Source organism: Arachis duranensis, chromosome 9, assembly GCF_000817695.3.
Source record: "Arachis duranensis cultivar V14167 chromosome 9, aradu.V14167.gnm2.J7QH, whole genome shotgun sequence".
Taxonomy (NCBI): domain Eukaryota; kingdom Viridiplantae; phylum Streptophyta; class Magnoliopsida; order Fabales; family Fabaceae; genus Arachis; species Arachis duranensis.
Window position 1 is genome coordinate 1,866,715 of NC_029780.3, and position 70,118 is coordinate 1,936,832.

General features: G+C 31.2%; 9 protein-coding genes and 1 long non-coding RNA gene across 11 annotated transcripts; 1 reads left to right on the forward strand and 9 right to left on the reverse strand.

Moving 5' to 3' along the window:
• Positions 1 to 7,095: 7,095 nt before the first annotated feature.
• LOC107464014 (F-box/kelch-repeat protein At1g80440) lies at positions 7,096 to 8,566 on the forward strand. The gene has a single exon (XM_016082912.3). The coding sequence runs from the start codon at positions 7,371 to 7,373 to the stop codon at positions 8,448 to 8,450; it is 1,080 nt and encodes a 359-aa protein (XP_015938398.1). The 5' UTR covers positions 7,096 to 7,370; the 3' UTR covers positions 8,451 to 8,566.
• Positions 8,567 to 12,206: 3,640 nt separating this feature from the next.
• LOC107464013 (WAT1-related protein At1g68170) lies at positions 12,207 to 16,195 on the reverse strand. The gene is made up of 7 exons (XM_016082911.3): positions 15,998 to 16,195; positions 15,722 to 15,784; positions 15,458 to 15,574; positions 14,872 to 15,112; positions 13,946 to 14,104; positions 13,664 to 13,815; positions 12,207 to 12,507 (listed from the first exon to the last, which is right to left on the reverse strand). The coding sequence occupies exons 1-7, from the start codon at positions 16,189 to 16,191 to the stop codon at positions 12,207 to 12,209; spliced, it is 1,227 nt and encodes a 408-aa protein (XP_015938397.1). The 5' UTR covers positions 16,192 to 16,195.
• A 1,063-nt stretch (positions 16,196 to 17,258) lies between these two features.
• On the reverse strand, positions 17,259 to 20,707 carry LOC107464012 (uncharacterized). The gene is made up of 5 exons (XM_021132084.2): positions 20,478 to 20,707; positions 19,253 to 20,298; positions 18,009 to 18,835; positions 17,872 to 17,928; positions 17,259 to 17,668 (listed from the first exon to the last, which is right to left on the reverse strand). The coding sequence occupies exons 2-5, from the start codon at positions 20,214 to 20,216 to the stop codon at positions 17,420 to 17,422; spliced, it is 2,097 nt and encodes a 698-aa protein (XP_020987743.1). The 5' UTR covers positions 20,217 to 20,298; positions 20,478 to 20,707; the 3' UTR covers positions 17,259 to 17,419.
• Positions 20,708 to 24,965: 4,258 nt separating this feature from the next.
• On the reverse strand, positions 24,966 to 26,546 carry LOC110275895 (F-box protein At4g09920-like). Its single transcript, XM_021132292.2, has 2 exons — positions 25,462 to 26,546; positions 24,966 to 25,370 (listed from the first exon to the last, which is right to left on the reverse strand). Exons 1-2 carry the CDS (start codon positions 26,512 to 26,514, stop codon positions 25,095 to 25,097), a joined length of 1,329 nt encoding a protein of 442 aa, XP_020987951.1. The 5' UTR covers positions 26,515 to 26,546; the 3' UTR covers positions 24,966 to 25,094.
• A 2,392-nt stretch (positions 26,547 to 28,938) lies between these two features.
• Positions 28,939 to 30,586, reverse strand: LOC110275109 (FBD-associated F-box protein At2g26860-like). Its single transcript, XM_021130660.2, has 3 exons — positions 29,531 to 30,586; positions 29,272 to 29,439; positions 28,939 to 28,974 (listed from the first exon to the last, which is right to left on the reverse strand). The coding sequence occupies exons 1-3, from the start codon at positions 30,584 to 30,586 to the stop codon at positions 28,939 to 28,941; spliced, it is 1,260 nt and encodes a 419-aa protein (XP_020986319.2).
• Positions 30,587 to 32,877: 2,291 nt separating this feature from the next.
• LOC107463914 (FBD-associated F-box protein At4g10400-like) lies at positions 32,878 to 46,401 on the reverse strand. 2 transcript variants are annotated; one of them, XM_021132290.2, is made up of 3 exons: positions 45,336 to 46,401; positions 44,995 to 45,243; positions 44,375 to 44,653 (listed from the first exon to the last, which is right to left on the reverse strand). In XM_021132290.2, exons 1-3 carry the CDS (start codon positions 46,365 to 46,367, stop codon positions 44,519 to 44,521), a joined length of 1,416 nt encoding a protein of 471 aa, XP_020987949.1. In that variant the 5' UTR covers positions 46,368 to 46,401; the 3' UTR covers positions 44,375 to 44,518. The 2 variants fall into 2 exon arrangements, with proteins under 2 accessions (XP_052109675.1, XP_020987949.1); XM_052253715.1 differs by lacking the exons at positions 44,375 to 44,653; positions 44,995 to 45,243 and adding an exon at positions 32,878 to 33,446.
• LOC107463916 (putative F-box/LRR-repeat protein At5g41840) lies at positions 33,466 to 34,199 on the reverse strand. Its single transcript, XM_052253716.1, has one exon. The coding sequence runs from the start codon at positions 34,114 to 34,116 to the stop codon at positions 33,544 to 33,546; it is 573 nt and encodes a 190-aa protein (XP_052109676.1). The 5' UTR covers positions 34,117 to 34,199; the 3' UTR covers positions 33,466 to 33,543.
• Positions 46,402 to 47,529: 1,128 nt separating the features above from the next.
• LOC107463913 (nuclear pore complex protein NUP50A-like) lies at positions 47,530 to 48,574 on the reverse strand. The gene is made up of 2 exons (XM_052253926.1): positions 48,224 to 48,574; positions 47,530 to 48,162 (listed from the first exon to the last, which is right to left on the reverse strand). The coding sequence occupies exons 1-2, from the start codon at positions 48,572 to 48,574 to the stop codon at positions 47,530 to 47,532; spliced, it is 984 nt and encodes a 327-aa protein (XP_052109886.1).
• Positions 48,575 to 51,507: 2,933 nt separating this feature from the next.
• Positions 51,508 to 53,560, reverse strand: LOC127741414 (uncharacterized). Its single transcript, XR_008002428.1, has 3 exons — positions 53,101 to 53,560; positions 52,838 to 52,984; positions 51,508 to 51,994 (listed from the first exon to the last, which is right to left on the reverse strand). It is a non-coding gene; the product is annotated as an uncharacterized LOC127741414 (long non-coding RNA).
• A 14,378-nt stretch (positions 53,561 to 67,938) lies between these two features.
• Positions 67,939 to 69,916, reverse strand: LOC107463912 (FBD-associated F-box protein At5g60610-like). The gene is made up of 3 exons (XM_021132285.2): positions 68,830 to 69,916; positions 68,465 to 68,737; positions 67,939 to 68,115 (listed from the first exon to the last, which is right to left on the reverse strand). The coding sequence occupies exons 1-3, from the start codon at positions 69,856 to 69,858 to the stop codon at positions 67,942 to 67,944; spliced, it is 1,476 nt and encodes a 491-aa protein (XP_020987944.1). The 5' UTR covers positions 69,859 to 69,916; the 3' UTR covers positions 67,939 to 67,941.
• Positions 69,917 to 70,118: the final 202 nt, after the last annotated feature.

The window sequence follows — 70,118 nt, forward strand, 5'->3', positions numbered from 1 at the left end:
TGAAGTTTTAGTCTTGGATTAGATATACATGAATTAAACTATAATTAAAAAAGTTGTTAAATAAAATAAAAATAAGTATATTTTAACACCAATAATTTAGGAATTTAGTAACCATTGATTATTATTAGTAGTAGTTTTTTTTCTTTTTTTTTTTATGAGAACGTCGTCACCACCTTTGACTTTTTTCCTTTACTCAAATTATATGGACTTTGGCCAAATTGTATCAATAATACTATGATATACAGATACCGATATAAATATGACATAAATACGACACAAAACACGAAATACGTTTACATAAAAATTTTAAAATTTTATAAGATATGATGAGAATATGTATATATATATAAAATATAAAATATTTTTTAGATAAATTATAATGATATTTTGATATTTTATTGATATTAAAATATAAATTAATTTTTTAATTTTTTTAATGTGTTATTTTAATTACATAAAATATTTAAAATATTTTTTGTTTTATTAAACAATAATTTATACTATTTTTAAATTTATTTTAAGAATATATGTTAAGAATAAGATTAGACATATTAATATGTGATGGTATTTTGGTGAAATAGTTGAACACATATATCAGACATGTATGTTGAACAAGTGTCAATGAATAAATGTGTCCAATACACAGACACGACAACTTAACGAAGTGTCCATATTTCATAGGATAATAATAAATAAGTAATTGCTATGATATTTAAAAGGTGATGTTTAAATTATAAAAAAATAAAAAATTAATATTTAATTTAAAAATATAAAAATAAATAAATTTAAATATTTAAAATTTATTATAAAAAATAAATTAAGAAAATTAGACATTAAAACCCAGTTTGGGTAAATAACTTAAATAAGTTTTTTTGAAAAAGGAGTTTAAAACATAAGGACTTTTATTAAAAGCAGCTTATAAATAAGTTATCTTGTGTTTGGTTTTTTAGTTATAAAAGTACTTATTTTAAAGTTGTAGCGTTTGGATAAATAACGCAAAAGATAAATTTGTTTATAAAAGAGAATGAATATTAAAATAACCATGATAACAAATATTTTCCAATATTGAATGTTGATTTTACATAACCTAATCACTAATATTGTGTATGATATGGTAGGTAAAAATAAAAAATAAATATAAAATGTGTGTTAATGTATATTTTATTGCTATTTTTTATTTTTTATTTTTACTCTTATTAGAACTCTCTTCTCCTTTATTGAGGTCAAGAACTTGTTATAATTAACTATGAAAATAATAATAAGTTATAAAATTACATATGAAAAAAATAAAATTAAAACTGAAATTTCATACCACACTTGAATACAAATTTAATAATAAAAAATAGTGATAAAATGATAAAAAAAAATACTTAGAAGGAATATATGCAGTAAGTTGTTCATATGTAATATTGTCTGAAAATGTGGTGAAGGATCAATACTTCCATCAGATGTTTCATTACGTAAAAATGGTGAGACTTGGAACATTGCGTGAAAATGATGGTGGAAGGCCAGTGCTTCTAGCAGACCTTGTATGAAAATGGTGATGAAGGGTCATTATTTTTTTCATAGAGTCAAAAAGAAAAGTAGATTTTTTTGGATTTGGCTCATCTGAAGTTGTTTATTTACTTTAGAAAGAAAAGTAACGTAGTCTAAGCCATTGATAACATAAACGGTTTTGATCATCTTAAATAAATAAATGCATTAAAAGAATCTTAAAAATCGTGCAACCAGCAGCTTTCAAGATCGCGTGATTTTCTCTTTTTATTTCATTTTCTTTCTATTTGATTTAGTTTTTTATTTTTTTTCAACCAAAAAAAATTATTTTTGGTTTTATTTTTTCACAATATTTAATTCTCTTTTTATATTTTATCATCATATTCTTTCATGATATTGTTGTTATTTTGGTTTTTGTCTTTTATAATTTACATTTAAAATTTTGTCATGAAAGAAAATAATGATGATCACTAGTAATTTTTCATCCTTTTTTAATTCTGAATAATTTTTTGAAAAATCTGATAAAAAAAATAAAATTAATTTAATGTATATCAATATAAATTTAGTAGAGATCTATTAAACCAACATCACATTATTAGTTTGTTCTCAATTAGATTCTTATTTTAAGTATAAAAAAAATTGAGTACATTTATCTAAAAAAAATTTTAGTACATTTACATGAGTATTTTTTTATATTAAAATAAAAAAAATTATTTCTTGACCCAATTTAAATTAGTTTGTTCTCAATTTCTTATTTTAAGTATAAAAAAAATTGAGTACATTTATCTAAAAAAAAATTAGTACATTTATATGAGTATTTTTTTATATTAAAATAAAAAAAGTTATTTCTTGACCCAATTTAAATTAATTAATTTTATTTTTTTTATCAGATTTTTCAAAAAATTATTCAGGATTAAAAAAAGATGAAAAATTACTAGTGATCACCATTATTTTCTTTCATGACAAAATTTTAAATGTAAATTATAAAAGACAAAAATAAAAAAAAGAAGATAACCAAAATAACAACAATATCATGGAAGCATATGATAATAAAACATAAAAAGAGAATTAAATATTGTGAAAAAATAGAACAAAAAATAATTTTTTGATTGAAAAAAAGAAATAAATAATTAAATAAAATAGAAAAAAAATGAAATAAAAAGAAAAAATCACGCGGTCTTGAAAGCTGCTGCTTGCACGATTTTCAAGGTTCTTTTAATGTATTTATTTATTATTTATTTATTTAAGATGATCAAAATTATTTATGTTATTAATGTCTTAGACTATGTTACTTTTCTCTCTAAAGTAAATAAACAACTTCAGAGGAGCCAAATCCGATTTTTTTTGTTTTAAAATTAATTTTTTTTAAGTAAGTGGTAGAAAGACTTCTCCAAAAGTAAGAAGTCATATATTTTTACTTTTTAAATAACTGTAAATTAACTTTTTAAAAAATTAAAAACTTTTTTTAAAATAATGCTAAACACATAAATTATGACTTTTTATAATTTAAAAATAAAAAAAAATAACTTCTACTACTTTCCAAACGGACTCTAAATGATAATGTTCTTATTCTTCGTAACTATGAATCTGCAACTTGGCATGTGATGCAAAATTTAAAGTCTATATATTTATTTATTTATTATTTTGTTTAATTTTGTGGGAAGTCAATTGTAATTTTTTATTATTACACGCATGTTTTGATGCGTAAAGTATTAGAAGTTGTGTATAATCATTGGAAGATAAGCTACGTAAGTCAAAATCATTATGTAGAGGATTTATAATATTATTATGATTCATAATATTAATAAAATTTAATTAGCTAAGCATTAATTAAAGAGGTAAATTTGTAGTTATTTAGTTCTTCTACAATTAGGCAATATTTCGAACAATGTATCTTTACATATAGAATATTATATTCTTCTAATTTCAAATTGATGATTGATGAATGTAACTTACATTGAATTTTTTTCCTTCAAGATAAAAATTTTATTAGAAGAACAAGAATAAGAATAATTGGTTTCTATTGGAGCATTTTCACTTTTTCAGTATACCACTGTCCCTCTCTAACCAAACTATACTATCTTTATTAATTTCTTTTTCCCTCATTTTTCCATTTTATTTATTATACACTTAGGAAAAATATATATTTTGTTTATAAAATTTATTAAAAATTTTTAAAATATCTTTAAATTTTATTGTGTTTTAATTTTATCTCTACAATTTTTTATTTGCATCTAAATTTTTAAAGAGTTTAAAACTGATTTAATAATAATACATGACAATTATGTCTGATTTACTTGTTTTAAAAGTTGTTATTTTTGCTGAATTAGTTTTAAATTTTTTAAAAATTTAATCTTAAAAAATATATTTAATACAATTCAAAATTTTAAATATAATAATAATAATAATAAAATAATAATAATAATAAATATTTCTTATCCATAAAAATATGTCGTCAAGGTAAAAGAGATGCATATATAGATCATTAATGGTAATGTGTACGTGTATGGATGACATTTTGTGGTGGGGAATAAATGAATAATCATAAAACCCTAATACACAAAAAACTTCCTGGTATTTATAAAAAAAATATTGATATTTTTAGATAGCGTTTACTTTTTAAGTATCGAGACAAAAATTAGAGAATTGAAACTCAATATTATATTTGTTGGTGTAAAGATTGATACTAAAATTTTAATATTTAAATACTTCTAAAAATTGAGGATATATAAGACTGATATTTTTAGGAATGGAGACTAAAACTTTAACATATAATTTTTTTCTAAAATATCTTTATCCTAAATTATTAGTTTCAAGTTTACCTTTGTTTAATTCTTCAACAACCACTTCTGCCTATCGCCGCCGATGCGAGGACCATCATCTCTCACCTCCCAATTCCATCCTATCTCTCATTCCTACTATCTTAGCCATCACTCTTCCTTGCATCCATCATTACCAATAACAATAATATCAACACAATATCAAAACCAAAATAATAATACCAACAACAATAATATCAAATATATCTCAAAATCAAAATAGAGAGAGAAGAGAAAAAAATAGAAGAAAGAAGAAGGAGGAGACAACAGCACAGAAAGAAGAATTGTCGATAGGTGCTGGGTGACGGTGACGAAATACAAGAGATAGAGGCGTGGGTGCTGGGCGACGACGACAGAATGCAAAAAAGAGTGTGCCGCCGCGATGGAGAATGGCGGTTTGTGTGTGGGGGGAGGGGGAGTAAAATTGATGGTGAATAATGGAATAAGGGGTATAATAATTGTTAACGGAGGCAAAAGTCATTGAAATCGGCGATAAATAGTAGAATCTATAGTGAAGCGAAGAAAAGAGAGGAATAAGCGGTGTGATTATTGAGATTCGATGAAAAGGAGAACGACTGAAAACTAGGTAAGGTTCTTTTTAATTTTTTTAATTAGTGAGAGTATTTTAGTAATTTTATTTATTTAAGTCTTTTTATTTATTTTAAACTAAATAAGATATTAAGACATAACTCAATTTTATATACGTTTATACTAAATATAATATTAAGACTTATTTCAGTCTCTCTCTTTTAATTTCAGTATCTCAACTTTAGTCTCTTAGGTAGCGTTTGTTTTAAAGTACTAGGACAGAGATTGAAAGACTAAGACTCAGTATCATATTTGTTGGTTCTGAGACCGATACTAAAATTTCTGTCTTTGTCTTTTAAATTTTTCAGAATTTCAGTACCTCCAAAAAGTGAAGACACAGGAAACTGAAATTTTTAGAGACTGAGACTAAAACTTTAAATAACATTTTATACCTAAAATACATTCATTTCAATTTTACTCTTTGTACAAATTAAATTAGAGCTTTATTCTTATTTCAATTTCTATCTCCCACTTTGCACCAAACAAAATACTAAAATTTATTTTAATCTCCATCTCTAAATCTTTATCTCTTAATCTCAATCTTTCAATTTTTATCTTGTACCAAACGCTACTTTAGTCTCTCTCTTTTTTTAAATACTACTTTAATTTGAAAACTGAAAAGGTTCTAGAAGGTTTAGCAAAAAGAGGTGGTGCTTAGAACTTAGAAGAAGAGGGTGATGATCTTTGAAGAGTGTGGGAGCCACACGATTATGAAAATCACCGTTGAAATTGGGACCCATTGCCATCACATCAGAGCCAATTAGGTGTTGGCAAAACGACACATGGAATCTTGAATTTCTAACGCTCCTTCACGTCCCAATCCCATTCAAGGATAGATCATACATCTATGATCATGGATCCATCCCCATATGTGGTCGATACTATTCCTTAGCTTTATGAATTATGCTAAGAATATTTTTGCTCTCTTCTTTATTTACTATTCATTACTTAGACAAATAAGATGATGAAATAGATCAAATATATGTCAATACAATATTTTATATAAAATATATTCACTCAACATAACTTGGAATTAATTTGATTTTAATAATAATAAAAAAAAGACAATAACTTTTCTTTTGCGTGTAGAATAAGATGATCTTCGGAAAAAAAATAAAAAAAAAAATAAAAAACGGAACAAATGATGTTTTGGATAAGTCCAACGTAAATAATTAATTATGCGATGCGCAACAATGAAACTCATACGATCATATCCCATGGCTAACCAATCACTGTGTGAGATTCCACAATTTAAATTTTGCCATATTAATTAGTTGATTAATTTCTTATATGGAGTATCTTCAGTTTCAATTATCATCATTTTCATATATATATTGAGGTGGTAAAACAGAATTACCTTTTATATTCAAAAAAAAAAAAAAGTAAAACTCAGCTCATTGATTAAATTTAATTTTGTACCGCACTTTTAATACTACATATAAGAAACTTACAATTTTAGCTTAGATTTTATCGCACACTCTTAATAGTTAATTAATTGCACAGATGTACATGTACAGCTTCTAGATCATATGTAACCGAATTAGGCAAATGATAAATAGTCCCAAACAACATTCTGGACTGTCCAAATCGGAACAAATCTAGATGCAAAAGAAATTAAGAAAACAGTAAAGGGTCAAGCTCATAAATTATGTTTTCATAATTATATTTTATATTTACAAAAATCTATTTATTTTAGTCTGCAAATTTATTTATAATTATTCTATTAAAAAATATAAAATAAATTTTCTCATACAGTCAATATAATTTTTTTATGTAAACAATTAATCGTATATTATCATATCAATAAAATTAACTAATTTTTAAATATACTACTAAATTATCTAAATACATATTTAATTGAATAATCGTATAATTTTTTTTATATTGTCTGTATATAAAATTAAACTCAATAAAAAGATATAAAATATTATATATACAAAAATATTGTACTTAATTAATTGATCATATCCAGATATCTAAACCTTTCTTATAAAACAGCTAGCATGGGATAGACAATTCATAGTTCTCAATAATAATTCCTTTCTCCTTCATACTTACTTGTCTCTTTCAAACTGTTTTGGCTTGGTCCTCAAATCCTTCTAGAACACTTCTTAGCTTTTTCCACTCAAAGCTTATCAATAACCACGTCCATGCCATGTGCGACCCTCTATAAATCCCAAAGGCTCATCCCTCTCTTTAATCACTCAACGTCACAACCAAAGAAAAAAAAAATCTCAACTTTAAAAAACTATTTCAATCCCATTCACTTCACATAACACAACCCTCTTCTTCTTCTTCTCTCTCTTATCATTTCGTCCTTCACAAGTGAATCACAAACTTTTCTTCCTTTAACCAAGTTCCAATCTTGAACTTAAATATCCTCTATTTCCCCGGTTTCAATTAATGGGTATTCGCTAATTCATCCAAAAACTTCATCAACTCGTTTTCTTCCCACCTTTTGATTCAATCATGGAACTTATTTCCGGTTTGCCCGAAGACTTGGCCCGAGACTGTTTGATTCGGGTCTCATACCAACAATTCCCAACGGTGGCATCGGTTTGCAAAAACTGGAAAGAGGAGGTTGAGTCGCCGGAGTTTCGCCGTCAACGCCGGCGCACCGGCATCTCACAGAAGCTCATCGTGATGGTTCAAGCACGATGTGACCCGGATAATGAACCCGGATCCGGTTCATCAAAGCGATTATATAACCCAGTTTACCGTCTCAGCGTGTTCGAACCGGTAACCGGTAACTGGAGCGAGTTGCCTCCTCCACCGGAGTTTGAATCCGGGCTACCCATGTTTTGTCGGGTCGCTAGCGTTGGGTCGGAGCTTATCCTATTGGGCGGGTTAGACCCAAATACATGGAAGGCTTCTGATTCCGTTTTGATTTATAACTTCATTACCGCGAAGTGGCGCCGGGGGACTCACATGCCTGGTGGGTCCCGCATGCTCTTTGCATGCGTGTCAGACTCGCGGCGAATGGTATTCGTCGCCGGTGGACACGACGACGAGAAAAATGCACTGCGATCCGCGCTGGCGTATGACGTGGCAGAGGATAAGTGGATATCCCTGCCCGACATGGCGGCGGAGCGCGACGAGTGCACGGCCTTGTTCCGCCACGGGCGACTGGCTGTCATCGGTGGTTATCGGACGGAAACGCAGGGTGTGTTTGAAAGGAGCGCGGAGGTTTTTGACGTTGCCACGTGGCAGTGGGGTCCAGTGATGGAGGAGTTTTTGGATTGCGCCACGTGTCCGAGAAACTCGACGGACGGTGGTGATGTGGACGGGAGAGTGATCATGTGTTGCGGCGAGGAGATAAAATCGAGGCAGGGTGGCACGTGGCAGAAGATGGGGAAGGTGCCGGTGGAGATACGGAACGTGGCGTACGTTGGAGCGTTGGATGGATGTGCCGTGGTGATTGGATCCAACGGTCACGGAGAGGCGCATGAAAGTTTCGTGTTTGATTTGAAGAGTTGTAATTGGAGAAAGGTTGAAACCCCAGAAAAATTCAGGGGGCATGTCCAAACAGGTTGTGTTTTGGAGATTTAAGAGATTTTACTTTTTGCTTTTTGTCTTCTTTTTTCTTTTCTATATTTACAGAAAATATATATAGTGTATAGATGCTTTCCTATGTGAATATGAGAGAGAATTTTGTTTTTTTTTTCTTTTTAATTTGCCCTTTTTTATTGGATGAATCGGTTAATAGATTAGTGTTACGAATTTGGCATAATCTTGAGTGTTCTTTTTATCTCTGATTGGATTTCACTTTCAGTGGAGACAAGTCACTTTTTCTTGTCTCGTTAAATCTCCTTTTTCTTTATTTGGGTTTCTGCCAAAGTCACTAGTATCATTTTTCTACTAAGTGGGAACCAGTTCTAGCCCAATTTCAATTTTATTGCTTTCAACTCAACCTGAATCAATCAACATTTTGTTATGTTAATAATTAATTACTACTCAGTTCTAACTTCTAAGTTCCTCCCTGTAAGTTACTAAATATTGATATTAAACTGTTATCATTATTGATATTATTTTTATTAACACTGATCGCTGTGCAACAAAAACGAATGTCCTAGCTTTAGTCTCTGTCGAAGTGAGCAATCAAATTAAAGTAGTTTTCGAATTTGTTAATGGATACCTTTCATTCAAGTAACTTAGAGCATATGTTAACCAATGAATGATCCACATTAACGTGCCAATCAAGTTATTCCCTACAAAGGGTGTGAACTTTTTAAAAATTAAGAGTATATATCCATTTTGGTTCTCAAAGAATTTTAAATCAGACATTTTAGTCTCCAACTAAAATTAATTACTCGATTGGTTTATAATAATTAATTTCGTCAGTTACTTAGGTCTTTGGTTCCGTCAACTCTAACGGAAGACAAAATGGTCCCTGAAAATTCTAACATGGGACAAAATGATCACTGACAACTCTAACAAGAGACAAAATGATCTTTGATCCCCTTATTCGAAAACGACACTATTCTTCCCCAACTTTTATCATATATTGCATAACCCTAAGATTCATACTCTCCTTCTTCACCTTCACAGTCTTCTTTTCCATCTTTTCCTTCCTCCTCTTTAGCTCCAAGATTAAGTCATGGTGTAATTGTCACACGTGTCGCATCTATCTCAATATGTCATGGACCACACACTTCCTAAATCTTTGTGACTGTTATATCCACCTCATCTACACTTCACCCACCAAAAGCATCCACTTCCACGTCTTTGATAACATCACCTCCAATCCTGACAATGTTCACGACATTTTTAAGACCAAGTTCCACAATTACTCCAAGGGCACGCCTTTGTCCACTCTCCGGTAAGCAATATAGATTGTTGGACATTAGGACATCATGAGAAGATTCTCCTTCGACATCATATGCAAATTCTCATTTAAAATAGACACCGAGTGCTTCATTCTTTCTTTCTCAGAGTCCAAATTGGCAAACAACTTCGACCTCGCATCCAAGCTATTACAACAGGCAATGTCGCCGTTGCCACTCATATGAAAATTGAAGCGATTAATGAATATTGGTTAGGAGAAGAAGTTGAAGGAAGCGATCGGAGTGGTGGACAATGTAGTTATGGAGATGTTAGGGCAGAGAAGGAGAGAGATGGCAACGACGACGACGAGTCTTAACAAATCATGCTTGCTGTCTAGATTCATGGGATACATCGAAGACGACAACTAGTTGAGAGACATAGACATTAGTTTCCTGAGTATGAATTGGTTGAGAACAAGTTGAGGATTTTTTTCTTGTGAACATTAAATTATAGAGTGTGCATTGTGTAGTTTGAAGTTACAGTGTTAGACTGTTAGTGTTATGTGAGATATGATGAAAATTGGGAGAGAATAGTGTCGTTTGCGAACAGAAAAGATCAAAGATCATTTTGTCCCCTGTTAGAGTTGTTAGGGACTATTTTGTCTTCCGTTAGAATTAATGGAGTAAAGAACCTAAGTAATTGACAGAATTAATTATTAGAGACCAATTGAATAATTAATTTTAGTTCGAGATTAAAGTGTCCAGTATAAATTTTTTTTAGAGGATGAAAATGAATATATACTTAAAAATTAATGTCACTTGGGCTTTGTTATCGTATTGAACAAGTTTTACTTAAATAGGAATTAAATACATGATCGTAATTAATAATAATGCAACGTTTTTTCCGCAACATGGATTTCATAGTCATGGCATGTGCAAAGACAAATATGAGAGTCATGTATGTCTAGAATTTACAATGACACATTTGTCAAGATGAAGCCGCTTCTACGTTCTAGACAAAATTCTTTTATTTGGAAGCATCCATGAGAATCGTATTGTAATATTATATTTTGCTGAAATTAATGAATGGTCATAGATTTTCGGTATAATATCATTATTTTTTGTTGGATGGTTTAGCATCTATCTCAAATTAATATAGTGACTAATCTTTTATTGACTTTTAAGCATCTCTATGGATAGAATAATTGGTTTAGAGTTTATAATTTATTTATGGCTCAAGGTGAGAATCAATCTCTCGATATTTCATTAAGGGAAAATGTGTTTTTTTTTTTGGGTGGTTGTGTTATTTTTGTTTAATCACACTCCTGGGTTATTAGAGAATCTCTTTTTTTTTCCGGTATGGTGGAATTTTCTAACTTAGAATAGAAAGTGGAGCCCAATTACTATAAAATTGGACATCCACGGTAGAAGAAATTGGACATGAACATTTGAATTTTGAGTTGAGAGATAAAGAAACCAAAATTGTAGACTTCATTGTTTATAAAAAAAAAATCGAGTTTATGTTGCTGTTAGAATATAATTATGATCAATTAGTATTATTTAGTATATCTGAATATTTATTATAGGAGATTACGTCTTTATTATTACGATTCTCTTAGTACCTATAAATATCCTTTTATATTGTATCATTCTATACAATTTGAATAGACAACTTGAAGACACTTAATAATATACAAATCTTTTTTCCAGTTTAGTTTTTGTTTCTAACTTTTACAAAGGTAACAAATTATAACCACAATTTCTTCTGGGTTTTTAGTCCCATTTCAATATTAAAAAAAATTTATAACCACAAATCCTTAAATATAGATATATTCTGTGACGAATTAATTATTTATCTATCAAATTAAAAAGTGTCGTAAAAAAATATTAAAAAATACAGATGGAATGAGAACATATTAAAATTTTTTTCACAAATACTACACGAACAATTCTTTCATGTACAATTTGATACCAAAATAATAATAATAATAATAATAATAATAATAATAATAATAATAATAATAATTTTTTATGTATAATAATATAGTTTAAGATGGTTTTGAAATATACTAAATTACACAAATAACACAACTCTAAAATAACTATATAGGTAGTTATACACATTAGTTGTTCATGTAGTATTTACGAAACATTTTACTTTTTCCTTTTGATAAATGAAAATCAAATAAAAACAAACTAAATAATAATAATAAAAAGCCAAAAAGTATAATTTGCCAATAAATTTATCATTCCTTATGTATGTTGAGAGTTTTCTACACCTTTGATATGAAAAAAATTTTTATACTTCGAACCAGCTATCCCATTTAGTTAGGGAAAATTTTTAAAAGTATTAGAAAAATGGAATAAGAAAAAAGTTGGAAACAAAATTAAAATAACCTCTAAAAACTCCCTCACATTATGTGGCAAATTACAATTCAAATCTCAATCAACAGAGATGTTAATAAACATTTTACACTGCCATTCTTTGAAACAAAAAATAAATAAAAAAATGAAAGAAGAAGAAGAAAGAGATGAATGAGAACTAGGTACTAGGTTTTGAGTCCTCATTGTTCAATGGGGTTACCTTTCCTTCATTTCCTTTGTTACTTGAACAATCTTTAACTCCATTTTGTTGTTGTCCTTCTCTTGATAACTTCATGTCAATTCCATTATTATTAATATTATTATCACTATGATTATTTGTTGTGATAATAATCTTCAATGTTTGGCCATTGGTTGAGACTACTTTTGTAAGCTTCTCCTTTGCCATGTTCTCATATTCTTTGCCTTTACCCCACAAGACAGTGTATAGCCCCAACACTACTAATATTGAGCCTATTATGCTATACGTTATTAAGGAGGGGAAAAAAAAAGGGAATCATTTAGTACATTATTGTGCTAATGATTGGACATGACAAATAAAAAATAGATGGAAATAAAATTTATCTTTAGTTGGAAATTTATAGTGTTTATAACTTTATATATTGATGGGGCAAATCATTTAATACCGTCCATTCAATTATATTATATTTTAAATTTAATTTTATACAATAACATCATCTAATTATATATATATATATATATAAATTTTTTAAGAAAAATAAATTTAAAAATTATTTATTTTGTTTACTAGATAAAATACGATTGGATTGTAAAATTTTTTTACTCATTCCAATGCATGAAAATTAAATCTTCACATATTAATATGGTCATCTAATTAAATGTATATACTTGTAAAAACTTTTATGTTCCGATAAAGTACTAAATTTGTCTCTTATACGTTTGGGTGTAATTCTGTTTTAGTTATTAAGGTTTAAAATGTCTTATTTGAATTCAAAAAAATTTCGTTTAGTTTCAATGTAATCCCACCGTGAGATCAAAATTAAATAATTAATAAAATATCTTACATGACCCTAGTACAAGAATAAGATCGATAATTTGGAGAACAAATACAAGCTCTAGAGGCACAAAATCAACCGTGGATGCATCAATACATTTATTTATCATTTTTCTTAGTTTTATAAAAAATATTTCATTTAAATTGTAAGAAAAATGATAAATAAATATATTGATGCATTTACGGTTGATTTTATACCACTTGAGCTTGTACTTATTTTTCAAATTATCGACCTTATTCTTGTACTGTTGTTATGTAGGATATTTCGTTAATTATTTAACTTTGATTTTACGGTGGAACTGCATTGAAGCTAAATAAAACTTTTTTGGATTCAAATAAAACACTTTAAATTTTAAAGACTAATTTGGTACTTTATCCTTTATGTTGTGACTAATGTATAGTAATATATTTATGTATATTTGTAAAAACAAAATTTTCTATATCGATAATGCATATAATTAAATATTTTGAATTAAATAAACTTCTTAAATTGATAAAACAAAATATTTAACTAGAAGAGAAGATGAGGGTAGTATACATATTTTATCATGATAAATATTTTTGTATTTAATAATTAAGAGCAAATTAAATAAGATGTGTACCTTCCCACATAGAGTCTTTCATCCAAAATTAAAGAGGCTGCAATGGTAACTATGACAAGAGAAAGAGGGTTGAAAGTAGAAGCATAAAGTGGACCTCTTAATCTCACACACCATGAAATCAGAACCAAAGCTATTCCAGATGCCACTATTCCCTGATACACAAATTCATATATATTAAATAAACAATTTAATATTATTAACCCTTAATTATCTAAAAAATAAATTAAACATGTTAATTAGTAACAACCCATGAATAAAGTTTTGTTATTTCAACAACTATACCGTATAAGCTACACTGAGGAGTTTGATATTCCAACCAAGCTTCCATTGATTCCAATTTCTTTCCATGCAAAGTGCAAATATGATTACTTGAATACATGCCATTGCTGACACCAATGCTGCACTTGAATATTGCCAGGGGAATTTTTCACTCATCTTAGCCTATAATAAAAATAAAAATAATATCACAGTGTATGCACAAATATCTTATCCTTGTTTGAAAATTAAACTGGAATAAACAGAAAAGTTTGAAAATCAGACCAATAACTTTAAAGATTTAGTTGAGATTATATCAAATTTAATTTTATAATAGGATAAAGTATTAAATTAGCCCCTTACGTTTGGGCGTAATCCTGTTTTGGTCCTTAAAGTTTAAAGTGTCTTAATTGAATGCAAAAAAGTTTCATTTAGTTTTAGTTTAGTCTCACCATGAGGTCAAAGATAAATAATTAACCAAATGCAGTATAAGAACAAGGTCGATAATTTAGAGAATAAGTATAAGCTCTAGAGGCACAAAATCAACCGTGGATGCATCAATACATGTATTTAACATTTTTTTTAGTTTTATAGAAAATATTTCATTTTAGTTATAAGAAAAATGATAAATAAATGTATTAGTACATCAACGGTTGATTTTGTGCCTCTAGAACTTATATTTATTTTTCAAATTATCGACTTTGTTCTTATATTACTGTTATGTATGACATTTCGTTAATTATTTATCTTTGACCTCACAGTGAGACTAAATTAAAGCTAAATAAAATTTTTTTGGATTCAAATAGGACACTTTAAACTTTAAGGACCAAAACAAAATTACGTCCAAACGTAGAGGCTAATTTAGTACTTTACCCTTTTATAATACATATGATGAACAACGTTTATATTATGAAAATTAGAGTATACATATGAGTGAAGAAATTAAAGAAAACCTGAAGGATCAACCACATAGAATAGCATAAACAATTTCCAAAACCAAAAGCAGAGCCCAAAACTTGATTAGTAGGAGAAATGTGTGATTGGTTGTGCTTGATCATATTGACATGATGTGTAGGCCAAATGTGAATCTCTTTGGTCTTATAGAATGTGATGATCATGACTCCACCAATCCCCATTAGAGTGCCAATAACCTTAGCCTTCCCTGTTAATGTTCTAATCTTCAACCTTTCTAATCTGACAAAATTAATTAAAGCAGTAGTTGCATGAAAAACTTAGTTATAGAATAGACCTACATTGGGAATTAATGCACAAAAATTTAATTAATTTATTCATTTTCATAAATCATGTACTTATTTAATAAAAAAAATATAAATTTCATGCACTCTCAGTGTAAATCAATTTTACACATATATTCAATTATGTAATGTCATATTAATAAAAATAACTATTTTTTATATTTACGTTGTGAATGGACATGAATGAATGCAAATGGACAACCAAGTAAACGTTTTATACTTTTAGTGCATTAAAATTAAATTCGAACTCGAAAAAAGTGATTATTGGAAATTATGGACTTACCCAAAACAGAGGGCTAGGATGAAGGTCACACCAGGAATAAGGTTGGTCATGGTTGAAGCATATGTTGCTGATGCAAATGCCACTGCCCTCACATACAGATTTTGTTGTAAAGTTACCCTAGATTTTGTTTTATGGAGTCATCAAAATAAATTCTTCTTTTAATAATATTTTTTCTAATTTTTTCCTGGCATTTTTGAAATTCTCCTTTTTTTTAAAGTTAAATACTATATAAAAACAAAATTAAGATCACTAATACCAACTTACCCAAATAATCCACAAAGGAATGATTGGAAGAGAACATCTGGTGTAATTTTTGGCTTGCTCTTCCTGTTTCATTGCATTTTTTTTTATGACATTAATATAAATATAATAAAAAAGAATTATATTTTTATGTAGTCATTTTATTATATGTCACATAGTGAGAATGTGAGAGTTTGTAACGTGAATTACACACTTTCATTCATGTGATAGATAATACTACAAAGTTTTAATTAATTATTCATAATTAAAAATAAAAAAGAAGAAAAGATATATAATCACCTTTCCATGAAGAATGCAAGAGGAACAACAAAAGATGTTGCAAATAGGGTTCTATAGGCAATGAGGACACTCATGTTCATACCATCTTCTACAACCAATTTGTATAAAACACTAAGACCAGCATAAGCAACTTGAACAATTATCATCCCAATTGCAGGCTTAAGCCCATTTATAACATTACTAATATTTCCCATTATTATTGCTAATAATGTTAGATGTGAATTATGTACTTTATAAAGTCATTATTATGAGCATGATGATGTGCATAAGAATATATATTATTATTATTTTGATCAGTGTTAATAGTTTCAATTTGTTCTTTGAATTGCTTGTTGATCTTCTGCAGTGACAAGAAGACAACCTCTCTTGAAACTATATAGGAGTCACAGAATATTCTGAATTTGCAACAATAATATGTATTAGAAAATTTGGATTGAGATTCCTTTGGCAATGACTATGGACAAGTATCTATATATTATATAGGAAAATTATTCTCCTCTTTTTTTTTTTTTTATTAACAGTTAAATATCTATTACAGATTAACATCTTTTAAGATTCATACTATAGTATATTCAATATTCTAATATTTTATAAAATATGACATAAACTTATCATGTACTGCTGTAAATATTTTACTGTATGAAAGGTTGATTATTTTATTATGAAAAATTTGATTATTTTAGACAACTAATGATTATTTTATTAAAAATTATATAAAATATAAATAAATATACACAAATATATAGTGACTAATTTCTCGTGTTCATATAACATTTTTGTTTTGCAATATCGACTATGATATCTCATTTTTTTGGACTTTGTTAGATAGACAATGACTTTTGTGAACAATATGAACAATAGGCTTTAAAATTGGCCCAATAAAGTAAAAATACATTACATCCAAAATGACCCACCTAAATCTTAATATTAGGATAACCATCCGCACACCTAGTGAATTGAATATCCGATATATCCATTGTTCACATTGTTTAGTATTTTCATTGTTTACCTATGCTTTTCCCATTTTTTTTTCTTAAAATAAGAGACAATTGAATGTTGGTGAATGTCAATGTGATTTTTCATTTTAGTTGAATGCATGATATAGTATTTTAAACGGTCAAATAAAATAAATTCCCTCTTTTTGTCACATACATTTTTCTATTTCTAAATCTTACACTATCTATCTTCTTTTAAAACATTAATAAGCTACAATTCAATCCTCTTGTTTGATATAAAGTAGTCTAAGTTGGAACATAACTGAACTTTTCTTTGTATAAAGGCATAACAAATGTAACATACAATTAATTTCCTGAAAAAAAATTGTACAGAATATTAACAGTTTTGGTAGAAAATATTCACATCACTATGTAAATTTGAATGAAAGAATATATGATGATGATAGAACAAAAAGAAGCTAAGGAATTATTTGGTCCTCCTCATGCACCTCACAAGAACCTCTACAATTTTTGTATACATGTGGTGTTTAAGGTACATCCTCTGCACTTTCCTTCTTCCATTTCTTCCCATTCGTTCCCTCGCCGGCCGGTTTTCGAGTAAAAACCGGAGATTCTGTGCGAGGAAACGAATCCCGGGTCGTCCAATGGGGTGAAGAAGACCTGTCACATTATGCTCAACAATCTCTTGAGTCCCCCCTGCATTTGTTCCAAGCACCTACTCCACAAAGATTAAATGGAAATGAACCATTAACATTCATTTGAACCATATATATAGACATCAAATTTTGAAGATTAGTAGCATAGTTAGTGCCAATTAGTATTCTTTTATATTCATTGAAATTTCTCTATTTTTATCTCAAATTGAGAGTAATATATACCATGTTTATTCTTGAGTTATTATCATGAATTCAAACATACCGGAAGTCCAAATGCCATTGCTTCTATGGTTACCCTTCCAAATGTTTCTCCTAATCCCTGTTCATAATTTTAGAGACTAGTTAATTTTCAAAGACATTAGTAATTTATTCAAATTCAATTAGTTGAACAACATTTACCTGAGAATTTATGACATAAACATCTGCAGCAGAGTAAAGCGAGGCGACACGTGTCGTGGCCGGAGTCCACAATACAGACTTTGACAAGTTTGAATGCTGTGATAAGAAATGCAGAATACCCTTAACATAGTCCACCTTGTTACTCTTAGATCCAACAGAACCAATGAGAATCTTGAGAGATTGTTCCCTTGATGCATTTTTGTTGGACAAAATAGTATGTTCATGTAACCTGTTCATAGAAGTGCTTGAGATATCATTGAATGCTACACTGCTATTCTTCCTCAACAGCAGCAATAATCTTCCAATATGATGTGTTCTAGCAAGAGAAGATAGGTAGTCTCCAATATCAGAAGAACTTCTCATTTCTTTATTATCATCTTGCAATGATGGTTCATGTTCCACTATTGAGCTTGCTGATTTAAGAAGCAAAAACTGTCCCTTCCCAGTGTTGATGCTACTCAGAGTTATCACAAGCATGTCATTATCATTCAGCCCCATTTCTCTTCGGACTGAATCTCTCAACAATTTTCGTCTTTCGGCCATTTTCTCCGCGCTGAAGGATGGAGTGTTTGGCATGGAAGCAATGCCAGCTACAAAGGCCAGTTCATCATTAACTGACAGTGGAATAATTGCAGGCTGTGATCTTAGTTTCACTCTCTCTTCTTCACACCATTTTTGCCATTGCTTAGATTGTGATTTGGATAAGAAGGCCAACATGTTAACTCTGTGCAAGACTTGCTTCGAACGATCGAAATACTCTCGCCGATTTTCCATAATCCACCAAGCAACTTGGCTTGCAGCATCAGGAAAATGATCAATATATTGTTCTGTTTAGACATGAATAGAAAAAAGAAAACACATTGTTACCTCATTCTGGCAAAATTTCTAGTTCTAGTATTTTCCATAATTAAAAGGCTAGAAGTTTATGTTAATATAGTAAGATATTAAGAGTAAATACACTGCAAATTTGAAATGTCTTCTTTGCTATCTTAACTCTCACACTATTCAATAAGTATGCAAAAAACTGAAGCTGCTATAAATTGAAAGTATAACCCTCCTACTTTAGAACAAAAAACTAATTCGTGTCCCACTAAATAGGGTCGGCTACAGATAGAAGTACCAAATGATGCATACTAAACATACCCTCTTACCCAAAAAAGTATAAATAATGTTAGTTCTTCACTTATTTACAAACAATAACATCAAGTTTTCAACACAAGGAAACTTTACCAATCTGTTCATACCAATCCATGATGCACAGACAGCTGATCCAGCAATGACAAGATCAGCATTCCTTGCTGCCTTGAAGCTTAATTGGGCTTTGTCTTCGAGCACCTTGATTCGCCTCCGAGTGAGCTCTTGCATCAAACCACCCTTCTTGCTAAGCACAACAGCTGAAACAGCAGCACCACCACAATTCAAAAGTTCTGTTCCCAACTCCATCATTGAGAGTGGTGCTCCAGTCATAGATAGTTCATGGAATATCAACACAAATCTCTTCGAGTGAACGAGGCGCGCGAATTCCCCCTTCCTGTTGCAGCCTCCAAAATAATGCTTCTCAGGATTCCATTGCAGAATTCTATCCTCAATTGAACCAAATGGACCAACAAGGAATCCATAGGTACTATTAGTCTTGGGAATTTCTGGATCTTGCTCCTCTATACCAATTCCCTCGCCTCTTGATTTTCGCTTCCTCTTACTCCGGCGTCTGATCTTCCTCTTTGAACTAGTTTTGGGAACAGATTGATCAAGATTTTCTTTCTTGGACAAAGAAGCTACATGCATTGTTTCACCAACCCCCAATTTGTTTTCAACAATTTCATCATCAAAAGACATTATAATTCTCTCATCAACAATCAAATCTTGATGCTGATTCTGTTGAGAATCAGGGTTTGTATCAATTGACCTGCTTCCAAACCCTAAGAACTCATCTTCTTTATCTCCATTTTCCCACCTAGACTGAACAAAAAATGCAACATAAGCCCAAAGGGTAATCATTAACAGCCACAACAGAATCCGGTTGCTCTGAAACCATTGTGCACTGCGGCTGCCGCCACCGCCACCACCACCACCAACCTTGCCTTCTCTTCTTGTTGTTAATCTCCTGAATGAAGGAGAATTTGGTGGCATGGATTTCAAATTTGATGAACACTGATAATTCAATTTTGCTTGAATTTCTCCCATGTTCTTGCACTGCTCCATTAACATCAGAACATCCTCAAAGAAGCTTGAAATATGAAACCCCACATGCAAATTTATGATGATTCTTCTCAATATTGCTTCTTTTCACCTAAACATATGTAACAAACAAGTTTGACCAACGAAAAAATTCACTGAAAGAGAGAAAAAGAGACTAGGGTCTATTACAGTTCAGGTCTTGATGATGCATATGCAAAGAAACGTTGAAAAAGAGTGTGTTCATATTAATTCTTGAAGCGCAAGGAAAAGACTAAAAGAGCATTGAATTACATGGATTGTGGCTTGTTCTGAAGGATTAGCATCCAGTGATTTTGACTTTTTGAGGGGTCAACCATTGTTCTTGAATTTGGGTCCTTGATGATCACTGCAAAATCATTCTTTCAACAAGAACTAGAAGTAGTTGAATGAAAGTTGGTCAACGAATATCGTTCTGTTTTATTTTGTTTGAAGCAAACATTATTGAGATTAAGAGCTTTCAACAACCTTCATGTGCAAGCTGGGATGCCACATCAGAGTCTTGTGTTGAAAGCCTTCTATTAATTATTATCATTTTTATTTAATCATTTTAATATATAAAAAACATTTGCTATGTTTGACATTAAGTGAAAACTCAGATGCAGTCTACTTCACGTTAAGTTGATAGTTGAGAGTCGTTAAATAAAAATTTAGTCAAATCAGTCAAATTATCTAACGACTCTCAATTATCAACTTCACATGAAGTTGACTGCATCTGAATTTCCACCGTGAATTAGATTTGATGTCCAAGATATTTATGTGATTTAATTTAGTAAATTTTATAACTGAAAAAGAAGATAATGTCATTTCCATCCATTTCTTGCAATCCACAAAATGAGTGACTACGTTTAGATATTCTTTTTGATATATGGTTTTAATTTTTAAATGGCTATTCTTAAAATATGTCCACACATCTTTCTACGTTTTGAAAAATCAGTAAAACAGATAATAGTTAAATACAAACAAATATCCTTACACATAGCAATTATATAAGAAAATTAACTTTAGTAATTGTTTTATGGCTCCTAATCCTATATATAATATAATACATTTTTAATTAACATAGAAGAAAATAAAAAAAAGAAACGTTCCATTCACCACTCTATATAGAGAAACATAATTATTAAGTGTCATATCATAGTTTAAGAAATTTGTTTTAAAAAAGAAAGTCAAATTCTGTTCAACTAACTAACCCATAATTTGCAAATTATAAATCAAACACGCCCAATCACAATCTACATATAATATTAGATGACAACAAAATCAAACTAAGCATTCTCATGGAGCAGGTTTCCATAATATTCTTTATTCTGGTAATAATACACAATAATAAGATACTCAGAAGTTATAGTTTTATACACACAACCATTCCGTAAATATATATATTTTTTCGTTTCTTACTTAATATAAAAAAAAGTAAAGTGACAACTAAATTACTGCTTATTATTATGAAAGACCTAATTTATATTTGTTTTTTCAAAGACTAATTATAATTAGTCTGAAGTCGAAATTCTCGAAAAGCTAATTGTACTTTAATCTATTTTGTTATATTAAAAGTGAATTTTGATTAGGAACATCATATTTTTGTCCCCCAAATTAAACAAATGCACCCTAACTATGTTCATAATAATTCTCACCACACAATTTATGAATATATTTTGTAGAGAGAACTGAGAGGTAGCGTTTGTTTTCGGAAACAGGACACAGAGACATGGACAGTACATGTCTAAAATATGTTTGGAAGTAGAGACATGGACACGGAACACATTGTCTCCGAGACAGTTTTTCATATTTTTGTGTCCACTCTTTTACGAAGGACAATGATGGACACGGGAATTGGAAAAGTGGACACGGACCTTTTTATAAATTTTGTTTTCCTTTTTGCCCATAGATATTTTCTATTATTCCACTATTATCCCTTCTTATTTTTCCTATAATTAGTCTTGAAATTTTTGAAAGATAAATATTATTAATGGTAAAATTGATTTTTTAAAATGCTAAAAATAATTTATAAGTTGTAATTGATTTTATATAATTTAAAGAAAAATCAGTTTTTAGATAAAAAAATTTGGTTTTCTAAATAAAAATAGATTTTTATGTGCAAAAACTATTTTTTTTCATGTAAAAACGGATTCTTTTTTAAAACTGATTTTTTATTTAAAATTAATTTGTCTTATTAACCTAAACAAATTTTTTTATTAATCAGATCTATTTTTTTATTAATCTTAACCATATGTATTCTTACATATTAATAATAAATTTAAAAATAAAATAAATATATTTATAATTTTTATTTTAATATAAATACTATTATATATTTTTTTATTAAATTTTTGGTCTTTTCAAATATTTTTTCAAGTTTCATATGTACTCTTACGTACTCTCATTCTCTATTAAATTAGTTTGTACTTGATGTAAAAAATTTGGAATCATGGTTATTTTAGTCATTTCATATAATATTTTAGTCTTGTCCATGTGTATCCAAACATAATAATGGACATTACATTAGTGTCTTGTACATCGTATCCAAACACAATACACAAACAATAATTTTTAGTGTCTTCGTCTTATTGTCTCTGTCTCAGTGTCATGTTCTGTCCTGTCTCTGAAAACAAACGCAGCCAGAAGTAACTGAAATAGTCAGAATTCTGTTTAGTTAGTTAAATCAGTTACATCCACCTCAGAATCTGTTACTTCTGAGTTTGTAACAGAATATTTTCTTAGTGTTTTGTTTCAATTATCATTGGTGACTATATATAAAGTAGTAATCTTTACTGCAATATCACTTCAGTACATGAACGAAATCATAGAGGTCATTCAGAATTCATAGAACACCCTGTATTTTCTTGATTCCCCTTGAATTATCACATAGTGTTTGATTGTTTGTTCATTTTCTACTTAAAAATTTCCCTTAAAATGAACGTATAATGTTGAACAATTTGACCCCCCAGATCAGCATTCTTGAATTTCAAGGTACAAGTTGAAACACCACCATCCTTTAGCTTCAGTTGCTCTATTGATGCAACTGGAAAAGGTAACATCTTTCTTGTCCATGTTTGTGAGCTTGGTACCAGGATAAGGATGCGAATTCGGGATTAACAGTAGTCTCAGCAAAACGCATTTTGATTACCAGAAAAATCTGTGAAGACATTTTAGGAATCAAAATAACAGTAATTGTAACTTCCATTTTGTGTAAAAAGACACTTTTCCTTTTTCGAGTGCCATTATTATAACTAATCTTTAACAAATCAAATTGGATACTTACTATCAAAGCATGTGTGGGGTTCATTCAAGATGTCCCGTTTGATACTGTGATCAAGTATACTGAGAAAAGGAAAAGAAGGAACTTAAAAAACATTGGAGTACCCTGTCTTGTTCTTATTAAGAAAAACAACAAAGTTTAATAAAATTTGTGATTTCTTTTCCGATGAAGTAGAGAATAGACTCGTTGGCCGTTATTGGAGGGAGATGAGATAGAATGATGGTGGTAGTGGTAAATAGGAGGTGACAATAGTGGTGGTGATAGCGGTGGTGATCACGGTGATAAATGGTAGTTGAGGTTGAGATTGAGGTGGTGAATTTAGGATTGAGTCTCGCTAGAGAGCAAATAAGTATCTATACAATATGTTAATGAGCTGTTTAATTGGCCCAATATGAAGTAAAAATAAAATTTACCTACATTTATTCTAATTTTAAAAGTAACCACCACCACATAATTCTTTTCATTATACACATTGTACATTATATATATTAATTCTTCATACTTTCTCTTTAGGATTAGGTTAAATTAAAGAGTAATTTAAAATTTTAAATAATTATTTAGAATTTAGACAGTCATATTTGTAAAAATTCAACTTTTTTTAGGGACATAAAGTTAATTTTATTTTTTCGTGAATAAATTTGTTAATATTCTAAAATTTTATAAATAAAAATGGTAGTTTATTCATTTATTTCATTAGGATCTATTTTTTTTATCACAAATAAACATAAAAAAGATTCAATACATATATATAGAATTATAGATTATAAAAATGTTAGGCAGACAATCATTTTGCACAATCAAATATAATTAAGTACTTAAAAAAAAAATTCACCCACACGCATCTCTTTTTGATTATCTTTTTCGTTTACTTTTTTGCTTCTCCATTCCCCTACAAAATTTTTTGAATTGTACAGTAAATTTAGCTATGTAAAATTTTTTTATAATATATCAATAAATTTATATGTTATGTAAAAATTTTTATATTATGAACAAAATTTTTTAAATTATATCAATAAATTTATATATTATGTATAAAAAAATTTGTGCTACGTCAATATGAAGTGTACAAAAGAAGAAACGCGTGATGCATATATACTGCTGGTTTTTATTAAATTTATATTAATTTAGTTAGATTTAATTATAAAATATTTGTCTCTGTAAGATGTTGGTATAGATTATATAATTTGGAGGAGAGAACTAGAGGTATTTTATGTTTGTTACATAAATAAAATAGATAAAGATACATAAGATAAAATCAACGAAGTAAAAGATTTGTCGGGATCTATCAACATTTGGGAGCTTCATTCACCTGAATGGTGTAAATTTAAAATGGTATCCTCGTTGCTAAAATTATCATGTTCCAAGTCTGAAGTACCAATTACTGAATTTCTATATACAACAAAAGGCTATGTGAAATGAATGAATCATAATAGTATCAAGTATATATATGATAAATATCTGAAGAGACATATGTGTTGAAATATAAAAAGAAAAAATCATCAAAATTTAAGTTTCCTTTATCACTCGGGGGAATCTACTGAAACTAGTACAACTTGTTTCAGATATGAAAAATTCAGCCATAATTAGTAACATACTGTATCTGACTCGTATCATCCACCATTATACGTACAGATAGCAAAAGTTAATTTGGCACGCCTTGGAGCTCCTTGGCAAAAGGGATAATTCTTCTGGAAATCCTTTAGCTCTCGTATGATCCACCTGAAGATCAAGTGACTCCAAAACAAGTCCATGTTGAAGAACATAGGCGAAAAAATCTCTATCATCTCTGGATTCAACATATCTCTTGATTTTAACACTTTCAGATGTGATGCAAGACAAGTAGGAACCTTCACTGAGTGGTCCCATTTTCGTGACGGATGTGGATCCTAGCAACAAACAACAAATACACTTAAAAGAATTGCCAGCAAAACAACAAACTTACATAAATGATAGCTTGAACATGAGAACATGAAATACCGTTATTAGATATTGTCTAGCGGTAAAAACAATAGCAAGAAGTTTAAGCATGGGACATTTCTGAAGCATATTCATTATGTATCTGGTGTCGAAACACCTAACAGTAAGCTCTAGCGTACGTAAACAGGTAAACTCTGGAATACGATGCGGAGGAACCTCAGGCAAACAATCAAACACTGATAAACCCAGCTCCAAAATCCTTATCCTGCAAAGCTCCACAAGAAACTCAAGCACAAAGGATTGCTTAGAAATGTTGATACGGGCGTCCTCCACATTGTGCAAGTTGCGAACACGGATCTCGTGAAACCACAACTCAACTTGGATATCAAGACGTTTAAGAGATGGTGTGTCTATAACAAGCAATCTAAGAGTCTCACCGAAATAAGATTTGAAGTGCAAACTCTTCAAAGAAGGAAAACAAATACTCAATTGGACCTTCACGAAGGATTGACGGACATAGCCAAGAATAAGAGTCTCAAGAGCAGTGCAGTGAGAGAGAATCTCCTCCAAGTTACCATCAGAGATTTTGACATCATACAATTGCAGTGTCTTGAGCGATGGCAAGTGATAACGGCACGACGGGGCAGAAGGCGAAGGGATTCTTACGTGGACGCCGTTTAAACGGAGAGTCACGAGGGAAGTGCAGCTGAAAATGCCGTTGGGAATAGCGACTCTGGAAACGGAGCAAAGGATGGAGGAGAGTTGCAGGTTCAATTCCTCGAGGTTTGGCCCTAAAACCTTTATAATGAACCACTCCAGAGTGGATTCATCGGATGGATTTAGGTCACAGGTGAGACGAAAGGTTCGAATTGGCGGCGCTTTGTGGCGGGAGAGAATCCAATTAACAATAGCGAGAAATCGCTTATTTGCACTGAAATCTGACCAAGTATTGCGGTTTCGAAATTGGTTTTGGTCGAAGTAGAAGTGTTGGAGGTCGTGGCAGAGGTGGGTCCAGCGGCGAGAGAGGACGGTGGTGAGGAAGGCGGTTTTGGTAGGGAGGAAGGAGAGGATGTGTAACAGTATGCAATCCGGCAGGTCGCTGATCCTGTCCATGGCGATTAGGGTTTCTCTGTTTCTGCGTTCTCTTCTAACTTCCTACTTCCCAGTTCCCGCTTTTTCGGGTTTTCTCTCATTCCTATCTATTACCTGCTATATATTATTCACATCAAAATTTTTCAATTAATAACATAATTAATGCGATATGTTTTTAAAATATTTTTCCAATTTATTTAAATATGTTAATTTATTAATTATTAATTTCATTGAATTAAAATAAATATCAAATTATTTAATATTTTTAATCATATTAATTATAATTAATTAATTACATAATTATTTAATATAATTAGAATAAATAAAATAATTTTGTTTTCGTCTTTTTAATTTTTACTAATTTTTTGTGTTATATATGGTTGAATAATATCTTTTAAGAATGTTATAATTAATCGGGATCGGATTTACATAATACCTGGCCATATATATATAAAATAATTAATGAAGTGATTAATAATATTGTATCATATTTAATCTTTTATTTTAATTTATGTTATGTATATGATAATGGTTAGATAAATTTCTTAATTTTATTTTATTTGTTAAATTTTAATAATGATAGGGACATGGCGGATACTCGCAGGAGTGTATTAGGATTTAACTTTTTACTATTCCACATGTAAAAATGGGGCGAATTCTATACAGATTATTATAGAACGGGTCAGAATAGAGTTGAATAGGACAAAAACCTATTTCTACTTTTTTTATTGCCACCCCTAATTTAATTGAAATAAATATTAAATTATTTAATATTTTTATTTAACTGTATTAATTATAACTAATCAATTAATTATTTGATTTAACTGAAATAAAGAAATTTATTTTGTTTTGGTTTATATCAATTTCTTGTATTATATATTTTGATCAACAATTTTTAAGAGTAACATAATTAATTATTTATTTGATTGAGATAAATATTAAATTATTTAATATTTTATTTGGTTACGTTAATTATAATTAATTAATTACAGTAATTATTTGATTTGATTAGAATAAATAGATTAATTTTATTTTAATTTTTATTATTTTTTATTTTATGTATTTTGATTAATAATTTTTAAAAGTATTATAATTAATTATTTATTTAATTTGATTGAGATAAATATTAAATATTTATTTGATCACATTAAAGCATTGGAGGGAGCTGAGATAGTAATAGTATGATGGTGGTAGTGGTAAATAGGAGGTGACAAGAGTGGTGGTGATAGCGGTGTTGATGACGGTGATACTGATGGTAGTTATGTTGAGGTTGAGATTGAGGTGGTGAATTTTGGATTGAGTCTCACTAGAGAGCCAATAGGTATCTATACAATAATGTGTATAATGAGCTGTTTAATTGTTCTAATATGATGTAAAAATAAAATTTATTTATATTTATACTAATTTTAAAAATAATTACTACCACATAATTTTTTTCATTGTATATATTATACACTATATATATTAGCTCTCCGTACTTTCTCTTTAGAATTAGGTTAAGCAATTTTATTTGTAAAAGTTCAATTTTTTTATGGATATAAAGTTAATTTTATTTTTTTGTGAATAAATTTGTTAATATTCTAAAGTTTCATAAGTAAAAATAATACTTTACTCGTTTCTTTCACCAGGAATTATTTTTTTTTATCACACAAATAAAGATCAGAAAGATTGAATACATATATATAGAATTATAGATTATAAAAATGCTAGGCAGACAATCACTTTGCACAATCAAATCTAACTAAGTACTTAAAAAAAAAATCCACCTACGCGCATCTCTTTTTGATTATCTTCTTGGTTTACTTTTTGGCCTTCTCCAATCTCCTACAAAATTTTTTGAATTGTACAGTAAAATTAGCTATGTAAATATTTTTTTTATGATATATCAATAAATTTATGTTATGTAAATTTTTTTAAATTATATCAATAAATTTATATATTATGTATAAAAAATTGAAAAAGTTTAGAGGACCAGCAACTTTTGTATTTTGTAGCCAACACTTAATCATTAAAAGAAAAGTGAGTGATCTTTCACTATTGGATGGCCAATTGATATAATCTCACACCATTAAAAACATGATTGATGACCAATTGATGGTTACAAAACACAAAAATTGCTAACCCCTTAACACTCTTCTAAAAAATTTTGTGCTACGTCAACATGAAGTGTGAAAAAGAAGAAACGCGTAATGCATATATACTGCTGGTTTTTATTGAATTTATATTAATTTAGTTAGATTTAATTATAAAAAATATTTGTCTCTGGAAGATGTTGGTATAGATTATAATTTGGAGGAGAGAACTAGAGGTATTTTATGTTTGTTAATTGTTACATAAATAAAATAGATAAAGATACATAAGATAAAATCAACGAAGTTCCACATTTGGGAGCTTCATTCCCCTGAATGGTGTAAATTTAAAATGGTATCCTCGTTGCTAAAATTATCATGTTCCAATTCTGAAGTACCAATCACTGAATTTCTATATACAACAAAAGGCTATGTGAAATGAATGAATCATAATAGTATCAAGTATATATATGATAAATATCTGAAGAGACATATGTGTTGAAATATAAAAAGAAAAAATCATCAAAATTTAAGTTTACTTTATCACTCAGGGGAATCTACTCAAACTAGTACAACTAACTTGTTTCAGATATGAAAAAATCAGCCATAATTAGTAGGATATCCAGCAAAAGTTAATTTGGCACGCCTTGGAGCTCCTTGGCAAAAGGGATAATTCTTCTGGAAATCTTTTAGATCTCGTATGATCCACCTGAAGATCAAGTGACTCCAAAACAAGTCCATGTTGAAGAACATAGGCAAAAAAATCTCTATCATCTCTGGATTCAAAATATCCTTTGATTTTAATCACTTGCAGATGTGATGCAAGACAAGTAGGAACCTTCACTGGGTGTTCCCATTTTGGTGACGGATCTGGATCCTAGCAACAAATAACAAACACACTTAAAAGAATTGCCAGCAAAACAACAAACTTACATAAATCATAGCTTGAACATGAGAACATGAAATACCATTATAGGAAGACTAATGCTAAAAACAATAGCAAGAAGTTTAAGCATGGGACATTTCTGAAGCATATTCATTATGTATCTGGTGTCCAAACACCACATAACAGTAAGCTCTAGCGTATGTAAACAGGTAAACTCTGGAATACGATGCGGAGGAACCTCAGGCAAACAATCAAACACTGATGAACCCAGCTCCAAAATCCTTATCCTGCAAAGCTCCACAAGAAACTCGAGCACAAAGGATTGCTTAGTAATGTTGATACGGGCTTCCTCCACATTGTGCAAGTTGCGAACACGGATCTCGTGAAACCACAACTCAACTTGGATATCAAGACGTTTAAGAGATGGTGTGTCTATAACAAGCAATCTAAGAGTCTCACCGAAATAAGATTTGAAGTGCAAACTCTTCAAAGAAGGAAAACAAATACTCAATTGGACCTTCACGGAGGATTGACGGACATAGCCAAGAATAAGAGTCTCAAGAGCAGTGCAGTGAGAGAGAATCTCCTCCAAGATACCAACAGAGATTTCGACATTATACAATTCCAGTGTCTTGAGTGATGGCAAGTGATAACGGCACGACGGTGCAGAAGGCGAAGGGATTCTTATGTGGCCTCCGATTAAACGGAGAGTCACGAGGGAAGTGCAGCTGAAAACGCTGTTGGGAATAGCGACTTTGGGATCGGAGCAACAGATGGAGGAGAGTTGGAGGTTCAATTCCTCGAGGTTTGTCCCTAAAACCTTTCTAATGAACCACTCCGCAGTGTATTCATAGGATTGACGATTTAGGTCACAGGTGAGACGAAAGGTTCGAATTGGCGGCGCATTGTGGCGGGAGAGAATCCAATTAACAATGGCGAGAAATCGCTTTTTTGCACTGGAATCTGACCAAGTATTGTGGTTTCGAAATTGGTTTTGGTCGAAGTGGAGGTGTTGGAGGTGGTGGCAGAGGTGAGTCCAGCGGCGAGAGAGGACGGTAGTGAGAAAGGCGGTTTTGGTAGGGAGGAAGGAGAGGATGTGTAATAGTATGCAATCCGGCATGTCGCTGATCCTGTCCATGGCGATTAGGGTTTCTCTGTTTCTGCGTTCTCTTCTAACTTCCTACTTCCCAGTTCCCGCTTTTTCGGGTTTTCCCTCATTCCTATCTATTACCTGTTATATATTATTCACATCAGATTTTTTCAATTAATAACATAATTGATGCAATATGTTTTTAAAATATTTTTCAATTTATTTAAATATGTTAATTTATTATTATTAATTTCATTGAATTAAAATAAATATCAAATTATTTAATATTTTTAATCATATTACCATAATTAATTAATATAATTAGAATAAATAAAATAATTTTGTTTTAAGGATGGCAATACTACTAACTCACTGGTATTATTAAATTTTAATAATTATAAGGATAAAGTAGATACTCGCAGAAGTGTGTTAGGGTTTAACTCTTTACTACTTTGCAGCTAGAAACGGGGTAAATTCTATGCACTATGCAGGTTATTATAGAACAAGTCGAATTGAAGTTGGAGAGGACAAAAACCTATCCATATCGGTTCCATTACCACTCCTAATTTAATTCAAATAAATATTAAATTATTTAATATTTTTATTTAACTATATTAATTATAACTAATCAATTAATTATTTCATTTGACCGAAATAAAGGAATTTATTTTGTTTTGGTTTATATCAATTTCTTGTATTATATATTTTGATCAACAATTTTTAAGAGTATCATAATTAATTATTTATTTGATTGCTATAAATATTAAATTATTTAATATTTTATTTGGCCACATTAATTATAACTAACTAATTACAGTAATTATTTGATTTGATTAGAATAAATAGATTTATTTTATTTTAATTTTTATTATTTTTTGTTTTATGTATTTTAATTAATAATTTTTAAAAGTATTATAATTAATTATTTATTTGATTTGATTGAGATAAATCATAAATATTAAATATTAAATATTTATTTGATCACATTAATTATAACTAACTAATTATATTAATTATTTGATTTAATTAAAATAAATAAATTAATTTTATTTTAATGTTAAATTATACTTGCTCAAATCGATTTTAACATAATAATAAGAGAGTTTGAAATTTTTACTCATGAATAATAAAAAATATATATATATATAAATTCAACCATTAATATTATTTAAAGAAAAATCTTTGAAAACATGAGACTCTATTATAAATATTTTAAATTAATCACAAACTTTATATTACTATTAATAAATAATTGTTATATTTGAAAAAAAATAAAATTATTATTCAATTTGAATTTGTCTAAAATTTCGGTTCTAACTCAAAACATATTTTGCTAAGTCTATTATCTTATTCAGTATTATTTTTAGATCAAGTTCGAGTCATATTTTAAATAACCAGACTCGGTGTCAAATTATATTTTATAATTTAAATATATATTTTAGAGTGAAATTAATAACAAAATATTATATTTTATATTTTAATTAATATTTTTATATTATGTGATATTATTTTTGTTTTAGAAAAATTTATTTTGGTGTATATATATACGATATAATATTTATTAAATTTAGTTTTGGTACACAACACATAAATCAGAAATCAGAATAATGACAATGATAATTGTACAACAAAATTTTTTGAATTATGTACAAAAAATTTATGTGATATATCGATAAATTTACGGGCTGCTAAAAATTAAAATTTTCTATACTATTGTACTACATGCAATATTTTTAATGTTATGTCAATAAATTTATTATTATGCACAAAAAATTTGTATTATTTTTCTGTACTTTTTAATAAAAATTTTATGTATTACTAACAGAAAAAAGAAGAAACGTGTGATGGAGACGTATGGTAAATTTTTTTAAATTTATTTGAAATTGGACTTAGTTATTAAAATAGTTGAATGTGTAACATTACCCAAATTATCATTTGGAGGCGACAACCAGCGGTATTCTATATTTTTACGTAAATAAAATAGATAAAGATACAAAATCAATGAAGTAAAAGATTTGTTGGGATCTATCAAGCACCTCAACATTTGGGAGCTTCATTCACCTGAATGGTGTAAAGTTAAAATGGTATCCTTGTTGCTAAAATTATCTTGTTCCAATACTGAAGTACCAATGACTGACTTTCTATATAAAACAAAAGGCTATATGAAATGAATGAATCTTATTAGTATCAAACATATGATAAATATCTGAAGAGACATCTGTATTGAAATATAAAATTTTTTTTTTATCAAAATTAAGTTTCCTTTATCACTTGGGGGAATCTACTCAAACTACAGAAGTTGTCTCAGATATGAAAAATTCAGCAATATAAACGGCATGAAAAAAAAAACTGATTTTGAACGGAGAATTCACTGCAAGGTGCCTCAATGTCTGTGTTAAGTTATTAAAAGTCTAGGGGCCAGCAACTTTTGTATTTTTTGGCCAGCACTTAATCATCAAAACAAAAATGGGTAATTTTCCATCATTAGATGTAATCTCACACCATTAAAAACATTTTTGATGGCCAATTGATGGTTACAAAATACCAAAATTGCTGGCCCTAGCATTTCTCATTTGTATTTATAATTAGTAGGAAACTGTATCCGACTCGTATCATCCACCATTATACCTACACATAATCGTAAAGCCAGCTAAAGTTAATTTGGCACGTCTTAGAAGTTAGAACTCCTTGGCAAAAGGGATAATTCTTCTGGAAACCCTTCAGCTCTCGCACGATCCACCTGAATATCAAGTGACTCCAAAACAAGTCCTTGTTGAAGAACATAGGCGAAAAAATCTCTATCATCTCTGGTTTCAACATATCTCTTGATTGTAATCACTTGCAGATGTGATGCAAGACAAGTAGGAACCTTCCCTGGGAGTTCCCATTTTCGTGACGGATGTGGATCCTAGCAACAAACAACAAACACACTTAAAAAGAATTGCCAGCAAAACAACCAAGTTACATAAATCATAGCTTGAACATGAGAACATGAAATACCAATATTATATATTGTCTATTAAACAGTTAAACTCCGGAATACGATGCGGAGGAGCCTCAGGCAAACAATCAAACACTGATAAACCCAGCTCCAAAATCCTTATCCTGCAAAGCTCCGCAAGAAACTCGAGCACAGAGGATTGCTTATAAATGTCGATACTGGCTTCCTCCACATTGTGCAAGTTGCGAACACGGATCTCGCGAAACCCTGACTCAGCTTGGATATGAAGACGTTTAAGAGATGGTGTGTCTATAACAAGAATTAATCTAAGAGCCACACGCAAATAAGATTTGAAGTGCAAACTCTCCAAAGAAGGAAAACAAATACTCAATTGGCCCTCCTCGCCGGATCGACAGACTGAGTCAAGAACAAGAGTCTCAAGAGCAGTGCAGTGAGAGAGAAGCTCCTCCAAGTTACCAACAGGAATTTGGTTGAACTTGAACTCGAAGTGTTGGAGGTCGTGGCAGAGGCGGGTCCAACGGCGAGAGAGGACGGTGGTGGAGAAGGCGGTTTTGGTAGGGAGGAAGGAGAGGATGTGTAAGAGTATGCAATCCGGCAGGTCGCTGATCCTGTCCATGGCGATTAGGGTTTCTTTGCTTCTGTGCTCTGTTACTCCCCAGTGCGGCAGTTCCCTCTTTTCCGTTCTCTCCAATCTATTTATTTTCGGTCCGTACCAAATGATTCGGCGGCTCATAAGAAAAGGCATTGATATTATTCATAAAATAGTTTTAAAAAATTTAAAATATAATAAAAATAATTAATAAATATTATATTTTTTATGAATTATAAAAAAAATCTTGTATTTAGTAAATAATTTTTTTATTTGACCTGAATTTCTGTGACATTTAAATACATATTTGGAAAGTGCACATATAAAAAAAATTAGAGCAAAATTTGATTTTTATTTTTTTATTTTTTAAAAAATATGGTTATTCACGATAAAAAAATTTTAAAAAATTAATCAGCATAAAATTACTAAATTTAAGAATAAAAAATCTTATTTTTCTAATAAAAATGTAAAACTTTGCAACAAAATTTTATTTCTAAAGTTTTTTTTATAGTATATATTTAATATAAGTTCTTTTCGTCGCATTTTTTAATTTTTTGAGAGTTTAATTGTTATTAGTATTTTTTGGGTTTATTTTGTCAGTCATGTGAATTTTCGAGTATCATTTTCGTAGTTTACTCTTTATTATTTATTGTAGGGGCCATCTAGTGTAGAGATGTGTCTGTACAGATTTTTGTCTTTTTGTGGCTGAAAAAGCGTGTCATTAAAAGCGTTGCTTAAAGAGAAAGTGTTACCCTTAATCGTTAACTTGGCTCTGATACCAATTTTTAAAGTCGTCTTTTCTTTTAATTTCTTTTTCGAAATTTCTATTAACTCTTCGAATAATTTGCCAATTCATAATAAAAAGTATTGACCGTATTACTAGTATTTATAATTCTGATTTTTCAATTTTGTTTTAGTTTATAATATTCCTTTTTGCATGGATTATTGTATATAAAATCTTTTATCTGTTTGTCTTTTTCTTTAATATAATTTCTTAAATCCTCAAAAACTTCTTTTGTTTCTACACTTTCTGTTGTTTCTAAATATCTTTTTAATTTTTCAACTTCATTTTCCATTTTTTCTTTTAACAGCTTTAATTCTTTTAAGTCATAATATGGTTTTCCAGACATTTATAAATTTTTTAAGTTTAACTCCAACTTGTTTATATTTATTCTTATTTCTATCCTTTTTATTATAAGGTCATCAATTTCGATCTGAAGATTATTTAATTCCCTTTTATACTCCTTTATTCTACTTTTTAATTTTTTCGCCCTTTCCCTTTTTATTTTATTTTCTGGTCTTTCAATCTTTGTATACTTCATTATTTATCTTAGAATTTCTGCAAATTCTATCATCGATTCATCACTATTTTCTAGAGATTCTATCAATTTTTCTAACTCTTCAACTTCTCCTTTCAATTTGTCATAGATTATTTTTAGAGCTTCAAATGCTCTTTGATTTATTTCAGAAAACTGTAAATAATTCAACCGATTTTCTCTTTCAAAGAGCTCTTGTTTCTTGTCTTGATAAGTTACATACGTTTGCCAAGTTTCTATGAACAATTCCAATTATTTGATCTATTGGGTCATCAGTAATTCTTTTGTCACAGATTGCTAAGCTTATTGGTGAATTAATTCCTTTCATATATGTAGATTTGATTAAGATTTGTATAGTACTAATATGAATCCATCCAATTTTAGATCTTTTTTGTTGATACTTAATTTTCTCAATCTGTTTACTCAATTCTTCATCATTTATAAAAGTTATTTCAAGTTCTCCATTGGCGGATTTTATCTTTATAGGGGCTTCAAGTTGAATTTTTCCATAGTATATTATATTTTTTCTATTAAAAACTTCTTTTAAAAGATTTTGTTTATTAAAATTTTCATTTGATTTGAGATTTAATTCTGTTTTTAGAACAGCCTTTTTTCATTATCTAATAAAGCAGTTAATCTATAATAATCAGATTCTTCTGTTAATTCTAAACTTTCTAAATAATTCATAACCAAGAGATTAGGATAAAGGCGTACCTTTCTGGAGAAAAACTTCCTTTATTTAGTATATTTTACATAAGATGTTTTTATCTCCAGAGGGGAGATTGTAGATACTAACTCCAGAGGGGAGTTTAGAATTGGTTTTTCCTAAGGGAATTCTTCTTCAAACTATAGAATCGCCTCGGCAGTTTCCTCCTTGCTCTCCTAGCATATGAGTACTCTTAGCCTCCTGCTTTCTATTGTTTGATGCCTTCTACAATTGCCTAAGCAACTTATTTATAATGGTTGGGTCTGATGGACAATTCCCATCCTTACCCTTCTTATGATGTCATTGCTTACGTCATTGTTTACTATCTTGCACCAGCTACATTGTTGGTGCTCTATGACCTAAGCGCTTACGTCACTATGCAATAATGTTGAGAGATGCTTTAGATGTGCTGTCCTCCTCTTTCATTATGTGACCTTTAGATGCGTTGTCTTCTTCCTTTATCATGTGGGTTGATTCCGTTTCATTATTTCTTTCTTCAGATAACTCTGAGACACATAGCTGGCACTTGTGGTCTTCTCTGTCTTTTATCAAATAGCAGAGATTCCTCTTTATCCCTTCGGAGAGCTTTTCTAAGAGTCCAGATAAGTTGTAGAATGCTGATTCAAATTCCACTAAGAGTCTCATCTCTCTTTCTTCAATTTCATTTCTTTTACTGGACATAAGCAAAGTATTTCTACTCTTATAATTGATTCTTGTGTGAGATTCCCTTGTTATCTTTTGAGTTCTTTCGAAGACCCTTGCTAGTGTGCTGGCTAGTCTTCCTTCATGACTGTAGATTCTTGAACTTGATCAATTGGTTGAAAATTTCCTGGGAAGACGGACATGAAGATTACTTGATGTGCTGGAACCAAGCATTCTTCTTCTTCATTAAAAATACGTTGATTGTTCGTAAATTTTAAGGATATATCCCTTGGATTTACGTTGTCAATCATATTTTTAAATCTCCTTACTGCATCAACGAATCCTGCAGGAAACTCACTAATAATTTTTAAATCATTAAAAATTAAAATTGTATCAATTAATCCATACTGGAAAAACTGATAGGTGTCAGATGGGGAAGCATCTGGAAATATAACCAGCTTTGTTAGCTGTTCTTTGGCAATAGGATAATATCCCAAGATTGTCCTTTTTTCTTCAGTCCAATTCAGGACTATGTTAAGGGTTTCTCTGAGATTTGATCTACAGACCCTTTTCTTTTCCTTGATTTCAGCCCTTGTAGGAATGTTTCTTATTATTCCTGTTCTCTGGGTTTGAATTGGAGCTTTATCTGCTCTTTTTAGGGTTTGCTATGGATGAAGAGCTTCATATTCCCTGAAAGATTCATTTGCTTCTTCCAGTGTTAAAAACCCTCCTTTATGAATTATCCTTGATTGATGTGTAAATGGTGCTGCTTTTTCCCAAGCATCATATACTCCTTTCATGGGGCCATTTTTTTCCTAGGCATCATATACTCCTTTCATGGGGCCATTATAAATTACATAATATTTTTTATCTTGGGTGGATTTTTTGATAATTTCAGCAATTGTTTTATTTTCTGGAATTTTTTCTTCATCTGATTTGTCCACCACGTTTAACTGGCTGAACTCTGATGGTTTTTGTTGTTGTGTTGATTTCATTGCTTCGATGGCCTTCTTGAGGGATTGGATCTGTATCCTTATTTGCTGACAATGCTTGCATTTTTCGAGTTCTTGTTCGTATTTTTGAATTTTTTGATCTAATGCGTTGTAGACGAACTCCATTCTGTTGTTAATGTATCTGCAATAACATTTTTGTCACCCTTAATATATTCAATTTTTATTGGATATTGTAACAAAAATAATTGCCATCTCACCAATCGTCCATGATTATAATCAACTTTTAAGTTATATCGTATGAAACCTGTTAGGTAACGTGAATCTGTCCTTAATGTAAATTCTCTGGGTAGTAAATCAATTTTCCATTTCTTAAGAGATTTAATTGCTGCTAGAGTTTCCTTTTCATGAGTGGTATATCTCTGTTCTGTTGGAGTAAAAGTCCCTGAAATATACCTGCAAAGTAATTCCTTTGGGGGATATTTAGAATCTAGTGATTCTTTTCTTTGTTCCAAACTTTTTATAGCTTTCTTAGCTTTTAGACATCCTGACCAGGTTATGTCTGAAGCATCTGTTTCTACTATTAAGTAGTCATTTTCTTTTGGAATATAAAGTTCTGGAAGTTTTTCACATAATTCTTTAATTCTTTGAATTTGCATACTATCTTTTTCATCCCATTTCCATACTTTTTTAGTACTTATTTTTGGAAATAAGCTTTTAGTGTATTCTGTTATATTCTTTAAAAATCCATGATTAGAAATATAATTTATACACCCTAAAAATCTTTGTAATTGTTTTCTATCTTCTATTTTATTAGGAAATAAATTTACATTTTCTAGAACATCTGGTTGAAGTTTTAGCTTTCCTTGAGTAGATAGAATTAATCCAAGAAACTCTATTTCTTATTTTGCTATTCTTGCTTTCTTTTTACTAAGAACTAATCCTTTTTCCTTGCATCTTTCTAAAACTATTAATAATTTTTGAAGATGATCTTCCTTATCTTGTTTTGTAAAAACTAGTATATCATCAATGTACACTAAAACAAATTCATTTAACTCTTTTAGATTTTCTTCCATAAATCTTTGATAAATACCTGGAGCTTGTTTTAATCCGAATGGTAATACATTCCATTCATAAAGCAACACACTTGTTGATTCCTTTGTTGGGCAAGTAAAAGCAGTTAATTTCTTTGTTTCTTCGTCTAAACGAAGTTGCCAATATCCTGATTTTGCATCAAGAGATGAAAACCAAGTCGCTCCTTTTATTTTTTCTAAAATAGAATCTTTTCTTGGAAATTTATGAGCATCACCAATAGTTGCTTCATTCATTTTCTTATAGTTTATTACCATTCTTCGTTTTCCCCTTTTAATTTCATTATTGTTTTCGACATAAAAGGCTGGAGCCGCATGAGGACTTTTACTTAATCTTATAATTCCTTTTTCCAAAAGATCTCTACATTCTAAAGAGAACTCTTCTCTATAGTAGTAGTTGGTATTTTTTTACGTTTTGATTTTTGATTTATTGAAGAATCGTGTGGAGCTTTTAAAACTATATATGTTAATTCTTGAATGAATGGATGATATAGCCTTAAAAAGTTATTTCCTATGATAAAATCCATTCCAGAATCTAACATATATATAGATGGAACAATGAACCTATAATTTTGAATAAAAATTTCAGCCATCTCTACTTTTTGGTCAATTTTATGTATTGATTTGTCAGCTATTCTAACTCTTAATGGTTTCTTTAATTTTTTCCAATCAAGTTTTATATTTGAACTAGCAAAGCATTGTGTTGCCCCAGAATCTATGAAAGCATTTATAAACTTTTCTGTTATTTTTATAGTAATAAATGTAGCATTATTACTCAGTCTCTGAGTCTGTTTCCGAGACATATTCAAAAATATAGTCTAAGTTATCATCAGATTCTTCTAATGGTTCCATGAAACAAGACTTAGCAATTTCTATTTGTTTAGTAAGATCCTTTTTATCCTTCTTTTTTTGGCATTCATTTGCGTAGTGTCCTTCTTCTTGGCAATACCAACATTTACAATCTTCTTTTTTATTCGGGCAATAGTTATTTATTTGTCTTTTATTTTTATTGTTATTTTCTTTTCTAAAATATCTCTTTTTTTCTCCAGTTTGGATAGTATTTTCTTTTTCTAAATTGATATTTTCTTTTTCTTTGAAAATTTTTATTAAGACCATATTTTTGAGGTATCTCCTCATTATCCTGACAGCAAATTCTGATTATATTTGAATCTTTTTTGAGTTACTTTTTGCATACAACGTTCTTTTATTTCCTCTCTTATTGCAGAGGTTGCTCCACCAAAATTATTTTCAATTGTTCCTCTATTTATTTCTCTTATAAATCTTCCCATTATAAATTCATTAGCAGGATATAGAAGTTTTGTTATGTACATACTAAGATAATGATTTTTATCTTCTTCTTTTAATTTGTAATAATGTATTCTATATTCACATATATAAGACTCCACATTACATAAATCATATATCTGAATATTAGCTAAATGGTTTTTTGCTTCTTGATATTCTTTATTATAGACTTCTTGTCTATGATCTATAATATTTTTTCCAAAAAATTCTTTATATAGAATCATCATTATATATAATATCTTATCATAAGCTGTTGTTTTTGTTTCTAATTCTTCTATTATTTGGTTTTCTATTGATGTCATATAATCTCTTATAGTTCCTTTAGTGTGAAACCCTATGTAATTCCAAATGTCTCTTCCAGACAATTCACTAAGTTTTGAATTAGTAAAGGCTTCTAATAAGAAGGAATTCAACCAGTTTTCGAAAATTTCTTTTTCGTTCTTTTTGCAGTCTAAATCAAGCATTCTTTCTCCTTCCATTTCCTGGATTTTAGGAACGTATTTTGATGGTATTTTTGTATATTTTGAATCTTTATTTATAAACCATTTTTTAAAAGCATAATTATCAAAACATGTTTCCCATTTAAATTGATATTGATTATCCTTAGATGTTCCAGCTTCATTTTTTACTTGTATTGGAATAGCTGGTTTTTCGTCACTTGAATAATCTAGAATGTGTTCTTCATTTTCTATATTTTCAGAATTTACTAATTCTTCTTCTATTTGAAAACCATGTTCCATAATATTATTTTCTTGAGCCATTTTTAACTGTTTAAAGAGCATTGTAACTTCTTCTAATTTTTCTTCAATATTCATAATTTCAATGGTGGTTTTACTTTTAAGTCTGTTATGTTGATTATATTTTGAAATTTTTCTTCTTTGGGATTCTCTTTTTTCTTATTTCTTTGAAATTTTATAGATACTAATATTTCTTCAAGTATATCTACTATAGAATTTAATTGTGGGTTAAAAGTATGATAAAGATGTGGGGAATCATTTCCATGGTAGCATTTTTTAGAAATCCCGTGTGAAAAATAAGTTTTTTCAGGTTTTTGAAGTCCTTCAATAAAACTTATAGTAAAATAAAGATTTTGAGAAAAATCATTTTGTATTGATTTTAAGAATTCAGTGTCATTACAATTAACATTGGTTAAAATCATTAATTTTTGATCTATTAGTTTTGATAATTTAATTATTTCTTCTCTTAAATCTTCTAATTTACTTTTTTCCATTAGGTGACGCTTTTCTTTGTGAAGAGTTACAGTTTTAAGTGAAAAGTGTAGTTTTAGAATGTGTGGTGTAAGCACATCTTTAAAACAACATCTGTACCCTATATTTCACTTCTATTGTATATTATTAAAGTCATATTTTTTAATTAATAGCATAATCACAAGGCATATTCTTAAATATATTTACTGATTTATTTTATTTAATTTATTTAAAATTATTTATTGATTAATCATTTATTTTATTTGATTGAGATAAATATTAAATTTTTTAATAATTTTTTTATCATATTAACTATAACTAATTAATTATAATAATTATTTGATTTTTTAAACAGATAAATAAAGTTTATTTTAATTTGTATAATTTTTTCAAAAAAGATATTTTTATTTTAATTTTTTAGTACTTTTTATTATACTACTAAAAATTTGTCAAACACATTAAAAAAATCATTTTTTATTAAAAAATATCTTTTTAATCAAGATAATGGTATCCAAACAAGCACATTATATAATTCTTTTTGTCGTATTTTTAAATTTTTTGGGAGTTTATTTGTCAATTATTGTCAGTATTTTTGGGTTCATTATGTCAACCATGTGACTTTTTGAACATCATTTTAGTAGTTTACTCTTTATTTTTTTTCAAAGATAAATATTATTTTATTAATATAAAATAAAAATATTTCCATAAGGAAGTACAAAAGAGTTGGGTATTCTCATTTATCACCAACTGTAACTGAAAGACTAAAAACTTAAAGAAGAGTAAAGTAAGAGTAAAGAAAATTAGCAGCATCTTTCAGGTATGACTCACGAGTTCACGCACTAAAGTGCTGGCTTCTTTCACTATCTCTGGTGCCGGGTTTATTACCTTCTCAAAAACACACCGATTCCTCGCTTTCCAAGTGCTCCAACACAGTGCCGCTATGAGGAGGGTCTTTTGTCTACCGTCGAATTGAGCCGCTGCCCAAGATAAGACTCGTTGCCACCAATTGAAAAATGTCTCTTCTTCTCTCATCCATAGGTCAGGGGTTATTAAGTTTAAACTCTATATTATTGAAGACAGGGGACATTGGAACAAAGCATGAGAAATTGATTCAACCTTCAACATGCATTTTGGACAAGTGGCATGAGCAGATGCGAAACGACTGTGAACTTGTTGCAACATCGGAAGCTTTTTATGAAGACTTTTCCATAGAAAAATCTTAATTTTATATGGTAATTTCAACTCCCAAATGCTATTCCAGATTCTGTTGTGTATGTTCTGGGGCCTCAATAAAGTAAGAGAATGAAAGAATCCATAAGCAATTTTGTATCCTGACCCAACTTCATATATACCAGATTTTGTCCAGTACCAATTAACTTCATCCTCCTCCTCTGTTGGTTTGATTGAAAAAATTTTATTGCATATATCAATTGAAAAAATCGACTCAATCAGATTTCTATTACAACTTCTATAAGGATTTAGTAACGCACTAACGTAATACACCTGCAGATTTGGCGGGACTGTGAGTGCATTTTGAGGGACATTAAAGGGGCACTGGTAGTGGGAGCCAGGGGTCATGGAAGATGCGAACATTAATTAGTGCCAGAGCCTATTTTCCATAACAAGCCTTTCTCGATCACCTTGCGCCCTTCAAGAACACTTCTCCAGCCCCACAACGGTACGCTTCCTATCTCTGCATGTAGGAAATCTGTATATCTGAAATATTTAGCTTTAAGCATTCTTGATAGAGTAGAGTTAGGGTATTTCATTAGACGCTAACATTGTTTACCCAATAAAGCCAAATTTTGCGTCCTTAGGTCCTTGATCCCCAACCCTCCATCTTTCTTCGGTCTTGTCATTGTGTCCCATTTAATCCAAACCATTCTTCGTTCTGCGCCTTTTTGACCCCACTAAAATTGCGAGAGCATACTATGAATCTCAGTCAATAGCGTGTCCGGAAGCTTGAAACAAGAAAGTGTATAAATAGGAATCGCCTCCTCCACCGCTCTCAATAACGTGTGCCTGCCACCTGATGACAATAGACTTCTTTTCCAACTCATAATCCTCTTCTGAAATTTATTGTCTAGTAGTTATATGTTCACCATCAATTATATAGTAGTAAATATTTCATCAATTTATAAAAAAATAATTCATTCATTTTCTATTTTATGTATTTATGTATTTCATCACTTATTTACTGTAAAAAATCATATATGCTAGAAAAGAATTCTATTTTTACCAATTACTTTTTTATTCAATAATACTTTTTTCTTTCTATGATGCATTATTTCTACTCTTTAATTTTTTTATAACTTATAAAATATTGTTGTTCATTATTGTAGTTTATCTCTTCTATTTTTTTTATTTTGTTTCTATTTATTTAAGCTTTTATAATTTTTTATTATAAATTTTATCATTTTTATCCTATACAAGTTAATGTATCATAACTCCTCACATGTTGAGTTATCTCAATGTTTAAATTATATTTCTTATGTGCTTAATATTATTTCTAATTTGAGAGATTGAGTGATGATATAAAAAATGTTGTGCGTCTTCTTCTTCTTCATCTTTTTGTAGAAATCATGAATAATTATATTTAATAGTGCTTATGCATAAAGGGTAAGTATAAATTTTATCATATCTTCTCTTCAAAAATTTTTTATTATCTATCTCGAAATAGAGAAAACAATGTAAATTATTTTGGAGCAATAAATCTGTCATCGTTGCGATAAGATATCCTGCATTCAATAGATTCTTAAACCAACAAGAAAAACTATTTCAGTACAAATACAACTACTTTAACTCAAGAATAAACAAAATATGTTGTAAAGTTTTAACATTAAACAACGTTGATCATATATACTTTGATTTTAAGAATGATATAAAACACTTATAAATAAAAATTTTAACAAAAATAATTCTCATAATAGATTTTTTTTGTTATGATAATAAAAAAGATAATTCAAAGGCAAATTTTATCTCAATGTATATTATACATGTTCTCTCAGTTTTAACATAAGAGTAAAAAAGATTTGAGAATATTACTCATGAAATATGAGAAAATGTCTACAAATTTAACTACAATGTTATTTAAAAAAATCTTAAAAAAGAGTTTAATTTAAATCACAATTTAATCGCAAACTATAACTTTACTCGAGATGTTTAATATTTAGGCCATCTCAAAATTCGATCCGCACTTAAGAATATTTTGTTACAAATTTAGATTTTTTTGTAACAGTTCCAATAGTGTTTTTTCTTGTAGTGTTCTAAGATGTTGCCATTGTTGTCGCCATTGCTGTCGTCCTCGTGATGAGGCCTCCTTCTCCTTCTCCTCCTCTTCCTTCTCCTATATATATATGTTCAACAAAATCATTAAGTTCAGGAATTTTGATGCATAGTATATATTCCAAAACAGTAGCAATAGAAGTATTTATGAGCTATGGAGCAAAACTATTGAGTATAAAAATTTTGTAACAGAAAACTTATCACCTGGGGGAATCTACTCAAACTACAATAGAACTTGTCTCAGATATGAAGAATTTAGCAATATAAACGGTACAAAAAAAGAGTGATTTTGAAAGGAGAATTCACTGCAAGGTACCTCAAAGTCGGATGAATTGTGTTATTTGTATTTATAATTAGTAGGATACGTACACATAATGGTAAAGAAAACAAAACATATGGTACCTGATTCCAGCAAAAGTTAATTTGGCACGCCTTAGAACTCCTTGGCAAAAGGGATAATTCTTTAGCTCTCGCACGATCCACCTGAATATCAAGTGACTCCAAAACAAGTCCATGTTGAAGAACATAGGCGAAAAAATCTCTATCATCTCTGGATTCAAAATATCCTTTGATTTTAATCACTTTCAGATGCGATGCAAGACAAGTAGGAACCTTCACTGGGTGTTCCCATCGTCGTGACAGATGTGGATCCTAGCAAAAAACAACAAAATACACTTAAAAATAATTGCCAGCAAACAACAAAGTTCTACAAACCAAAGCTTGAACATGAGAACTCAAAATACCTTATTAACAAAGTCAGTGATAAAAACAATAACAAGAACTTTAAGCATGGGACACTTCTCAAGCATATTCATTATATATCTCGTGTCGAAACACCCAACAGCAAGCTCTAATCTACGTAATGAGGTCAATTCCGGAATAAGATCCGGAGGAGCCTGGGGCAAACAAGTAAACACTAAATTACCCAGGACCAAACTCCTTAACCAGCGAAACTCCACAAGAAACTTGAGCACAAAGCCTCGCGAAGTAACGTTGATAATAGCTTCCTCCACATTGTGCAAGTTGGAAACACAGGTCGAGGGAAACTGCTGCCTACATTCGATACCAATACGTCTAAGAGGGTCGAAATCTGATCGGAAGTTCAATTTCTTCAAAGAAAGAGGAAAGTGAATTCTCAATCCGACCTCGCTGACTTGACAGTTTAAGTCAAGAATGAGAGTCTCAAGAGCAGTGCAGTGAGAGAGAAGCTCTGCCACGTCATCGATAGAGGCCTTGACATTGTGCATCTCCAGAGTCTTGAGCGATGGCAAGCGATAACCGCACGACGAAGAAGAAGGCGAAAGGAATGTTACGTTGCCGCCGTTTAAACGGAGAGTCACGAGGGAAGCGCAGCTGAAAACGCTGTTGGGAATAACGACTTTGCGATCGGGGAGACCGAAGATGGAGAGTTGGAGGTTCAAGTTCAATTCCTGGAGGTTTGGCCCTAAAACTTTTCTAATGAACCACTCCACAGTAGTGTATTCATCGAATAGAGCTAGGTCACAGGTGAGACGAAAGGTTCGAATTGGCGGCGCTTTGTGGCGGGAGAGAATCCAATTAACGATGGCGAACAATCGCTTTCGTGAACTACTGAAGTCTGAGCAAGTTTGGTTGCCGTTATGAAATTGAATTTGGTTGAAGTCGAAGTGTTGGAGGTCGTGGCAGAGGTGGGTCCATCGGCGAGAGAGGACGGTGGTGAAGAAAGCGGTTTTGGTAGGGAGGAAGGAGAGGATGTGTAAGAGTATAGAATCCGGCAGGTCGCTGATCCTGTCCATGGCGATTAGGGTTTCTTTGCTTCTGTGTTCTGTTACTCCCATGTTAATTTTATGAGAAAGTATAGGGAAAAATGGGTGTGCATGGTCCGGTCCAACTCGAAGACTCGGTCCGGTTTTGAATATTTTAGGGCTTAATTTGATGTGATTTCATCGGGTTTAGGGTCGGGTAAGGTTCTCAAAAATAGACCCAGTCATTATTTTGGGTCGGGTTTGGGTCATGGCTCGGGTCACTCGAAGTCGGCCCGATGGTCCGATCATCATACACAATTAATATTTTGTGTTATTAGTGATGAATGATGACTATTCTTATGTGGAATTTAAGTATTGTAAACCTTAATATTTTGTGTTATTAGTTATTATAAGACTATAAGTTAATGTTTTATGTTTAAAATGCATAAGATTTTAGACTAATGCATAATGTTGTGTTATTTGTATTGATTTAAATATTTGGAGTTATTATACAATATTAGTATTGATTATGATTATGCTTTAATTTTAGAGAAGAGTTGGTTCTTGTTTTTCTAAGTGAATTTTACCATGTCTAATAATAGTTGGAGCCTTGTAAATTTGGATATTTTCACATGCTAACTTATAAGAAGGTATCAAGGTAATGTAATGTTAATGGCCCGGTTTTCACCCAGTTTTTACCCGGTATAATCGTGACCCAAAAGTGTATAGGTTTCATCGGGTTTAGGGTCGGGTTCGGGTCTAATAAATAGGCCCGGTATATATTTCGGGCCGGGTCTGGGTCACATCAAACCCGGTTTCACCCGGCCCATGCACACCCCTATAGAGTCAATGGGCTAAACGGATAAAATGGATATTTAAGAAGTATTAGAGATATAGCTATTAGTGTTACATTGTTTTGTTAGGTTATGTTTTTGGGATGAGTGAGTTCATGATATGGTATTAGAGTTTTAGATCCAAAAGGTCAGGATCAATCCTTGGCTAATTTTATATTAGGGTTAACTTTTTGGGTTTATCTTTTAAAAAAAAGATCCCTGATTTTTTAAATTTTTGACAAATACATCTTTGACAAAATTTAAATACAAAAAAGTCTCTAACTTTAACAAGCGGAGGACAATTTAGTCCTTCCGTCTATTTGTCTCTCATACACCAAACGGAACTAGTTGACGTGGCTGAAACGGTGTCCAGGTGTCCGTTACGGTGCCACACTGGAAGGATAATTTCCGCGAGCTCTCATGAGAAGCCTGGCGTTTTCTGTTCCTCTTTGTACATTGACCTTTAGTTCTCCCTTTCCTCGCTCCTTCCAACTTCCATCTGTAAATTCAAACAATACTGAATTTGCATGAAAAATAACATTTTCATTCTCTTCCCCTGTTTCAGTGGCAACTTCCTGCAGGGCTAAACCACTTCCTTCACTCATGGAAATAGTAGCAGATGCACCAGACACCCCAAAACAAGAATTTGCATTGTTGGACAAGCCTGCACCAAGAGGATTGTCATTTTTCAGCCCGATAATAGAACTAGTCCTGCTACTCAAAGCAGGTTCCTCCTTTGACATAGATCCGAAGCAAGATAACGAAGTGTTGGATCCAGTTCCAGCAAGCCCAGTGAAGGCACTTTGATTACTTGAAAGCTGTTGAAAGGACTTAAAATTGCCAACTTCAGAACTAGGCTCTTCACTTTCAACTTTCTTAGCTTGCTTATCGCCGTCATCACTATTAGTGTTCTTGGCATCATTATCGTCTTTATTGAAACTATCTTTATCAGCAGCATTCTTCTTGTCCTCACTCTCACTTTTATAGTCATTCTTAGTTTTCATTCTTTGCATCTAGTTCGCCATCGTTATTCTTCTCAGCATTACTTTCCCCTGCAGAAGATTTATCCTCTGCCTCACAAGTTTCACCCTTTGACTGCTTTTGTTCTTTATCTTTTTCTTCCTCGGGGTCTTTTGAATCATCAGTAGCAGTGTACTCATCAGCTGATTGCTTTTCTGCTGTAGCCTCAGTAGGGGTGACCAAGTGTATTCCAGCGAAAGGATTTGAAGAAGGAGAAGAATTAGTCTGTTGGCGACGAACTTTAACAATTCTTCTGGTTGCAAGAACCTCATCACTGGATCTTTTGAATGTTCCACCCTCAACCTCATGGGCATTCTCCTCCTCATCATCAAGAGGAGTATCTTGAGTGAGCTCCCTTCTGGCGACCCTTTTCTTTGATGGTAGAAGGTTATCAGCATCTTCCATTGGGTAAAGAAATCGAGATACCAATTACAACTTAAGAACTTCTTAACCAAGCTTGAGCACAACAAGAGCAGCAATCAAGAAAATGCATTTGTTCATTCAAGGATAAAATTCAAAGTAATGATAGAACAAAAGTTATACGAACAAGGACAATATGTAGTACTACTTTATACACATGATCCCAACAAAAAAATCAGAACCTGCAAAACATTAGCATTGAGATAGCATGAAACAGATTCAAGAAAGACCACAAATTCCATCAATCTGAATTCATAAGTAACCTATTTATCTTTCTTAACCAAGAATATCAAAATCCTAGTAAACAACAGAGCCTAGAGTATACATGTTGTGAACAGCTCAATCAATAAAAAGATAATATGAGTTTAATTACTATGCAGGGACTGTGAATTTTACACTACCATCCGATAGCATGTTTGCATTTCTTATACTTTAACCGAAATTGCATGCAAAATTAAATCCAATCCAATTCAAACAGTATATAACTTGAAAATTGAATCAAAATATTCAGAAGCAGAAAATTACATAACATGTAACGGCTACATATTCAAACTTGAAGGCATAAAATGAACGATAACAAGGAAGAGATATAATTATTATTAATACCATTATCAAACAGCAGAAACAAAAGAAGAGTATGTGAAGTTAAAACCTTAAGACGAAGAATGAAGAAGAGAAGAAGAGGGAACGTGACGCAGGTGGCACCTGAATCGAGTTGTGTTTCTTCTTCAACCAAATCCATAAACTAATTTCTTTATTATCTATTTCTGTTTATACTCCCAATCTTGTAGTAATCTTTGCTGAATAAATGGTCAAATCCTTAAACTATAAGATCTCGTTTTCAAAATTAATCGTTCTTCAAATTTAGAAGAGTGGTTTTTCAAAGACGAAATTTTTAGTTTGTAGTAATCTCTTTAATCGTTTTTTTTATAGGTAATTTCTTTAATCATTTTATATTGCTATTTTCGTTTTATTATTTAATTTTATATTTTTATTCCTTTTTATGATGTCCTGATTTTTTTTCAAAACTTATTGTTAAACTATTAAATAACTTTTAAGTGTAAGTTTAATATATGGTGGTTGTGAGTATCATATTTTTTTATTGATGAGGGGGGATCCAACCTCAACTTCAACATTTAAAAGTTACCAAAAAAAACTTTTAATTGTAATACTTTTTTATATATAAAATTTATAATTATACTATGTACATAAAAAATTATTTATTAAATCAATTATTTATAATTTTATATATTGAAATACACATTAAAAATAAATTAAATAATATATATATTTATATACAAAAATATTATAACTAACTTTTTATGTATACATGATATTTTTATTTATTTTTAGATTAAAAATTTATCGTTGGTCTTCGCATCTTGTACCAAGCATCACAGCCACCTCCTTTCTCCTACCTTTACCTGTACGTATAATATCAAGTATTTCAGAGTCTAGATCTCTTTTTTTATCTATCACAGCCACCTCCCATACCTTACCTTCACCAGTACCCACAGCACCATCAGTTACACCTATTCCAATTCCTATCTCAAACTTGAAAATTATTCTTTCCTTTGATGATGATCACTCAGTCTCGGCAGCAACAACTCAAAATGTTCACGCTATGATCACAAGGAGTAAGAGTAGAATCTTAAAGCCCAGATCCTTTCTAACTAGCATTGAATCAAAGACTGTCAATGATGTCTTGTCCAAACCAGAATAAAAAGCTGCGATGGATGCTGAATATGCTGCACTTATGCAAAATCAAACCTGAAAATTGGTTCCTCTCCCTCAAGGCAGAGAGGCTGTGGGTAGTCGTTGGATTTTTTGAGTTAAATATAACCCTGATAAAAGTCTCAAAAAATACAATGCTCACCTAGTAGCTCAAAGTTTCTCTCAAAAGTCTGGGTGTGATTTCACTGAAACATGCAGCCTAGTGGTGAAACTAACCTCAATTTGCATTGTCCTCACCTTAGCACTATCAAGGAATTGGAGAATTAGGGAGCTTGATGTGAATAACGTGCTTCTACATGGTGATTTGGTCGAAGATGTATATATGAAACAACCAAAGGGATATGAAATTGGGGATGGCACTTTAGTGTGCAAACTCGTCAAGGCCTTTTATGGTCTGAAACAGGCACCAACGGCTTGGTACTATATGTAACACCTTCACTATCAGAATGTCATGCTTCTGGATGCGCCACTCTGATAGCAAGAAGTATTACGACGACTTCATATACTTAATAACAAAATATGAGCCTTTTACTCGAAACCATATCGCTGTTTTCTTTCTTTAAAAAAAATCGAAAATACTTTTATTTTTTATAAAACAAACATGCTTATATAACCAGAACTCAATCACATTACTCATATACATATATTTATACATACCAAACTTCTTATACAAGTACTTAGAAATATACAAACATGCGTTTCATTACAAAACAGGATCCCTATCCCTCTTACAATAATATAATATTAATAGCGAGGGAAGAATAATATCTAAACTAAAACATCATATAAGCAAAACGCAATAAAACTTTTCGTAAGCTTCCTCCTTCGTTTTTTGAAAAGATAAAGCTGTAGGGGGTGAGAACCTAACTACACGGTCTTACCACAGAATTTTAGAATTGTCATAAGAAAATATTTAATAAAAAAATTATTGTTCTAGCTCAGTGATTATCATTGTCTTATGAATCTTTTTAAAGACTGACAATTTAACCACCTGAAAATCCAAAACCTCTTTAAAAAAAATCAGTTAATTATTCAGAAAATCCAAACTCACTTTTCTCGTAAAAGAATCTTAAAAGTTTCCTAACAGTATGAATGACCAATCTGTTTCAAACATAGGTTCATTAAGTCCATGTTGAACAAGCTTGATATTTTATACTTTACTAAACCAAAAACACAACCAAACACGGCCTTCAGCCTATCTCATAATCGTCCATGGCCCTAGGTCCAAACAAATCAATCCACAACCAATTCACCATAAATTCAACCAATTTTTGTTACAAACACAACTAGGGATGTTCAAGTACAATCAAGCAGTTACATCAAGTAGAGCAATTAACAATTAGACAGAATTATTCACATAGGCAAACCAAGTACAATATGCACATCCAAACAATGTCACATAGATGCGTATGATGAATGCCTGTCCAATGGCTAATGAGTCTCATCTGTCGGTTATCAAGTCAACCCAACAAGTCCGGTTTGCTAAACCCTTGGAGTGTCCCCCGACACGCATCTCCATGAGTCTATGCATAGCTTTTTCTCATATAAATATAAAACCACTCAATGGGGGTACCATTCCCGAAAATTTATACGTGTCCGGTTACCCTTACGTCGTAGGGTCAACAGAGTATCAAGTCTCAACCTGGAGCAAGTGATGGCAAGCCACTGCGTCTACACAGGGAAACTCGTGTCTCAGATAATTCAAATTCATAAGCCATATAAATAATTCATTCAACATTCATCAATATCTAAGTCATTCTCAATATCATCATCATTCGTCAATCCATATCTCATTTCCAAATTCATTCAAAAATCATATTTCAAAATCAATCCTCATCATCCTTCTTTTCATTCTGTTCATCAGCAATCCCAATTCAAAACATAATTCTTTCTTTTCTAAATATATCAATCTTAAAATTTATAATGTTTAAAACTAAATCTTTTTAAATAATTACTTCAAACGAAATTTCTAATTTTATAAAATTTTGTCAGTATCTCTTCTAAAACTCGGACTCTGCCACCCTTTTCGGGTCCCATCCAAACATTCCTCAAACCCTTTCTCAACCATTTCCAAATCTCAATCATTTTTCAAAATTCAACCAATTCTAATATCAAATTATTTTTAAATCCAACCATTTCCAATAATAAATCTTTTTCAAAATTAAACCAGCTCAAATATTAAATCATTTATAAAATCAAACTAATTTAAAATTAAACCGCTTCCAAAATTAATTCATTTTCATATCTCAAACTATTTTCAAAGTCAATTCATTTACATTATCAAATTAACTTCAAAATAAAAAAACCTACTTTTCATAATAATCAACTAAATAACTTTTTAAACTAATTTCTTTTCAATAATCACACACCACTCAAGTAATCAAGCAATCAGTCATTCAGTCCAGCAAACAATCACATTCGTAAGACAATCATAATCAAAGACATATATTTCTTACATTAATATCTATTTATAACAATTCTATAAGATAAAATAGATTTTAAGAAAATCCCTACCTTAGTATTAAAACTCATAGAAATCGAAATTGCAGCAACCAAAACTGCACCAGTAGCAACAACATTAACTCCCCATTATAACGACAATGACCACAACACCAAGAAAAGCGGTGGATTCAAATCGATCAGAGCGCAACAAGAATGGTACTGAAAATTCCAAGTTAAAGCAAAAGCTCATAATCAGAACAACAGAACAAAATAGAAGCAAGAGAAATTCAAGAAAGGAAAAGCCAAAAACCAAATTGGTACCAAGGTAGTGTTACCAGCGGATCTGAGCAGTTCCGGAAGTGTTTCTCCGGCGACAGCGAGATCTGGCGAAGGCTGAATAGATGTTAGAAATGAGCAGGGACATTGGCGAGTTACAACAGGACAAGAACCAAAACAGCTGGGAAAAAGCTTGCAAAGGCGGCGGTGACTTCGGTTGCTACCAATGACGGCGGTGGAACCTCTTGCAGCGATGAGAACGGCAGTCTCCTTCCTCTCGTGCTCGTTCTCTCTCTCGGATGCATTTCTCTCTTCCCTACGCGAACTCGTCTCTCTCCACGGCTCTGCTTCGACGGCGGCTTCAAGGTGGACTAGCAGCGGCGCGACGACTGCGACGCGGTGAGCTTCCCTCCTCTCCTCTGCCGCGTGACTTCTCCCCTCTTGCTCGGTAACAAAGGCAACAGTGGCAAGCTCGGGGATAGCAGCGGCTTAACAGAACGGCGACGACGGCCGGGCAGGCTGCGGTCTCTTCTCCTCTATTGGTTACCTTTCTTTCTTTGTTTTTTTTTCTTTTCTGAATTATGCTGAATGTTGGATTTGTGTGTGTATAGAGGAAGAGGCGAAGGGGAATGGCGGTAATAGGGATGTCAATGGGGCAGGACGGGGGCGGGGGATGCCTCCCTGCTCCCCATTCCCGTCCCCAGATTTACTCCCCGTCTCCACCCCCGTTCTCCGCTGTGGGGGAATATTGCTCTCCATCCCCATTCTCCAGAGGGTCCCATTCCCCGCGGGGACCCCATTTCCCATCTATCTGATAATTCTAACTAATTATTAATTTTCATATGAATAGAGATGTAAGTATTCATTTTATATAAAAATAACAAGATTTTATACAAAAAATCTAAACGATAAGATGGTGACTTCTTTCGAAATGATGCAGTGGGGGAACGCAACAGCGAGCGAGAGGATAGAGAAGTGGACAAGGTGGAAGACGCGGTAACAGAGAGAAGAATGGACACGACGACAAAGTTATGGAAAGGAACGCCGCAAATAGAGAGCACGACGCAGTTAGGATCATGGTACGGTGAGGTGTGACGATGCGGTGAGAAGGGAGAGCGGCGAGAGGGTGGCTATAGAGAGGTTGGATGGAGTATGGACAGTGTTAGGAATTCCTGAATTGAAGAATAGTTATGTGTGTGTGTGTGAACTTCGGGGATTAGCGGGGATGGGGCGGGGATCTCCGCTCGGGTCCTGTGCCTGCCTCGGAGGAATTTGGTCCCCCATCCCCATCCCCACGGGAAAAATTCTCCATAGTCGGATCCCTATTCGGGGCAGTCCCCACAGGGATCCCCGTGTCTCGGGGAGTTTTGCCATCCCTAGGCGGTAGGGTTGGGGAAAAAGGTGAGTGGCGGTGATGTGAGTGTGGGTAGGGGTTAGGATAAAATTAGGATTAGAGTTAAATTTGGGGATATTTGGATTAATTAGGGTTTGATAATTTTAATAAAATTGAGGCATAGAGTATTAATTTGAAATCTTATTTAATTTTTTGAAATTATGTTAGAAAAATATTACTTAATTATCGATTGCTAATCAGCTTTTGATCAAGTATTCTAATTTAAAATTAGAGATAATATAATTTATTTTCTCTTTTTTTATATAAAATTAAAGTATTAAATTTCAAAATCTCAATTATTTAAACTAAATCATACAAAATTCTTATTCTTTTACAATTGCTAAATTGTATAATTTAAATATAAAAAATTATTCAATAATTATGAGATTAAATAAAGCTTCTTATTTAATTATCAAAATTTGATTTAATTACTTTTAATAAAATTTCTAAAAATAAGATCTTTAATGAATAAATAATTTGAATTTAACTCATAATAATATTTTCCAAAAATTTTGAGTCTTACACTATAAGCTATCAGCAGCTCTCAAACACCTTGGTTTTTATTCAACAAAGTCTGACATCTCTGTCTTCACCAGATTCAAAAATGGCTCATCGCTATTGTCTTGATATATGTAGATGGTATAATCATCACTGGAGAGACTCAGATGAAGCAGTCTCTCAAATCATCTGAATGACGAATTTGCGTTAAAAGACATGGGTGAGCTTCACTATTTTCTTGGGATTCAAGCCACCAAGACTGTTAATGGAGGCATATTACTCTCACAAGAGAAATATGCTAGAGATCTGCACAAGAAAGCTGAAATGGAACATTGTAAGCCCTGTCATACACCTTTACCTTCCTCGGTTCGATTTTCTGCTTTTGGAAGCTCCCCATTCAAGAATCCTAAGCTCTACAGATTAGTTATGGAAAGTCTACAATACCTTACAGTCACTTGTCCAGAATTAGCATACTCAGTTAACAAAATTTCACAGTTTATGCAAAATTTCTTGGAAGAGCACTGAAAATTAGTGAGAATAATTCTGAGGTATGTGTAGGAAACACTCAGCTTTGGTTTACACTTACACAAAATAAAGGTACAAACTATCAAAGCTTATAATGATTCTGACTAGATAGAGGACCCAGATGATAGGAAGTCTATTGGAGGTTTTTGTGTATTTTTTGGAGCAATCTGATTTCATGGAGCTCAAAGAAGTAGAGTATTGTTGTCAGGTCTATTATTGAAGCAGAGTTAAGAGCGATGGCTGACTTAGTTGCCGAACTAATTTGGATTAAGAACCTTATGGTTAAACTAAGAGCAGAACTCTCAACAGCTCCATCAGTCTACTGTGACAACCTAAGTGTTGTGTTGCTTGCTGTTAATCCAATCTTGCATTCTAAGTCAAAATATTTTGAAACTGATCTCCATTTTGTAAGAGACTATGTTACAAAAAGAGTTATTCAAGTAAGTCATGTTCTTAGAATTGTGCAACTAGCTGATGTGCTAACAAAACCACTGCCCAGTGGTGCTTTTCTTGAGTTCAGTACATAACCAATGGTTGAAGGCTTGGAGACATCCACTAATGAAAGCAGGCTCGACAGAGAGGGTCATAAAGAGGTCACAATAGTAGTTGTGGTGAAGAATCAATGCACTCTCTTAAGACTCAGAACGTGAAAGTAAAAACAGAACAGCCAAATAGCAGGGGTCATGAGAGATACACTAGCTGATGCTGAATTAGTGTAAATAGAATTAGTTAGCTTGTGATCAATCAATCTGGTAGTTAGTTAGTTGTAATTAAGCACATGTCAATTAGTTAGTTAGTGGTTAGTTTAGCTTGTGACAGCTATAACTCCTCTGCTAAAAGTAGCTAGAGCTAAACTATTATTGTTAATTTTGCAACTCACTTTACCAATACAATTCATATTCAACCAGAACCTTCTTTCTCTTCTCTGCTCGTACTCTTTCTTCTTTCTTGAACTCTTTCAGTTTCTACTCCCTCTCTTGCTTGAACCTCGTATCTTTCATGAATATCATTAAGATCAAACCTAATAGTATGAAAGGTGGATTTTTAAATTATTGTTTAACGACATATATATAAAAAAGAGACATTTTGATTTTATTGTCAAGAAAATATTATTTGATCTTTTCAAAATATGAAATATAAAAAATAGAATTCTAAATTATATGTTGTAAACCTCAGGTAATTAGTAAATAATTAACCAATAAATTAATTATTAATCAAAAAAATTAGAAAATTAAATTTTATAGTTTAATAAAGTAAAAATAATTAAAATATAAATTTTTACACTAATTTTAAAGGTTTTGGTGCAAAGTTAGGCCAAACAGACCGAACCAGTTGGACTGAACCCAAACCGGCCATAGCCCAACATATAAACCCCACTAATTCATCTTTCTTCTTCCTTATACCACCGAGACACACTGAAAACTTGAGGGGAGGAGGAAACAAAACTCCAAACACTAACCTCACCTTCAATCTCATATAACTTTCAATTCGGAGCTCCAATCGCCGCACTATTTGTGGCAACGCGATCATCGCATCAAGCTCTACAAAACTCACCAAACAATTTGTTAAGTACCTCACTATTTTTTGCTCAGCCTTTCTCCTTGTAATTTTGAAATTAGGAGTTTGATTTTGAGGGATTATGTGATTTTGGTGCTTTAGGGTCGAATTAACCTTGAAGACTCGCTGAGTCTTGTCTCAAACGATTGTTGGTATGGTGAGAAACTACTAACTCTTGTTAATTGATGATGATTATGAATCCTAGTTTGATTTTGTGGTATTTATGTGGAATTAGAGTGAGATATATATTTTGGAGGCAAATTTTGTGATATCAGTGACTAGAAAGCGAACCGTAGAAGTTGGGTTTTCGTTCGGTGAGGCTTCTGGATTTTGGACACTTGAGGAACATAGGTATTTTTGGTGCTTTGAAATTAGGGAGAAATCGATCAAGGTATAATTTTGTTCTCGTAGTTAATATTTAATATCACGTGAAAACTTAAGTTAAAAGACCTTACGATAGGAATGAACTGAAAGAATTATTGATGGATTGTGTATATGGTATATGATATGTGGTTTGGTTATTGTAAATGATTTGCTAGGAGTTGGTTGGTTTTGGAAAAATATTTAATATTTGTATTGGTTTGATTTTGAAATAATTTAATACTGGAAATGATTTGAATGATCAAAAGGTGTTTGATTTGGTGGTTAGGACTAGAAATTTGAGTTTTAAAGGAGATACAGCCGAAATTTTTATAAAAGTTAGAATTTTGATTTGAAGTGTTATTTTAAAAAGAAAAAAAAATATTATGTGGCTTGTATATTTGAGACTTTGTTGACCCTCTGTCGCAAGATGTGAGCTTGGAGTTTGACTCCATGGATATTATTTTTGAGCTTGAGGATGTTCGCACAGAGGGACTGTCCAATGTTAACTACCAGGACATGTCAGGTTTGTTATATAACCGACAGATGAGACTCGTCAACTATTAGATAGGCATACATCATATGCATACGTATGTTTTGTTTGATTGTGCATTAATTGGGCTTGCTTATGTAATTATTATGCTTATCTGCTATATTTGCAAACTGCTATATCTGTATCCTACTTGTGTTTGCTTTGTTGGTATGGCTTGCCTGTGCATCGGTGTTTCGGAGGGCTGGAGGAAGCAGAAAGTGAAAGGTTAAGTTAGAAATTGAGTTAGGACTTGAGAACCTTGGACAGTTACCTACTTTCTGGTTTAATTTATTTTTCTTAAGTTTAATTTTGAGTGTCGAAGTTCTAGAAATGCCTCTGATTTTTTGGGACATTTTTTATTAACTATAGAGGCACTTTTACTATGCTGAGATCTCCCGGTTCTCATTTCATACATATTCCTGTTGTTTTTCAGATGCAGGTCGAGAGGCACCTCGCTGAGTGTCTGGAGTTTCTTGTGCAAGCGAAGCTTTTTTTTATGTTGTATTTTGTATTTATGCTTCTCTATATATATTTTATATTTGTCCTTCCTAGATGTTGACTTAGAGAAACAGGTGTTTATTCTATAGTTTGAGTTATATTTTGGGTTGTATAAAAATATATATAATTACATACTTTGGCCGGCTTTAGTTTCGCAGGTCGAGTTTGGAACTTGATATCTGTATTTTGGAACTCCGATCTGTATATTATGTTTTGAGCTTTCTTTTGAGCTTATCTATCCGTTTTACGATTATCGATATAAGTGTGACACGATTTTCTATTTTTGTTTTTGCTTAACTTCTTCTTTAAGGCTCTTAGTTACAATTCTTTCAACTATATTTATATATGTCTTTTCTTTTAGAGGTCGTAATACCTTGTTACCTCTACTTTACGACTTAAGCGTAAAGCTCTGTGTGGTAGAGTGTTACATATGTTATTATTTAAATTACTATTTTAGTGTTTTAATTTGTAATTAAATATTTTAAAGATTAATCATATTTTACAATAATAAAATATAATTACAAAAATAATTATGTTACATATACATAAAAAATAATCACTTATACTGAATAAATTTTGAAATACAAAATATATATTAAAAATAAGTCATAGTAGATAATTTTACAACAAATTTTTTTATGTAAAGATAATATTTTTATTATAAAAATTATCATGTTATATATATTTTGTCCCGTTATCAAAATTTTTTAGATCCGTTACTGAGTAAGAGTATGCAATCCGACATGGCGCTGATCCTGTTAGGGTTTTTCTGTTTCTGCGCTCTTCTAACTTCCCACTTCACAGCTCCCGCTTTTTCTCTCCTCTTCATGCATTATTGATTATTAAAAATATTATTTGTATACTAAAATTAGTATTAAAATCAGTCATTAATATATTTGTGTATAAAATATATGCGTGATTTAATTTTTTAATGTGTATTTCTATTTTAATATCTATTTTATACTTGTGGTTGATTTTGGTGTGCATATAACATAGTCAATTTATTAAATATTATTTAAGTACTATGCGACGTGTACACCAAAATGAGTCACTAAAATTAGTTATTAATATAAAATATATGTTGAAATATAAATACACGTTAAAAATACATTAAACCACACATGTATTTATACATAAATATATAGGCCGATTTTAATAACTGATTTTGATGTAAGAATAATATTTTTTATTATTTAAATCAAATTTCTTCAATTAATATCTAATAGCAAATTTAATTGAAATAAATATTAGATTATTTAATATTTTGATTGACCACGTTAACTATATTTATATTTTGTCTCATGTATTTTAATTAATAATTTTTTAAGGTATTATAATTTTTATTTGACATATTTATAAGATATTTTTTTGTTATTTAACTTACTTTAATATTTTATTGAGTCAAAAAATTATAATTAATTTATCATATTAATTATTTAATTTAATTATTTTATTATATGTTATTTTATTCAATTTATTGTCATTTGTTTACTAAAAGTTTTTCTTTGTTTCTTTCCTTAATTTTAAATATTTTTATTTTAAATTTTTGAATTATATTCATTGTTTATATTTTCTATTTTAATATCAAATCTAATATTTTTATTAATAGTTTTTTATAATTTATTGTCTAGTAGTTATATGTCTACCATCAATTATATGGTAGTGAACATTTTATCAATTTATTAAAAGAAATAATTCATTCCTTTTTTGTCTTATGTATTTATGTATTTCATCACTTATTTGCTGTAAAAAATTATATATGCTAAAAAAGAATTTTATTTTTATCAATTATATTTATATGATGCATTATTTCTACTCTTTGAATTTTTTATAACTTATAAAATATTGCTGTTCGTTATTATAGTTTATCTCCTCTAATTTTTTATTTTGTTTCTATTTATTTAAATTTTTATAATTTTTTATTATAAATTTTATTATTTTTATCTCATACAAGTTAATGTATCATAACTCTTCACATGTTGAGTTATCTCAATGTTTAAATTATATTCCTTATGTGCTTAATATTATTTCTAATTTGAGAGATTGAGTGATGAAATAAAACTGATGAAGACTGTGGTGCGTCTTCTTCTTCGTCTTTTTGTAGGAATCATGAGTAATTATATTTAAAGAAAAATAGACAAAAGTACACCCAGATTTTTACACGGTGGACAGATATACTCCTCAATTTTTTAATGAGTCATTTGCACATACGAATATAAAATTTCATTGTCAATTCTACCCTTTCGTGACCTGAGTAATTTTTTTGGCGGTGGTGGAAGTCAAGTAGCACGGTATTGTGTGATGTGGCCAATTTAGGGTGACACAGTGAAAAATAAAATTATTACATTATTAAATTTATTGAAATAAATATAAGAAAAGGACACAATAGAACAACTGTTCATCCTCTTTCTTCTCCAATTCCTTCGAACCCTAAGAACCCTAACACAGGGTGAAAAAAATTCTTCTTTCAATTCTCTTCATTTCTCTTTGTACATCTTCTTTAAATTGGGGATTAGATTAGGGGTTATATCACAGTAGATAAAGATTATTTAGTAAAGGGCCTACCCAAAAATATAACAGAAACATAAAAGATAGATAAATATTTTTTCTATTAGACCTCTAAGATACCTATTCTTAGCAACGTAGGTCACTGAAAAAGATTCTCTACTAGACCTTCAAAAAACTTGTCATTGACAACCTATATCAGAGGGATGAAAATTGAATTACTCAATTTTCTCCATGCAACAAGTGATGCAAATCACTCACCTCACTTAATCACACTAAAAAAACATGCATAAAGCACTAAGAAAATTTTATTCATCAAAAGTTTCTTAGAGGTCTAGTAGGAAACCTTTTATCTATCCTTTTATTTCTTATCATCTAGTATTAGTTACAGATCGTAGGTAAATTCTTATTTATCTACACGTTCTATGGATCTTGTTTAATCTCTTTGTTTTTTTCTCCTTAATATTTGTAAATTCACGTTAGAGTAAAAAAATGAAAAAAATCTTATTTATTTTGGTTTTGCAATTATTCTATCTTTAAGTCAGTGTCTGCAAAAAAATTAAATTATGAAAAAAATTATGAGGAATCAGTTTGTGCCATTATCATACCACAATGATTTTTTTGGAAGATTTTATAAGTTGCAACAAGGTTCACAATCAATGATGGAGTACCACAAGGAGTTTTTATATTTGATGGACAAGGCTAATATTAAAAGGAGTCTTGAGGTTCTTATGGAACGTTTTTGTTTGGATTACGGAAAGAACTTGCAGATAAAGTCCAACGTTACCGTTACGTAACCATGGAGGATTTGGTCAAATTGGCTATTGACGGAAAGCAGGTGCAACAAATGATAGATCGCCATAAGAAGAGGATTTCTTCTATGCCTATCTTTCATTCTTCTTCAAAGCCAGATATGGAAGAATTTGTTGAGATGTAAGGAATTTAAAAATCCAAAGAGAAAAGAAACAAAGAAAGAAAGTGAGTGTTTGAATAAAAAAGATCAATGTTTAATTGAAAGTGAGAGTTTTGAGAGAAAATATGAGAATAGTGAGAGAGAGAGAGAGGAGTCAATGAGTGACAAAGAAACTGAGAGCAATAAACAAATTTGTAAGAGAGATTTAGAAAGTTCTAGCTTAGACAAGAGTGCATTGGTATCATTGAATTTCATAGACTCCTTAGTTTCTCATACATCTAACCAGAAAATTTCTAGTGTTTTTATATCAAGTTTCCCAAGCTTTGTAGATTCACTGATCAATTATGGGGGCATTAATATGGATGAAAAGAAAGGAAGACAAATTTCACACTTTGGACAAGATGGTAAAAATGTTGTTGGAAAGATTAAACTTGCACACATGAAGGACATAGCCACAATTCAGTGAGTAGAGAAGAGTCATCAAACCATGGAATTTAAACCCAGAGATTGGGTTTGGATTCCTTGAAGGGACGAAGAGCATCTCATTTCAAGGACGAATCTTTTTGAAGAGGGAGAGAATGATACATGATTAGGAGGGAATTTTCGTCATCTTAGAGCTAAGGGACGGAATGATAATCTTGTCATATTCAAGAATCTGAATTCTAGAAGAATTGTGCCATGACAGTCTTGGATATCAAGAAGACCAAGAGTCCGTCTCAAAAACAGTGGTGCTAAAAGGGCAACAATTCATAAGGCCCATTGGGTTAAGGCAAGACAACAAGAAGCCCAATAAAGCTTTTCAAATTCAATGGGAAGCATAATTTTTTATTAATTTTTGAATTTTAGTCATTTATTTTTAATTTGTTTTGCTGTTAAAGTTTGTTGGAAGATTTGATTTACTTTTGATTTGCTTAGTAGTATTTTTAGGGATTTTAAATTTAAATCAAATTTGATTTAAATTAGTTATCATACCTTTAGGATTTTAAATTTTAAATCAAATATGATCTAATCCAATAAGATCAAATCTGATTTAAATTAGTTATCTTATCTTTAGGAGATTTAAATTAAATTATCTTATCTTATCTTATCTTTTAGCTAGTTTGTTATGGGCTTAATTAAACACCTTTGGTGAGACCATGTACATAACTTTGATGAATAAAATTTCCTTAATGCTTTATGCACATTTTTTTTAGTGTGATTAAGTGAGGTGAGTGATTTTCTTCGCTTGTTGCATGAGAAGATTTAGTGATTCAATTTTCATCCCTTTGATCTAGGTTGTCAAAGACATATTCTTTGAAGGTCTAGTAGGAAAAATTCTTTTGGTGACCTTGGTTACTAAGAACATGTTTCTTAGAGGTCTAGTAGGCAAACCCTTCTAGTGACCTAGGTTGCTAAGAACAGGTTTCTTATAGGTCTAGTAGAAAAACTTTTATCTATCTTTTATGTTTCCGCTGTGTCTTTAGGTATGCTCTTTACTGAATAATCCTTATCTATTGTGACAAAAACTCTAACTCCAAATCTATTTCTTATCATCTAGTATCAGTTATAGGTCGTAGGTAAATTCTTATTTATCTACACGTTCCATGGGTCTTGTGATAATTGTATGCTAATCTCCAAAAGTGCTCATTCTGTCTGAGTAAAGTTGTATTCTTAAGTTTTATGATAAGTTTTGCAGGGATTGAGGTAGATGACGAGAAGGTGAAGGCTATTAGAGAATTGCTCACACCTCAGAGTGTCTCTGATGTTAGAAGTTTTCATGGTCTTGCGGATTTTTATCAGAGGTTTGTTAAAGATTTTTTTACTATTACTGCACCTTTAACTGAAATCAGCAAGAAACATGTCAACTTTAAATGGGATCAAGAACAAGAACTTGTTTTTAATACCTTGAAAGAATTATTGTGTTATGCCCCCATTCTTATTTTACCAGATTTTTCTAAAACTTTTGAAATAGAATGTGATACTTCCGGAATTGGTATATGTGCTGTTTTAATGTAGGAAAAGCGAGCAATCGCCTATGTCAGTGAGAAGTTGAATAGAGCCCGTCTCAACTATACAACTTATGATAAAGGAGCTTTATGCCTTGGTGAGAGCTTTAGACATCTGACAGCATTATTTACTACCTAAGAAATTTGTGGGGCATACTGATCATGAATCCCTCAAACACTTGAAGGGCCAAGGAAAGCTGAACAAGAGACATGCAAAATGGATAGAATTCCTTGAATCTTTTTCATACGTAATCGCCTATAAACAAGGTAAAGAGAATGTGGTTGCTGATGCATTATCTAGAAGGTATTCTTTAATCACAACCCTTATTTCTATGCTGTTAGGTTTTGAGTGTATGAAGGAATTGTATGCAACTGATTCTACTTTTACCTCTATCTATGTTGCATGTGAACATGATGCACATAACAAATTCTATAAGCATGATGGTTTTCTATTTTGGGGTAATAGGATTTGTGTACCTACTTATTCTATTAGGGAGCTACTTGTTCTAGAATCACATAGTGGAGGTTTGATGGGTCATTTTGGTGTGTGTAAGACTTTGGATGTTTTATCTGAGCATTTTTACTGGCCCCACATACGTAAAGATGTTGAAAAATTTTGTGTTAAAGGCATTGCATGTAAACAAGCTAAATCTAAGTCTTTACCATATGGTTTGTATACTCCTTTACCTATTCTTGTGCATCCATGGGTTGATATTTCTATGAATTTTGTTCTTGGTTTGCCTAAAACTAGGAGAGGTCGAGATAGCATTTTTGTTGTGGTAGATAGATTTAGTAAAATGGCTCATTTCATTGCTTGCCATAAAACTAATGATGCCACAAATATTGCTGACCTATTCTTTAGAAAAGTTGTGCACTTACATGGTGTTCCCTAAACTATTGTTCCTAATCGTGATGTCAAATTCTTAAGTCACTTTTGAAAAGTTTTGTGGAGTAAGTTGGGAACAAAATTGTAATTCTCAACTACTTGTTACCCTCAAACTGATGGTCAGACTGAAGTGGTAAATAGGACATTGGAAACCTTGTTCGTGCTGTTGTTGGTAAGAATTTGAAAACTTGGGAAGATTATTTACTTTTTATTGAGCTTGCTTATAACATGACAATCCATTCTTTCCCTGGTTTTTTGCCCTTTGAACTTGTCTATGGTTTTAATCCTCTAACTATCTTGGATTTAATGCCTTTACCTTTGAGTGACCTTATTAGCTTAGATGGAGCAAGTAAGGCTGAGAAGGTTAAAGCAATACATGCAAAGATTCATGACCTAATTGAGAGGAAGAACAAATCTACGGCTGAAAAGATTAACATGAGCTGAAAGCATATAGTCTTCGAACCAGAAGATTGGGTTTGGGTACATTTGAGGAAGGAGAGATTTCCTACTCAGAGGAAGTCTAAACTTGATGCTAGAGGGGATGGCCCGTTCTAAGTTCTTGAGAAGATCAATGACAACGCCTACAAGATTGACCTACCAGGTGAGTATAATGTCTCTGCTACTTTCAATATTTATGATCTCTCTCCTTTTAATATGGACACAGATTCGAGGACGAATCTTTTTTAGGAAGGAGGAAATGATACATACTCGGAAAGACAATTGAGGCATTCTAAGGCAAAAGGAAAGAATGAAAATTTCACACTTCCAGAGGCCCCATCACTAGAGTATGTGCAAAGAAGCTCAAGGAGAGCTTTAGAAACTTGGCAGCGCTTATGCATATGGGGTTACATCAAGTTCTAACCAAGGAAGAATGGGTAAGGCCCATTGGGCTAAGTCAGGACAGCAAGAAGCGCAATAATGCTTTTCGAATTCAGTGGGAGACATAATTTATCATTAAATTTTGAAATTTTAGAATTTTATTTTAGTTTGTTATGCGGTTAAAGTTTGTTAGAAGATTTATTTTAAATTTGATTTGTTTAGTAGTATTTTTAAGAATTTTAAATTTAAAATAAAATCTGATCTAATCCATTAAGATCAAATCTTATTTAAATTTTAAAAATCTTATCTTATCTTTTAGTTTGTTATTAGGGACCTATTTAAACACTTTTGGTAAGATCATTTATACAACTTTTGATGAATAAATTTTAGTTGCTTTTAAGCACATTTTATTGTGTGAAAAGTGAGGTGAGTAATTTGCTTCGCTTGTTGCACGAGGAAGATTGAAGGATCCAACACTAAGGTGATTTGCGTGGTGGTTCTTTCAGCTTTCGCCCCTCTGATCTAGGTTGTTAAGGACAAGTTCTTTGAAGGTCTAGTAGGGAATCTTTTCCGGTGACCTAGGTTGCTAAGAACAGGTATCTTAGAGGTCTAGTAGGAAAACCTTTATCTATCTTTTATGTTTTCGCTGTGTCTTTGGGTATGCCCTTTATTGAATAATCCTTATCTATTGTGATATAACTCCTAATCCCCAATCTTTTTCTTATCTTCATTTTTCTCTGTAAACACTAATGTATCAAAATGTTACACTCTCAACGAAGAAAGAATATACCTCATGCTTGTGCCAGTAGCTGTGGTGGCTCGTCTTCTACCCAAAAATAGGAAGAAGAAGTTCGACTACAATAATGACAAGTGTCTGCATGGACTTGATGCAGTGGTGCTTGAGTCTGCTATAGAGTGGAACCCTGGAAGATTGTTATGTGAATTCTGATTTTGTTTATGAATCAAAGGAATCAAGCTCCACACGAAGAACAAAGATCTTTGGTGTCTCATTCCTTCCTCCTTACCTTTGACCAGTCGGTGCTGGCCTCTTATACGATACTCTTCTGTTCTTCTGACTATTCTTAGATTGTTGGGTGGACACTTCATTCTGACCTTCTTGCTGGGAACCATTAGGAGGTGGGACTCCTGTTTCACTTTGCCACTAGGTTGTGTTTGGATTGACATTTGGGATTTCGGGTTGTGGCATTGATTGGGTTGTAGGAGCAGGATTGGGAGATGCTGGCTTATGAGTTTGATTACAACTTTGGTTGTTTTTTTTTTCATCCTATGTTAGGGTTCGAAGGAATTGGAAAAGGAAGAGGATGAACCGTGATTTCATTATGCCTTTTTCTTATAAATATTTCAACAAATTTCATAATGTAATATTTCTATTTTTCACTGTCACCCCAAATTGGCCACATCATATAATACTGTGCCACCTGGCCTCCACCACTGCCGAAATAATTACTCAGGTCACAGAATGGTAGAATTGACAACAGAATTTTATATTCGTGTATGCAAATGACTCATTAAAAAATTAAAGAGTACATCTATTATTCATCGTGTGAAAATTCGGGTGTACTTTTGTCTATTTTTCCTATATTTAATAGTGCTTATGCATAAAGGGTAAGTATAAATTTTATTATATCTTCTCTTAGAAAATTTTTTATTATCTATCTTAAAATAGAAAAAACATTATAAATTATTTTGGACCAATAAATCTGTCACCGTTGTGATAACATATCATGCATTCAATTGCGTATTTATCTTATATCTTTAGCAGTTAAACTAACAAAAAAATATTTCGGTTCAAATACAACTACTTCAACACAAAAATAAACAAAATATGTTATAAAGTTTTAACATTAAACGTCGTTAATCATGTTACTTTGATTCCAATAATGAAATGATAGCATAATATAAAATAGTTCTAGATAAAAATAAAAAAATAGTTCTCATACTAGTTTTTTTTGTTATGATAATAAAGAAGATAATTCAAGGATAAATTTTATCTCATTATATTATACATGTTCAACTCAATTTTAACATAAGAGTAAAAAGATTTAAAAATTTTACTCATGAATTATGAGAAAATGTCTACAAATTTGACCACAATGTTATTTAAAAAAATCTTTAAAAAAATAGAGTTTAATGTAAATGACATAATTTAATTGCAAACCATATATTACTATTAATGAGTAATTGTTATACTTTAAAAATAAGTAAAATTATTACTAATTGATTTTATTATTTTTAATCTTAAAAATAGTTAAATTTTAAATTTAATTAATGATATAATTTTTTATAACAAAAATTACTGTGTTTTTTATTTAAAAATAAAAAAATTAAATATTTTAGTATATTATCATATGCAAGACATGGATATATATACTAGTTTTAATTAAAAAATAGCTTGAGGTTCGGGATGTTTAATATTTGGACCATCTCAAAATTGGGTCCATACTTAAAAATATTTTGTTACAAATTTGGATTTTTTTGTAACAGTTCCAATAGTGCTTTTTTTTGTAGTGTTCTAAGTTGTTGCCATTGCTGTGGTCCTCGTGGTGACGCTGCTTCTCTTCCTCCTCCTCCTTCTCCTTCTCCTATATATATATATATATATATATTCAACAAAATCATTAAGTACATGAATTTTGATGCATAGCATATATTCCAAAACAGTAGCAATAGAAGTATTTATGAGCTGCAACAAAACTATTAAGTATAAAAATTTTGTAACAGAAAATTTATCACTTGGGGAAATCTACTCAAACTACAAAAGAACTTGTCTCAGATATGAAAAATTTAGCAATATAAACGGTACAAAAAAAAAAAAGAGTGATTTTGAAAGGAGAATTCACTGCAAGGTACCTCAATGTCGGATGAATTGTGTTATTTGTATTTATAATTAGTAGGATACGTACACATAATGGTAAAGAAAACATATGGTACCTGATTCCAGCAAAAGTTAATTTGGCACGCCTTAGAACTCCTTGGCAAAAGGGATAATTTTTCTGGAAACCCTTCAGCTCTCGCACGATCCACCTGAATATCAAGTGACTCCAAAACAAGTCCATGTTGAAGAACATAGGCGAAAAAATCTCTATCATCTCTGGATTCAAAATATCCTTTGATTTTAATCACTTTTAGATGTGATGCAAGACAAGTAGGAACCTTCACAGGAACCTTCATTGGGTGTTCCCATCTTCGTGGCGCATATGGATCCTAGCAAAAAACAACAAATACACTTAAAAAGAATTGCCAGCAAAACAACAAAGTTATAGAAACCGAAGCTTGAACATGAGAACTCAAAATACCTTATTAACAAAGTGAGTGAAAAATTCCGGAATAACAATAACAAGAACTTTAAGCATGGGACACTTCTCAAGCATATTCATTATATATCTCGTGTCGAAACACCCAACAGCAAGCTCTAATCTATGTAATGAGGTAAATTCCGGAATAAGATCCGGAGGAGCCTGGGGCAAACAAGTAAACACTAAATTACCCAGGACCAAACTCCTTAACCAGCGAAACTCCACAAGAAACTTGAGCACAAAGCCTCGCGAAGTAACGTTGATAATAGCTTCCTCCACATTGTGCAAGTTGGAAACACAGGTCGAGGGAAACTGCTGCCTACATTCGATACCAATACGTCTAAGAGGGTCGAAATCTGATCGGAAGTTCAATTTCTTCAAAGAAAGAGGAAAGTGAATTCTCAATCCGACCTCGCTGACTTGACAGTTTAAGTCAAGAATGAGAGTCTCAAGAGCAGTGCAGTGAGAGAGAAGCTCTGCCACGTCATCAATAGAGGCCGCGACATCGTGCATCTCCAGAGTCTTGAGTGATGGCAAGTGATAACCGCACCACGGAGAAGAAGGCGAAAGGAATGTTATGTCGCCGCTTAAACGGAGAGTCACAAGGGAAGCGCAGCTGAAAACGCCATTGGGAATAACGACTTTGCGATCGAAGAAATCGAAGATGGAGAGTTGGAGGTCCAATTCCTGGAGATTTGGCCCTAAAACTTCTCTAATGAACCCCTGCACAGTTGTGAATTCATGGAATTGATCTAGGCAACAAGTGAGACGAAAGGTTCGTATTGGCGGCATTCTGTGGCGTGAGAGAATCCAATTAACGATGGCGAACAATCGCTCTCGTGAACCGAACCCTGAGCGAATACGGTTGCGGTTAAGAAATTGGATTTGGTTGAACTCCAAGTGTTGGAGGTCGTGGCAGAGGTGGGTCCATCGGCGAGAGAGGACGGTGGTGAAGAAAGCGGTTTTGGTAGGGAGGAAGGAGAGGATGTGTAAGAGTATGCAATCCGGCAAGTCGCTGATCCTGTCCATGGCGATTAGTGTTTCTTTGCTTCTGTCTTCTGTTACTCCCCAGTGCGGCAGTTCGCTCTTCTCCGTTCCCTCCAATCTATTTATAATTTTAGATTCGGGTTAACTTTTTAGGAGAAATATCTTTTTCAGTTATCTTTTTCTCAAGGATGTTACCGAGAAAGCTAAAAATAATTTTATATTTAGATATTTTATATAAAAATATATTTTTATTTATTAATTATATACGAATAAAATAATATAATATATTTTTTTATTTATTT

What these genes read in the sequence shown, in the direction of transcription:
- LOC107463916 (XM_052253716.1), bottom strand. Translation starts at nt 34,116, where the DNA reads ATGGACAGGATCAGCGACCTGCCGGATTGCATACTCTTACACATCCTC.
- LOC107464013 (XM_016082911.3), bottom strand. Translation starts at nt 16,191, where the DNA reads ATGGGAAATATTAGTAATGTTATAAATGGGCTTAAGCCTGCAATTGGG. An exon ending in TTCCTTTGTGGATTATTTGG is followed by an intron (nt 15,575 to 15,721) that starts GTAAGTTGGTAT and finishes AACAAAATCTAG; the next exon opens with GGTAACTTTACAACAAAATC. An exon ending in ATCCTAGCCCTCTGTTTTGG is followed by an intron (nt 15,113 to 15,457) that starts GTAAGTCCATAA and finishes TAATTTTGTCAG; the next exon opens with ATTAGAAAGGTTGAAGATTA.
- LOC107464012 (XM_021132084.2), bottom strand. Translation starts at nt 20,216, where the DNA reads ATGTTAATGGAGCAGTGCAAGAACATGGGAGAAATTCAAGCAAAATTG. An exon ending in TTTATGTCATAAATTCTCAG is followed by an intron (nt 17,929 to 18,008) that starts GTAAATGTTGTT and finishes AATTATGAACAG; the next exon opens with GGATTAGGAGAAACATTTGG. An exon ending in CAATGGCATTTGGACTTCCG is followed by an intron (nt 17,669 to 17,871) that starts GTATGTTTGAAT and finishes TTTGTGGAGTAG; the next exon opens with GTGCTTGGAACAAATGCAGG.
- LOC107463913 (XM_052253926.1), bottom strand. Translation starts at nt 48,574, where the DNA reads ATGGAAGATGCTGATAACCTTCTACCATCAAAGAAAAGGGTCGCCAGA. An exon ending in CAAAGGGTGAAACTTGTGAG is followed by an intron (nt 48,163 to 48,223) that starts GCAGAGGATAAA and finishes ATGGCGAACTAG; the next exon opens with ATGCAAAGAATGAAAACTAA.
- LOC110275109 (XM_021130660.2), bottom strand. Translation starts at nt 30,586, where the DNA reads ATGGACAGGATCAGCGACATGCCGGATTGCATACTATTACACATCCTC. An exon ending in GCATTAGTCTTCCTATAATG is followed by an intron (nt 29,440 to 29,530) that starts GTATTTCATGTT and finishes ATTTGTTGCTAG; the next exon opens with GATCCAGATCCGTCACCAAA. An exon ending in TGGAGTCACTTGATCTTCAG is followed by an intron (nt 28,975 to 29,271) that starts GTGGATCATACG and finishes TGTTGTATATAG; the next exon opens with AAATTCAGTGATTGGTACTT.
- LOC107464014 (XM_016082912.3), top strand. Translation starts at nt 7,371, where the DNA reads ATGGAACTTATTTCCGGTTTGCCCGAAGACTTGGCCCGAGACTGTTTG.
- LOC110275895 (XM_021132292.2), bottom strand. Translation starts at nt 26,514, where the DNA reads ATGGACAGGATCAGCGACCTGCCGGATTGCATACTGTTACACATCCTC. An exon ending in CTAGACAATATCTAATAACG is followed by an intron (nt 25,371 to 25,461) that starts GTATTTCATGTT and finishes GTTTGTTGCTAG; the next exon opens with GATCCACATCCGTCACGAAA.
- LOC107463912 (XM_021132285.2), bottom strand. Translation starts at nt 69,858, where the DNA reads ATGGACAGGATCAGCGACTTGCCGGATTGCATACTCTTACACATCCTC. An exon ending in TCACTCACTTTGTTAATAAG is followed by an intron (nt 68,738 to 68,829) that starts GTATTTTGAGTT and finishes GTTTTTTGCTAG; the next exon opens with GATCCATATGCGCCACGAAG. An exon ending in TTAACTTTTGCTGGAATCAG is followed by an intron (nt 68,116 to 68,464) that starts GTACCATATGTT and finishes ATATATATATAG; the next exon opens with GAGAAGGAGAAGGAGGAGGA.
- LOC107463914 (XM_021132290.2), bottom strand. Translation starts at nt 46,367, where the DNA reads ATGGACAGGATCAGCGACCTGCCGGATTCTATACTCTTACACATCCTC. An exon ending in TCACTGACTTTGTTAATAAG is followed by an intron (nt 45,244 to 45,335) that starts GTATTTTGAGTT and finishes GTTTTTTGCTAG; the next exon opens with GATCCACATCTGTCACGACG. An exon ending in TTAACTTTTGCTGGAATCAG is followed by an intron (nt 44,654 to 44,994) that starts GTACCATATGTT and finishes ATATATATATAG; the next exon opens with GAGAAGGAAGAGGAGGAGAA.